Here is a 64,222-nt window from a genome sequence, read left to right as displayed (position 1 = left end):
TTCAAGAATTCTTAACAAGCGAACTACTGATGTACCATGATGCTTATATGAAATGGTGTTCACATTATCTTGGATATGATATGTATTTACTTAAATAGTTTATTAGAGAAAGTGAGTAAAAACCTTCCCATGTATGCAGAAACTATGTCAAAGTCAGGAATAAAATGCACTGGTATCTTCAACTACCAAAATAAAGTCATATGTCTGAAAAATCAAAGCTTGCTGAGAACATATAATTGGTGCACACATACAGTGACTTCTTCAAAAGCATTTTTAAATCCACATTTTTAAAGAATAAACTATTTAAATATTTAAGTTAATAAACTATTAAACAATTTCATAACAAAGCTTACAGGTTATTTTTTAATTGAAAATAAATATACTAGAATATTCATGATCTGTCTCTATTTAAAATAACTAAATGGGTACTTAAATTAAATCTAGCTAACGTGAAATACGTTAAAATAAATTTCTCTGGAAAGAAAAAATCTTGTTAGTGTTCCATCAAGATGTTAAGTCAAGTGTAGATAACTTTAAAATATTAAGTTATATTCTTTTTGTATTCCATTCTTTCATACACCAAACCATAAGTGGGAACAGTTGGCTATTTAAAATTTCATATCTAAGTCACTTATATTTTGGTGATCACTTAGCCTAAAAGTTTGGATTGATTAAATTCCATAATATATTCTACACTGTACATTTATGGGAAGAGAAAACTTATCACTATTATACTAAACATGGTAGTCTGTGTCTTAAGTGTTAATCTATACTTCCATATTTCAGTATCAAGTTTTTAATGGCAATCATTTTACCCTTTAAATTGTTTTTAGTTTAGCTGTATATTGCCCAAAAAGTAAATATGTGTAAATTGCAAATTTTTATTTACAAAGGCCATTGAGTAGGACTGAGAAAGGAAAAAAGTAATCTAAAAAATAAGTGCATTTTAAAAATGTAATCTAATCTAATCATCTTTGATTAGTCAGTATATATGAAAATTTGTTCATCCAGCACCATTCTGAGTACTTTGAGGAGTATGTCTGCACACACACACATGCAGAAGAAAGTACTGTTTTCCACATGAAACAACTGTAGAACAAAAGGTTACCAACTTTGAAATGACAAAATGCTTTAAATGGAAAACAAATTAGTGGTTACCCAGGGTTAGGCACATGAGGGAGGTGGGCGTGATTACAAAAGGGCAATATAAGGGGGCATCTGTGGTGATGAAAGAGTTTTGAATCTTAACTATGGTGGTGAAGGATACACACAGGATAAAACTGTAGAGCGCGCACACACACATACAATTAAAACTGGGGAAACCTAAATTAAATCAATGAATTATCAGTGTGAACATCCTAGCTGTGATACCATACTACAGTTTTGAATCTACAGGATCATCTATTATTTCTTACAACTACATGTGAACTTAAAACTATCCCTAAATAAAAAGTTTTAAAATGATTATAAAATACACTTGCTCTTCTAAATACATCTCCTGACTCCAAATAAAAACATACAAGGTATAAACGCCAAAATCCCCTTTCCCAGTTACCTAATATATATATATATATATATATATATATATATATATATATATATATATATATATATATATATATATATATATATATATATTAATTTAGGTACATTAGTAATTCCCCTGGGGGTTGGGGAACAGAGTAAATATTATGTCTAAATATTTTTGCCCTGCCAATATGTTCTTAATTTTCTTTTAATTCCATGTTAATTTAAATGAGTTTTAAATATCATATCCTATAAATTGAAGGTTTCTCAGGTAGTGATAAAATGTTATCTTACTTTGAGTTCAGATTGTGGATGGAATCATGCTTAATGAGAGACTGAGAGAAAGAGAAGGAGGGAGGGAGAGAGGAGGAGGAAGAGGGGGAGGAGAAAAGAGTAGAGAAAAAAGAGCTGTTTTATCTTATCTCTTTGGTAACAGATAAAAAGCACTTCACACACGCGCACACAACTCTCCTCTGTAGTCTGCATGAGTTCGGGCTGAGAGGTGAAAAGAGAACACCATAAGGATTTCTCAAACTTGGGTCTTTACCGACTTTGAATCTCCTGGAAAATATTCAAGCACATCATTGCTCTTTCACTAATGCAAAACGAGAAATAATGTGTCAACCACTCTGGAATTCCTTTGGTGTAAAGAAGTGGAAGGTGATCAAAGGGAGGGTGACGTGCACCGGCACCGGGATAAAACGGGTCTGATTAGGGTAGATTCCCATTCACGTAAAATGACTTCCAGGCAATTCCTCTGGCTCTGACTTCCAACTTGACACTTGCCTGGTTGCCATAAAGATGGAAATAGGGACGTGGGCCTCGCTCGCCCCTGTCTGTAAGCTTCACCCTCTCCGCCTCACCCCCAAAGCTCCGCTAGAGCACCTGAAAGCTTGTACAGCCTTCACGGTGAACCAGAGGGGTTTAGGGGCGCTGTCCTCCGGGCTACCATTTTCCTCCTCCCCAAAACTCAGCCAGCAGGGGAGGGGGTGGGAAGGAAGCCTGGGGAAGGAGAGGGCTGGGGCGGGCCCAAGGGCTCGGAGAAGGGGAGAGGTTGGGGAGGCGGGGACTGCGAGGCGGTCCGAGGACTCCGGGACTGCGGATCATCCGCGTTTCGCAAGGTCTCCACGTTCTGAGGTGTGGTGGCCAGCTCTGCTGCGTCCTCCGGCCCCCGCCGCCGGGGGCGCCCGCCCCAGCACCGGTCCAGCAGCACCCGCTTCGGACGCGGGGCGCCCACCGCTCTCCGCCCGCGAGGCCCGTCAGCCCTCGAGTGGGCGAGTGGACGGGGCGGCCAAGGCGGAGATGCGAGCGGGTCCTGTCTGTGGACCTGCGTCTCCGGTGAACCCACCTGGCCGGAACACGGCCGTCGGGCTGCGACTGAAGTCACCGCCGCAAGTTCGCCCGACGGGCGGCCCCAGGGACTCGGCCCGCGGGGCACCCCCTATGGGCCGAGCGCGCCAAGCCGCGGTAGGGGTGGGGCGCGCTCCAAGGTCCCTAACCCGCGGGTAGGGCGTCGCGGGAGCACAGGTTCTTCACGAACCACCCCAGACCTGTGTGCGGTCAGGCTGCACACGACTCCTGCAAACGAGGACCCTGAGGGCGGGGAAAACCCGGTGCAAGTGAGGGAAGATGAGGAAACTGGTCAACGGGTCGTCTTGCCTTCGACAGTCAAGAGAAATCTGTGTAACATGGTATAATCTGATAAATATATTATTGTCAATACAACCTTAAAGCCAAACGCTTTCCCCTTGAGTCCAGCTTTCACATACCTGGCATTTCAGCTTTCAGAATTCCTGCTGGGTCAGGACACGATATTGATGCACTGAATTATATTGTATCGAAAGCATTTAATAAGCACTCCTAGATATCCAAACAGAAAAGCAGACAGGGAAACAAGGGTATACATGTCCTGTCTTCAGTGACTTTGCCTACTACTTCTAACTTTGTTTTCCTCACTTTTGTGTGATTTTTAAAAAAAAAACATTTTCACTTTTGAAAGTGTAGGCTTATTTTGTTGCTGAATGACATTTCAAAAAAAAACAGTTGGGAGAGAATCTTTACCTAGAAAGTCTTAATTCAAAATGATGTTAACCAGACTTCCCTAGTTTATGTAACTTGAACTCTTTACTGGATCTCTTTTAACAAAAATTATATACTTAGTCTATTACTGGTTTCTAGCTTCTCTGAAAAACTGTAGACCATATGTTTCAATCACAGGTGTCAATTTGAAATGTTTCCCCAGCAGAAACTACAATTTCACCAGGTGCCAAGTGAGCAGATAGCCACAGCTGCTGCTGAGTAGTGCCAAGACAGGAAACCTCATGATATGTCTTCTTCAATAGAAGGGAGCATGCAAACGTGACTGGTTCTTATATTTGGGGTGAGTCCTATGAAATAATCTTGGAGATCTCATTCGGACTCCAGCTCTCTGATGAAATCCTGATATTCTGTGGAGCCCCAAATAGCTGGGGAATGGGCCAGCAATCAGAGAGAGCAGCGTGTTTAATAAGGCAGGTGCCTGCCTATCTCTGCCCCGCAGTTCAGAAGCCAGCAATACCCACAATCCCTTCACTTAACTCTAAGGCAAAAGTTTCACAATGATCTCCACATTTCCATAAGGAAACAGACCTTTAAAATTAAGGTTGTATGTGTGTTTATTTTGAGATGTGGGGAGAACAGACTAAGCAAATAATTAAAATTGCAAAAAACCTTCATTGTAATTTTGTTTTCAGTTCCTTGTTGCATTATGAAAAAAAATCCCCTTAAAACTAAAAGGTTCCATAATTAGTTTCAGTCCTTAAACAATTAAACTCCCAAGCTAGTACAGCTTCCATTTTTAGTAAATGTTTTACTATGTATTTTCTACCTTAAAAGTATTGAGATTAGAGCTCAGTGGTGAAAAGGGTCTAAACCTATAAACCTAAGTCTATTTAAGGAATGCTACAAAGTTTGAAAACTTAAGTTCAAGTGGTATCTAATTTATTTTTAACTATAGATGCCTGAGAGTCTGTCATTAACAATGTCTATGGATTAAATTGTATTGTTCCTTATAAAACACAATATAGGATTATTCCTCCTTTATATCTGAAATTGCACATATTAAAGAAACTAGATCCTTCATCCTTAATTCTAGCTTTCTTTTTAGAAGTCTTTAAAATTAAATGGAAAAATATAACATAGAAGATCATAATATAAATATAGTTAGGAATTTAAATAAAATATGGCAAGAGACTGTTACTAACAAGAAAGCCAAGCTATATTTTCTGACCCACTTCCCAACTTCCTAACTTTAAAATACCATTCTGTTTTTACAAAGTTAATTGAATGCCCCCACGATCACATACACACTTCTAACAGCTAAGCAGTGAGGAGAAAAAAAAAACTATGTAAAGGGATATTTCAGGGTTTTTTCAAAGTGCTATTTAAAATAACCTAAAGTTTTTAACATACCAGCTGACTTTAAATACAGATATACAATGTGCTTGACACATGAAATAATACATTTGATTCAGAATAAAACATATTCTCTAAAAAACTTGCAAAAATGTTTCCATGACAGATTTGTTTGGAAGACTTTGGCTCTTTTGTAAAAAGCAAACCTTATGTAACTTCAAAATCATCTTTGTATTCCTCTCTTTATATAAATGAAACTCCAAAAGACAGTATAAAGTCAATTGAAAAGTTCTAGTCTGTTTCTCTTTAAAAACCTGCTTTGGAAAATCAGAAAAATCCCATGATTATGGGAATATATCCTATGCATGCCTAAAAGAAATTTTGTTAATTTTAACATATGTGTTTTTTCTTAAGCTCCTAGCTGAATTTAAAAAATCAACACTTTATATATGGTACTTAGATATTAACATCCACATTTTTTAAATTGCTTTTGAGGTGAATCAAGTGTGCTAGAAGCTTTGCTAGTAGCAGAATGTCCCTGTCTTCTAAGACATGAAATCTAGTGGGAGACAGCAAAGTAAACACAGTATTAATTCATTTAACAAGCACATACTGCATCCTGCCCTGTTTTAAGAGCTGTAATTGCTCTAAGCACTGTAAGACTAAACATGAAGGACTTAGGGTAACTTAGGTGAAGAGGTAACACTATCTAAAACATCACTTAAAAAATAAAAGGCTTCTTGTTATTAAGAAAAAATAGCTGTTTTATCTAGGTATAAAAATCTCCTTTTCTCCTCCCCCAACTAAAATAGTGTTAGTATTTAAATAGGCATTCATTTGGCAATTGCATGCAATTCAAGTTATGAGAAAACAATAATCATTTTGTCCACACTGTTTTAAATTAATGAAATAACTCCATATTTACATACTTCAATAAAAAGTAAAGGCATTACATACCCCATAACCAAGTTAGTGGATTCAAACTGTCTATAATAAGTAAACAAACATATATCTTAAATGTTGCATTGCCACTCTGTGGGGGGGAAACGCCATGAATTTACGTTTGGGTCTGAGCAGACCAATTTTGCCACCAAGTTTGTCAGCAGAGCAGGAGACTCACAGACTTTTTGGTCCAGGAGGGGAAGATTAACATTTCCATGCTTGTGTCTTCCCATTCTTTGCTTTTCAAGACTTTTTAAGTCAACTCTTTACATTTTAAATGTTAAAGTTTTTAGGGTTTTTTGTTGTTGTTTTTTAGTGTTAAGGTCAATAAAATGTTGACAGTGACTTAGCTGGCCCCCAAATCCTAAAGATCTTGTCTACTAATTGAGTGGATACAGAGCTTTTCCACACTCCCAAAGTAAACCGTCATCAGGGGGATTAGACACAAGAATAATTTCATCTCCAAAGACACCATATAGCGCAAAGTAATTGATACTAAAAACTGATTGGTGCTTCTAATGTAGAAGTCTGAAATTTGGCATAGCATTTTCTAACACAACGTGCATGCATAAAAATACTAATTGGTGTGTGTGTGTGTGTGTGTGTGTGTGTGTGTGAACATCATCTTTCTAAAGACTTAGACGTGGGTGTTCTTCAAAAATTGTACCCAAACCCCGTATCACCAAAGTAGAAATACCTCAGCGCCTTGCCAAACAAGTCAGCCTCTAAACGCCCCCCCAAGCCTACCACTCGTTTAAAACCTTGGTGTTGCGGGACTTCTGGGAAGATAGGTACCCCTTTTTTATCAGTACAGGACACAGGAGACTGTGATGGAAGGTGCCATAAAGCGACCCTTGGAGTCCCCCAAGCCTGCATAGGAGCTGCGGTCTGGCCATTGCAGATTCTGCCCGCCACAAACCCAGGGTTCTCGACCAGCGCCGCAAAGTCTGACGCGGGAGGTTCCCCCCGCGGCGCGGTCGCAGGGTTCCGGTTTCGAAGGCGCTGGCCTGGGCAGACACCTGCGCGCAGTGCGGGCAGGGCGGCGGGGGTCGGGGAGGGAGGGAGAGACGCCGACCTCCCGGACGCCCACGGCTTTTCCTTTACCCCGAAGTTTCTAGAAGCCCCAACGAGCACCTGGGCGCTCCCCGCACACTTTCTAACAAGGCAGGGCGCGCGCAGGTCGCCTGTCGCGGCTGCGTCCGGCTGCCACTCGGGTTAGAGCCACTGCGGCCCGCGCGAGTTCGCCGGGGAGGCCGGGCGGGGAGCGCGGGGCTGGGGGGGAGGAAGGGGCGGCGCGCGGCCCCGGGGCGCGACTGCGGAAGAGCCGCGCAGACTCGGCCGCCGGGCCTGCGTCCCGCGGGGCCTCCCGGGGCGCCGCGGGCGGGGGCGGGGGCGGGGGCGCGGGCGGGCGGGCGCCCCTCTGGTCAGCGTCCTCGCGGCCCCGCGGGCAGCAGGCCCGGACGCCGGGAGGGAAGGCGCGGTGGGTCCCACAGAGCCGGCTTCTGCCGGGCGGGCGGCGGGGGCGGAGCGGGGAGGCGAGGTGAAGAGGCCTCTGTTCTTTCGCTTTGCTTCCGCGGCCGAGCCTCCAGCAGGAACCGCACCCCGCGCGAGCGAGCTTCCGCGGAGACGCCCGGCCCCCAGCCCGAGCCCGCCCGCGGCGGGGCTGACCGGTGGGCCGGGAGTGGGGCGGTCGGCCCGCAGGGGCGAACCCGGAGCCAAGACCCCGAAGCATTGGCGCAGCCAGAAAAACTCGCCACGGCCGGTCGGGTCGGCCTTGCTTCCCGCTGACTTTCTGCCCCGAGGACTTATAAAAAGAGTCCCGGGCGGGGGGGAGGGCGGGGAGCAGGGGAGGGAAGTCTGTGGGCTTTCCACTCTTCGCCCGGAGCGCGTTTGGGGAGCCCTGCACTACCTTACACCAGCCAGCTAGTTCCCTAGACTCCGCTGCGCAAGTAGAATCCCAGTGGCTGGGTGAAGAGGCAAAAGCTTACTTAAAAAAGAAAAAAAAAAAAGCTGCACCTCACTGCGCATGTGCGAGCCTCAATTTTTTAATTTTTGACGTCATTTCTCTTTATCAAGACCCAAGCCAGTTTTTTTGCTCTTGCATTACTCTGACGCCTAGGAAATATAGCAAAAGTACAGAAAAGCGGTTTTCAATGTTTCTGCTCTCACAAAAATAGCATAGGCTATTTATCCTTTCTGCTTATCTCCACAGGAATTATCAGAGTTTAGCGCTACCTTAACGTAGACTAATTGGAAAACGTGATGGCACAGCATCTAATTTTTTTGAGAGGAGATATTTGCACTACAATTCGCAACTCCCGTCATTTTTCCCTTTATTTAGAGGAAACAGCTGAATGCTGCTAAATCTGGGTTACTTTACTTCATAATCCAGCATTGCCCCATATTCATTTTTAAAGTGAATAAAGTTTCTTATATGAAAAGCATAAGAAAAGATTAATGGCCACCTATAAGAAAATACTAACACCTTTCCCATTAGTAAGGTAGGAAATGAGTTATACAGAAATGCTCTTTATTCTAGTAGTGTTTTTTGTCTTCCTGGTGAAAAAATACGTAATTGCTTGTCATTGTAATTATAAGTCAAGGGTAAAGGTCTTGGAGGTTTTACAGATACACATTGAACTATACAAATAATGCCAGTATGTTTGTGGTCAAATCCCAAAGAAAAACAAACTTACAAACTCTTTGCTTAACTAAGTATACCAAATGGTGATAGTAAAGATACAGACTTCTTTTAGCACAGTTGGGTAGGAAAAAAATTATTTTTAAAAAATGTGATGCTTAATACTTTAAATGAATGGCAAATGTTTACAAATGCTATGAGTAACTGGTATCGATTAACTTTGAGGAAGAATATTCCCAGAACCCATTGCAGACCATTATAATAGACTTATGTTGCACTAGAATGTCTCTAAGTTTAGCAAGCTTATATGAATTGTGTATGTTAAAGTTCATGAAAAGGCATCCCCTTAAGTTTATTTTATAGGTTGCTCTTATTCCATTGTAAACTTACTTTACTGCAGTAAATTTCCTTCAAAGTGTTCCCCAAAGTGACAAAAAATAACAGGTGAATAATTGGAGCAGAATGAGCATTTGATATAAGTGAATAAGGTCCACTGAATCTCATAATCTCTTTTTCTTTAGAAAATGATGGGATAGCTTGCAGAGAACCCAAGTGAAAATATTTTAAGAAAATTGTCATGAGGCATATGTAGAAAGAAACAGCTGGTAAACACATTTTCCCAAACTTATTCTAAGTTCTTCAGTTACACTAGAAAACAAACTGTAATGAATCATGTTCAAAGCAAAAACACTATTCTGAGTTAATTACTGATAACATTAATGTTCTGATTCATGAACAGCTAGATGCTTTCTAAACATAATCTTCTCAGTACAATTTATACTTACATATTTTGGAAGTGTGTTTACTGAACTTTGGAGTTTTGTTCAGGATGTTGGAAAGGAGTAAAAAATTATGCGGTAAAATTCTATAGAAATGTAACCAAGTCCAATAAAAGGTCCTCTGTGCGGAAGTACATTATGGATATGACGTGGTTGTCAAACCTAATTGTTTGCTTTTGAGTACTCATGGAAGAAATTCTACAGCCTTAGGGATATTGACTCAAAAGCTGCAGCATTTCTGGTTTCAGTTTAAATAAAACAATGAAATCCATCATTATTCACGTCAATAGTGATAATTCACATGAATATGAATGTACTTTGATCTTATTCAATTCATTGAAAGACACAGTTGTAATGAAAAAGGGAGATAATCTCTTTAACTTGGTCCAAAGCAAGTTGTTGGAGCTTTTCATTCTTGAAAGACCATAGAATGGAACTTTTCACTAAAGCCTTGCTTTCCTATTTTTAAGGTGGTGGTGGGGGTGTTTGGGCAAGCTACAGGTCATTATGTTGCCTCCAGGAACCAAGTAGTGCTAACTTTCTTCTTTGAAGTAAACTGTCTTATTAGTGAACTTGACATTTTGTGCAAAGTAAAGGTGAAACCCTTTTTATAACATCATACCTAAGAGTCATTTTAGGAGTCATGTTGATATGAGTTTGCCATCTGATATGATTAAGACACATTAACTACTTTCAGTATGTTTTAAAACTTATTTAAATTAAATAGGGTATTTCAAGAAGCATTGCCTTAGCATATTAGCAATATCCAATACTAGCCCCTTAAATGTTCCTGTTGAACTCTAAAGATAGTTAATGTCATGTCTCTGTTATATGAAAGTATGAAAGTCATTTTAATCTTATCTTATTTATGGCTATTTAACCAGTCTTCAGACAGTTTTGGTGGGAAAATAGCAAAGTTACAACTTCTTATTTACAATTTATCATTCTTAGAATTCTGGAAACATCTGTCAGATATTTTTAGTAAAATGTACCATATCTGAAACATAATTAGATAAAAATATGATGAATGAAGGAAGATATCTGATTAATGCCACTAACTTGGAAAATGTTTAGCTTTTCAGTGAGTGCATTAAAGATACCCAAACTTTATAATAGTTATTAGTAAGGTTTTATTTTTCTAATATGGATTGTTGAATTTCTGGAGTCCTCTGGAAATTCAACAGATATTTGTTGAGTTGTATTTAAAAAAGACTCTGGAGCATACAAAGATAAAACAGATACTTGTCCTCAAGAAGCTTTCTACTTATAAATTTCAGCACACCTGTGATTTACATGAAATTTCAACCCACGAAGAACACTGAACTAAATAACTATTTAAAGCCAGGACAGTTATTAAGAGTGAAGAAATTTAGCAGTTCACATATTTCCTGAGTTATCCTACTCGCTAAATAAAAAACTTTCCTGGATACTTTGGAGATTTTTCTTCAATAAAAATCTGTGTAAAACACTAATAAGGTGTTTTAAAAAAATAAATCATTGTTCCAGAACCACAGAAAATAGAAAAGGCAGGAACATTTGTATGGGTTAGTCAGTCATTTTCTTTATGCATCAGACCACTCAGTCCACACTGCCAAGGGGTGATGTGGTTCATCAAATGAAATGAACCACCAACTTCTGTATAAACAAGGATAAGTATATGGATATAATGTTTAAGCTAACACGAGTGGTTATATTGTGGATTTCGTGCAAAATATTCGTGGCAGACAAAGATGGAAGATAGTAGCATTTGCCTGTGGCTCTAACCCAGAGGAAAGCCAGACACAATCTTAAGCTTTTCTTTGTGATGACATTACTAAAAAGAGAGTGGGCGTCTGGTCTTGACTTCTTTCTTTACCACCATCCTTATTAATGATGTCAAGAGAGCTTTCTAATGGAGTGACAAAGAATTTCGGTTCGAAGTGTAGACAGGGCACCTGGGGCTGGGACTAAGCAAAGCTCCCCTCTCTGGAGGCTCAGGTGCCTGTTCAGTGCGGCGGGCGCTGCAGAGTGCGCTCTTAGCTCCCCTATTGTCTGCCGTGGGGGCAGGGCCAAGCCCGGGGAGCTGGCTTTTGAGCCGAGCTGAAGATCCTGAAAAAATGAGGACCCGGGGCGGGGACCAGAGATGTCAACTAGGGCCACCCCCAGAGTTGCAAATGTTCTACCCCGAGGTGTGCCGGGAGGCAGCGATACCAGCGGCCGCGGCCCTGGCTGCAAATCGCCGTCGTGTGGTTGCTACTGGCAACCGAGCCTCCGCGGAGCGCGCAGCCTCGCAGCCCCTGGAAGGAAGGTGGCGGCAAGGGAAAGCGGCTGTGGCGCGGCGGTCTCGGCGAATTTCTCCGCCAGTAAGACTCGCCCTCTTGCCCGCGCTCTGCGGCCCCTTGAGGCCTTGACCACAGCTGTGCCGCACGAAGGGCCAAAGGGCTCCTGGGTTGGAGGTGTCATTGCCTCTGGAGCGTCAAATTACTGGCGCCCTCCGCGAATGCAACATGGCAGCTGGGGCTCCGACACCGGGTTCCTTCAGTCTGCCAGGAAGCCGGGGACTGTGGACGCCCCAAAGCACCCGCCTGCTTCTTTCCAGGCCCGGAGGCTGTACTGCTCGCGCCCCGAGTGGGAGCCAGGCGCAGCGCTGGGCAGCCTCGCGTGCGAACCCTCCTCACCTTCACCCCTCGGCCCTTTGTTCTCCACTCGGTGGGCTCCTCACACTCGGGGGCTTTTAATGTAAACCTTGGAAGAGGACGGCCCGGGGCGGAACTCTAGGCCTCCGGGCACTGCACAGAGCTCTCTAGCTCCCCGGGTCTCTGGAGGGCTCCGGGCAGAGTTGGAGGTGTGAGTGCCGGATCCCCACGCGCCACTCCCCGAGGAGCCGCCTGTCGTCGGGCAGCTCCCAGCCCCGAGTTACGCAGCGCGGGGGGCCAGGGCGGGGCCGCGGCCCCGCAAGAAGACGCGGCCTGTCAGGACCCCAAGGAAATGAGATTCTTCTCACCGAGGAGAGGAAAGCTGCGGACTCGGAATAGCCTCAGTCTTGGAAAAACGGGGAGGAAAACACCCCCTTAGGTCTGCGCTGGACTTCATCGCACTTCACACTGGCCCTTGGGTGGTGGCGCCGTGGTCGCCCCAAGGAAAGTTCCCCCACCCTGGGGTCCAGAGGCGCGACGAACCGGAGCCTTCCACGAGTGGGGAAGGGGCTCACTCCTAGGGGGTAAAGGGAGAACCTAGGGGAAAATTTACATGTCTAAAACCGTGGTTGGAAAAAATTCATGCCACATGGACAAGCCAGTTGTGACGTTCAACACAACCTGCTGCTGAAATACCGAAATCCGCCACCAAATGGCGGCCCCTGCAGTCGGCCGCACGGAGAGAGCGCTCGCCCGCGTCTCCCCTCGCAGGCCGCTTCCACGTCCCTGCCGTTGCCCCGACCCTCTCTCCCCGAAGCCGTGCCTCGCTCTCCCGGCTTCTGGGCGCACGCGGGACTCCCAGGTCAGAAGGGAGTTTATACCCCGGGGGTCCGGCCGGCGTGGGCTCTGCGGGGAGCTGGCTGTGACCCCGAGGCTTTCGGAGGCGACACTCCACTTCCGAGCGCCGACTCCTCTGCGGAGGGCCCCGGGGGAGCAAGAGCCCTCGCCCTTCCCGTGTTTGCCCTGCCCCGGGACCCACACGGGCGTCGCCGTTGGGTCCCAAGCTGTGGTTCTTCGCCAGAATCTCCGGATTCGTGCAGCGCAGCCACCCCCTCTCCTCGATTCGGTGGCCTGGTCAAGTTTCCTTCCCGAAGAACTAGAGCCTGTGTTCCCCACCCAAGAAGCTCAACTGGAGAGTCCGCTCTCATGAGGATGAGAGAGGCCTTTCCAGTCACATGCTTGCGAAGCGCAGCCTTGGGGAACCTTCAAGGTGGCAGTTTGACGTTTTGTTCATTTAGTTTACAATGCATCCAACAAGATCCCCAACGCCAAGGACACCTCGTTATTGAAGGAGAAAGGACGAAGGACTTGAGGCAGGAGGTCAGAGCGAAGCGGTTATCTCGAACGGCCGAGCAAAACCGCGCTTCTGCGGGCTTTGCACTCGACACCGCTGCCCCCCGGACGCGGATCCGTTTCCCGCGGGCGCTGCAACTCCGGGACCGGGCGGACCCGCCGTTCCCTCGCCTTCAGCAGGAAGGGGCCACCTTATGACGCCATGAGCACCAGGCTGTCGCCGCCGATCACCACGGGGTCAGACGTTGGAGAAATGACTTCGTTTCCCCGCCAGCCAAGCCGCGAAGGGCCTGATAATCTAGCTTTCAAAATTGGCGGGATGCGAATCCGCCCGGCCGAGCGCGGCGCGAGGCGAGCGGCGCACGCGCAAGATGGCCTCCCGGTGCCCCAGGCGGCCCGGGCTCGCGCCGGCCGGCCGGGCCCCCAACGCGCGCTCAGTGGCGGAGGCCTGAGCCGCGGCTCCTCGCGCTCCTCCGAGAGCTGCCGGCTAAAAACTGGGTGGGAGAAGGGCGCTTTCCTCCGACCGTGTCCGTTTGGTAAAGGTTCCCTGACCGGGAGGGCAGCGCTGCCGAGAAAGGGAGGTCGTTTTCTGCTGGCGGATGTCTTGGGTGCTTTCCACTGAGCACCAGAACATAAAAAGGCTTTTAGGGGGTGACGGAAAGCCATTGATCTTTCCACCCTAAACGCCGTCGGGCCGGCTTTATCTTCCAGGTCGTGCAGTGCGCGCCTGTCTTCGGCTTTGGGCTTTGTTCCAGTGTTTTCCACCCTTGGTGTGGAGACCGGGGCGGACCTCTCTCATGCAGTCATCTTATTATCTATCTCTGGGACGTTCCCTTTCTCATCCCAGTTTTCAACCCGTTTCCCAAGTACCCTGGTCCTCAGCGATCCACATCTCCTCTCAAATTGGGTTCCGGCTCCTAAGGAAGACAGCAGGCTGGAGAGCGCAGAATCGGCTCCCAACTTGAAATCGCGTTCTCTGTGAAGTTTGGGTTTTGTGGCGACCCCCACGTCCAACAATCAGAGCAAGAAGTAATATTTGTGTTGAAATGTAAGTGATTCTTACAACATCACCTACTATTTGGGGAGTTCCTTCTGATAGTGTCTGGCAGGGATATATAAAATATCTTAAAGACAAGAGTTAACATAATGGAAGTAATATATGGAAGCGTTCATTGGAAGTTTTGGAACGCTTTTCTTTTCTTTTATGGGTTAAATGAGACTTCGCAGTGAGTTTTCCACATGCACTTGAACTTCTTCAGAAAACCCACAATTATCTTAGAGTGCTGTCTTTCCAGAGATAAATGACTTTTGATGCCATCGACTTGAAGACAAAAATTGATAGGGAAGTCTTTATGAGACCTCTAGAAAATGCACACTAAGAAAAAGAAACTGGTGCAAATAAAGGAAATCCGTTTCAAGAACCAAAAGAAGAAAAACGTTAAAAAAAATTAACTGCGGAAACAGGAAACACTCGACTGTGTAAACATTTTCGGAGACTTTCATAATCAAAACTGGGCGATCTTGAGATTTGCAGGATCTACAGGCTCACAGTCTTTGCGGGGCTATTTCCCCAAGTGTGATTTACTGAGGCTGTAAAAGGTGAAGGACCCGGCTATCTGAAATCTGTAGTCCCAGTTTAGTTCAAGGATTTATTTTAGAGGAGTCAATTTTTTTAAAGCGATCTGAACAAGAATCACCTGTTGTATTGTTCATTTTATACTCAAAGTAACATTAAGTGAAATGACGTTATCTAAGTAACCCAGAGCCTTAAGTTGGAGCTGCGTTGTGTTCTTTGCACCATTAGATGTCTTTAAAAGTATATGTTTTTAAAAGGGTCATGTAAATGTAATTTCATCAAGAACTTTTGGGTAAAGTTCGCGTTAGATTTAATGGGGGAAAGCAATAAACTAAATCAGAATTTCTACAGTCATTTCAGGGGCAATGAGAAAAAATACATTTATCAAAACTTTATATGTATAGACATATATACAAAAGAAAAACTAACACTTCCTTTACCCCAAGATTCTACAACAGTCTAGGTTCCCTGTGCACATTGTTTCTAAAAGTAGAATACCATCCCTTCAAAGATTACTGTAAGCTATTCTTAAAAACCCAAACGTTCATTTCTTATTGGCAACACAAGTAGTATGTCCTATTAAATGTCTGTTATCACTTCATAACAAAAAACTTGGTAGGCCTGCCTGTATGAGTGTACCAAAAGATTTTATAATGAACTAAAACTCCATATATCCGGAAAATAGTAAGAGGTAAGGATGAAGAAAAGCCCCTACCAGATTACTTTGCCAGCTGCATTATTCCTTCAGAGATCCTAACATTTGCACATAGAGATGGAAACTAAGCAATGTGGTTGGTGGGTTAAGGCAACTCCCCCCCCCCCCAACTCTGCAATTAACGGCCGGCAATTTTAAAAGCAAAATGTAATTGTAAAGTGGTATGCATGTGTAGAGCAAGATAGATCACTATTTATACAACAGCAAACAGCCTCATTCTTTCTGCATTTAAGCTAAAATCTGTGAAATCAATTTAGGCATTTTCTGTGGAAAATATTGTTAGTACTAACTTTGTAGTATAGAATCTTAGAATACTTTTCGGAGGCAAAAGCCAAACTTAAAGCTGACTTTTCATATACTCTGTTTTTACTGCTAAGAGTTACAAAAGTTAGCAGCTTTAATATAGGTTATTGTAAGGTTGAAAATTTTTAAAGTGGTAGTTCAGCAAGTTTTAAATCTTTATTGTCAGAACTGTGATGGCTGATTATGGGAGAATGCAAAACAATATAATCTTCTATTTCAATAAAAAACAAAGAAGGTTTAGCTGAAATAGCCTGAAGCAACTCCCAAGTAGTGGGGGGGTCCTTTTTCTAATAAAATAAATGTACATGTTTCAAGTATGACAAGTGTTAAGCCATAAAGGCAAGAGCTAATGTTTTAATAAATAACTTCCAAAATAAGTCCATTGTTAAATTTCCATGCTGATCTTACAACTTGGTTTTATGTAAGTCAAATGACAGTCCACTAGCATTTGAAGTTTTTAGCCTTTGAGAAAGTTTTTTCATTTTTTTATACACGATTATCCAAAGTAAATTTACCACTTGAAACTTCCACTAACTTTTTCTGTCTTAGATAACATCATGACAAACTTGAGGCCTAGAAAAATGAGTTAAATTGGCACCAAAATTGGCAAACATGGGTAACTTTTACTTCAAAGATTATAAAGTAAATAAACAGATACATCTTTCAATTGGGCTTTCAAGCAATTATACAACAAATCATGAACTTCTTAGCAACATCACTATTTAAGACAGCAATGGATTCTCTTTAGCTTTTAACCTGTTGTTATCCACAATAGGGTTCCCAAAATTTCTGCACATTGTGCTTTTCATAACAAATTTTTATTAGTCTTAGCTATTTTCTAAATGAGTATCTTTTTCATTGGATTTTTCCCAATTACAAATGAAAATTTAATTATACATCTATAATTAGAAACAACACAGTGGGACTGTACAAATTTAGGTCAAAATAAAAATATATGTATTTTGTGGTTTCATAAAACTTCATTTACTGTGTTTTTAAAGGAAGCAGAAGTAACAGCAATATATGTAATGATTTAATGACTATAAGCAAGACAAAGCAATAGAATTGTGCTTCTTTTGCAGACTGGGGACAATGAAATTGTTTAGCTACAATTTTCCCATACAAACATGAAACAATATTCATATAGAATAAACACCCTCAACAAGTAACTGATGGGTGATGAACACACACCAAGTTCGACCAAAGCAAAACACAAACTAAAAAGTGTTGGGATTATTCGTATTTTAAATTCAACATGCTCACTCTATTTAAAAATTAATACCTGTAGAAGCTCATAATAAATTGCTTCTATTTCCAGACATTAGAGAAAGGGCATATGCCGTTGTTTAAAACTGTAAAAGCAAATCTTAAATTTGAAGTTACTACTATTATATCACATATTAAAATAATTTTAGATAAAATGCCTTCTTCCAGCATTTTGCTGGTTTATTTTAAAATTTGTTTTAAGATTATAGTGATCAATATGTATTTTAAAAACACACTGATTTCACTATAAGCAATGGGAAATGAAGACACTATTTCCAAATTCCTTAGTTAAAAGTTTTTCTTTACTAAAACAATTTTAAAAGTAAACCTGTACCACTAGAGAAAGTCAGTATAATGATTTGCCAATTGCTTCCAAAGGAACAGACTTTCGAATTAGATATCCACATTAAAAATATTCTATGCCGAGAAGGCTCAAACACAGGGTATCTGCAAAGGTCGAACCAGTTTGGGGAATTTTAACAACCATTTTTGAATGCATGAAACACAATATTTTCTTTATAGTATTTATAAATATATCATACAATACTGTTTTCCTGTTATGTCATATACCAATATGGCATTGTACAACAAGCATAATGCCATCTGATTCTTACAAAAGCGAATCATTTAAACAAGTCAGTAAAATAAACGGAAGTACCCGCTTTTAGGCATACAGATTGTAAAACTGAAGTTTACTTTCCTTTGATCAGTTTTGTGTAGCAACAGAGAAGTAAAAATCAAACAGGAATCAAAATGGCTAAATATGCAAGAAATCGTTATTCACAGTGACATGGCTACATAGAATGCATTATTCTATGCATATTCTGTCTGTTGAATTTCCAGATAAAAAGCACTTGTTTTCTACAGATTCACAAAACAGCTTAATAACAAGAACAATCAAGGAGAACATAATGTAGGCGTTAGTTGAAATTAACAAACTATGGCCAAATCTTTATATCCACTGCAGAATAATTTCAAATTCAAAAAACAGTTACAGAAGCCATTTCGTATCTTTCCTAACACACAGAAAAAAAAAATCTTGCCTGACTTCTCAGAAACCAATTCTTTATAGAAACAGTCTTTCTTTTCAATTAACGTCCACATCAGTATCACATCTAGTCCATCTTTTATAGCCAAATTTAACGTCACTACAAAAGAAAGCAAATTAGACGATAATCACATGTATTAGCATCTATAAAGCTGTAATGGCATGAAGACATCTATATAAATCAGGGGTTTAAAATTTTTTCCTTAAGGTTTCAGGTATCAACCAGATGAAGTTGCTGACGACCCATTTACTGATGATTTTCGAGGTCTACTGGCAAAGGAAGATTGGTGGTTACCGCTGGGGCTGTTGCTGGTTCCATTCATAGTACTGGAAATGTGAGGAAACTGAGGATGAGGAGACTGAACTGGAGTACTGGGGCTAGGCAAACAAGAAGAGGTGGAGGGAATACCTCCTGCTGGGCTGTTGGCCTTATCACTCCCAGAGTCACTTTCCAGTTCTCCAGCATTTGTCAGTCCATCTCTCTGGTGACTGATCTTCATTCTTTTACAAGTAGGTCGAACTCTGTATTTCAAAGGAAGGGGACCATTCTACAAAGTTAAAAGGGGGGAAAAAAATCAGTCTTAAGTTTTTAAATACAGTTTACCACACAATCTGTATTAGATATCCTACTTACCCTTCTCCAGGTATAAATGTAGGCAATATCCATTAGTGTATAGTAATCCTTTAAAGGTTCCTCTTCATACATGACATCAATCTGTTAAAAAATGGTATTTCAATTAAGTATGACAAAGAACAAAGATAAGTCTAGATTTTTCTTTTGTCATCTAAATGTAATAAAAAAATGCTTTAAAAAACATTTTCTCCAAACATTTGGACAAAGAATCCCTCTTGAAATCTCAAACGAGGGAAAATATTTCCTGAAATTATTTAGGGATTTGTTTTCATAGCACAAAACAGAAGTTATTTTAAAAGATACTTCCAAGTTAAATACCAAATACCATTAAATTTTTAAAAATTTCTATCGCTTTTTTAGTTCAGAATCCAAAAAGAAAAAAGTCAATGAATTAAAAAAAAAAGAGAGAGATGTATATAAAATGTATGAAAGATATAAGGTACATACCTGGAAAGTATTAGGTATGTCCATTTTACTTCTGAGAAACTTTCTTAGGTGCATCACAGTCATTGCTGCTGGGCATCGTAAATACCTTTTATCATTCACCTAATTACATTAAAAAAATAATTTTTTATTCTTAATTTTCAGATAAAAAAAAAGCGTTAGGTTGCCTGAATAAAAGGTATCCCCAAAACTGGGATATGACTAAATTCTCAACTATGTTTTGAGATTACTATTTTTAGTAAATATTAAATGAAAGGGTACCTGACATAATAAGGAAACTTTAAGTATATAAAGCATTAAATATTAATTATTTAAGATATTTTGTAACAGTAATCATATAGGAAATAAATTCTATTTATTAACTACTAAATATACATAATTCTTAAACATCAAACATGACAAAGTTCTTCCATTTGACAGCATCATCTGACCCTAGAGTATTCTAAAGGGCAACATACAGTTGTAAAATTTGGAATCTAAACAATGTTTCTTCTATGCTTTGGGGACATGGAACCTTACCTCCTCCTTAGATTTCTCCTTGTCTTTGTTTACTTTCCTATCCAATCTAGGAAACAGATCATTTATTAGTGAAACAATGTATCTAATAAACACATAAACATAAAACATATTTCCTAGAGAATTTACCTGTTTTGATCAAAGAATTCAATGGATAAGCTTATTATCTCATCATCGGTTATAATTCTCTTGTCTTCATCTGCAACTTCTCCCCTATCTTCATTAGAGCCATTGGCAGCTGTAAAGGCATTTTAAAATTCCATCTTAAAAAATTAAATATTTAATTAAATATTATACATATGAGAATGGAAGTGATATTTTAAATTCAATTTTAAGAATTACTGAATGAATCCTCCCTCCAAATAAAATGCCTTCCCAGCTCCCAAGAGTTTACCATCAGCTGAAGGATGAGCTGCATAAAAATCCCTTCTTCTCTTCATTTCATCTGAAGGGGAGAGGGGAGGAGAAGACTTAAACATTTGGTATAATGGGTAAAACTGATCAAATACTTTTTAAAATTCATTTTTAAGCAAGTTACCTACTTTTGAAAAGCCCTGGAACTAATTTGTATACAATATCTTGAAGAGTTTTATCTGACCTGAAAAAATAAATTATAAAAGTAAACTATCAATATGACAATAACTAAAAATGCTCATAAGTTATTAACATATTCTTTGTTTTCTTGGTGCTATCGTATTTTACTTGATTGTGCTGTCTATAACTATACCAATATGATCATTAATTATACGCATGATAGTTCTTTATGTAGTAGCACTCAAAAATCAGGACAATAATATTTTATATTCACAATAAGTTCTTTACATTTCTCTAAGCCAAGAAACCTGTGCCCTTTAAAATTACTAAGTTAGTTATGAAGGAACAAAGGGATGAGAATAGAAGTACTTTAAACACATTCACTTTTTTGCCTGTCATGAAGTCAATAAAACTGCAAAAATGGAGAACTGATTCAATTTTTAAGAATCTTAAAATCACTTGAATAACACTGAGCTTTGTTTAAAATTAGTCACTGTTAACACAGCAAGAAAGTAAGGGCTACCCTCCAAAAAACCTATATATTAGGTGAGACTCAAGAATATAATTTCTCTTAAGAAATAAACAGGGTAACCTTCACTAAATTATGCAATTCCAACAACACTTACAAACAAGGATTTTAAATATTTTCCTACCTTATATTTAGTAGTGGTCTGGTTTTGTGAACTTGGACATCACAGATAGGACAATACTTGCTGGTCTCCAGGTAACGCACAATACATGTTTTACAGACTAAGAAATACAGAGACATTTTGTAAGCTTAGAAATTATATGCTAACCATTAAAATTAGTGTCAGAAATGGAGAACTAATACTAGCAAAATGGTAAATGCCAAAAGACATTTTCAATTAACTAAACTAATATCCTCATAAATAGTTACACATTGCATACTTATAATAAAAAGTTACTAAATGCAAGAAAAAAATCAATTCCATCACTTTTTAGCAACATTCTCAAGGACTTAGGAATTGTTAATTTCCCTATTTCAGGATGAAATGTGAAATACCTATGACACAAAGAAAGGTCTAAAACGTTGTACTTACAGGAATGTAGACATTCTATTATGGTTGTGGCATCAATGAAGTACCCTCCACAAAGTACACACATGAGGTGGGGATTTAGCTCAGTGATCTTGATTCTGGTTGTTCGATGCATTTCTGCTTGATAAAAAATCCTACAAGACATAGAAATGGCCATAATTCACAGAAAGAGAATCCACATTAACTCCAATTTTAGTAACCGTACACTTTGAAATGTTGAGGTGTTCATGAAACTTTTAACACTGTACAGCTAGATTTTCCAAATGTTATCTACAAAAGAAATTTATAATCAGACTGGAATCAAGTCTACTAAACTAGTGAAAAATGTTCCAACTAAACTTAACTTGTGGTCCCTCCGGTCATTCCAGCAGGGCAAAGAAAAGGTCTGGGGTGGGGGCAGGGAGCCGAGAGTATTCGGGTCTCTTTCTTCCATTTGTCCTCCAGCCTAGCAGCCCTACGGCTGCTGCAGTCGCTACACCGTCCCCGCAGATATTTACCAACCGCTAGGGCTTGTTCAGTCTCTGAATTTATTGCAAAACTTCTTTAAGGATCTTCAGGGGTTCCTGCAGCCTAGGAGCATGCCCTGGCTTTCCAGGGGTTCCTGTTGTTTTAGGCGCTTCCAGCAACCAGAACCTGGCACGTTTTTTACGCAACACAAAGGGAAAACAAATTCTGCTCTATCTGCATCCCTGGCATTTCCGGAGCTGGGTGCTGGGGCCTCAGGAGAAGCACCTCCAAGTCGGCCTCGGGCTGGGGCCTGAGCGCGCGGACACTCGGGGGCCGGGATGCGAGGGGCGGATCCGGCTCCGTGGCTCTGTGGCTCTGTCTCGCTCCAGATTCGGCACTGGCCTCTGTCGGGGTTTCCATAGCAACTTACACTTACACTTGGCATCCGGCCACAGCTACAACTCTGTGCGGACCCAGGCCGAGCTGGAGCTTCGGTGGGGCGTGCGGGGCGGTCAGGGCGGCGGCGGCTGGCGAGGGGGAGGGGCTGGAGCGGCGCGGGGGCGGGGCCGACGCGGGGGCGGGGTGGGGTGCGGGCGCAGCAGCGCTCGCGGGGGTGGGGCGGCCCCACGAGGCCCGTGACACTAGGGAACAGTACCCCAACCCGCAGCAACACAGCAGGGCAGCTGGGGGGACCCCGGAGTGGGCGAGTGGTGAAGGAAAATGCAAACCGCACTCCCGGCCATTTCGGACACTCTTGGGGACCTCTTTCCACGTCGACTCTGCGCTTCTTTCAGATCTTGCTTGACTTTTTCGGTCTCCCCTGTTAGCAATCACTAGGTCAAAAATTTCACGAAGGGATTTTTTGAGAATTGCCAACGGTGCACTTAAACCCTCAAACCCTCAGGGCTTAAATTGCAAAGATGTTTATTGAACTGAACTTCTTTAAAACTTTTTTCTTTAATATGAAGTTCTGCTGTACATGATGAGCGATAAAGTTTTAGAAAGGGTGAAAACTAAAATCTGTTTTACAAGAAGAAGGGGACAAAACCCTGTATTTTATTTGAGCTATGCTGGATGCAAGAAAAACTACTTTAATAGGTAAAATAGTGACAATATGTCAAGAACCATGTGACCAACCCATTCCCAAGGCTAAATCAACACCTTGTCAACCCACAGCAAGCATAGGAGAGAAAAACAAATGTCTTTTTTTCTTTTTAGCCTAAACTCCATTGAGACCCCCACACGATGAAATGACATTCCCAACAGATAGTATATGTTATAAAAGGTCACTGTCAGTAACCATACACCAGTGTATAATCCAGAAAGTCAATTACTTCGTGTAGTAGTCTTGAAAAATAACATTTCTTACTCCCACTTCATTTCAGAACATAAAATAAGACTAAGCTTCTAGACCTGTCTGAAGTACATTCTCAAAGGTGCCTCGAATAGGAATCTGGGAGCTTGTGAAACTTGAAGTATCTGAGGTTTTAATTCTTAGGAAATTTTACCGTGGAAGAGGAAAATAGCAACCAACATACTTCAATAGCTGAAACTAAATGCTTTGGAGTACTACAAAATGATAAAATACAAAACAAAACCTCTTTTATGAAAGTGCCTACAATGGCAACCAGCAACTTCACCCAGAAAGCTTCATGTTTGACTCCTCGGTTATCTCTGGGTTACCTGCTTAGAAGAATTTTCCAACATATTGTTGATACAAATCTAAGTGGGGTTGCAGAGAAGTTGTGGGTAGAGCAGTGTCCGTAAAGAGTAGCAATATTTAAATCCACTGTATTTGATGATTAAAGACAAACGTTCTTGGCTGTTAAAGACTCTCCTTGGGACACTGCAGGACCTTTCCTAGAAAGTATATACTTCCATCTGCCTGTGAAAGCATACCACACTAATGTCACCGATCATGAAGTTGAAGTTAGGGGCTTCAGTAAAAAGAGCTGCCTTTCCTTCTCTACTTGCTAGAAAACCAACACCAAATACAAATGTTAATACACAAAACAATCAAATCTCAGTGGAGGGTTGGCTTTAAACATTTAGGTCACATGTACTTGACCAAAATCCTTTCAAATTCATACTAAATCTTAATTCATACAACTCCTCAACCTAAATTCAAAAGAATTTGGCTACAACTTTATTATCATTTATAATGCTAAATAGTATCACTTTGTTACTATATAAAAACCAGCTCTTTGTCTTTTTTATTCCATTTGAAAGTACTGGCGGCTTAGTGAAAAATGAAAACATTTAACATGTTGATAAGGTTTAAACACTTGCACCTTAGAAATGAAAACCTTTTAGGTTCAAACACAGACACTGCCAGCTAATCAAGCAAAGATGCACCAAACATACAATGGTAAAAATACTCAATAGTTAAATCTTGCCATTATAGCGTACTTAGTTGGGGCTGTCAATTTGGTTGGAGGCCTGACACCAGTAATGTCAAAATGAAGGAAAACAGAAGCAAGTCCTTATGTTAACAATCAGCTCGACTATTGCAATCTAAGAAATGCAAATGAACTTCATAACCTCAGTTGAGGCTCACAGCTCAATACAAGTATGGGTGAAGCAGGGGTTAACTTGGCTCCTAGGGAGAATTTTTGCCTATTTGGGCACTTAATGCACATCCAAGAACTTGGTAGAATCTTAACTGATTTATCAATAACAATGAAATGCTAAACTATCTTACAAAAGTGTGTGTGTGCATACACACACATGCACATACAGTGACTTTTGCATGGCTTTAAAGATACTGTTACTAGATGTATAACTTGCACAAGTAGATTATTTCAAACACTTGCATTCTGGGGCAGAAGTATAGGAATGTACTCAAGTATGAAACATTTATACATTTGCTCATAAAATCAACCTCTAAAGGATTCTGATCAGTTTACTTAAAACTCAAATGTTAACATAGTCTCATAAGTTAGTATATACTGTCAATAATTTGCATCTCTAAGTTCCAAGTATTTAATATAGCTTATCATGTGTTTCCAGAACTTGGGGGTTAAGGAATAAGTTGAACTATTCATAACATTCCAGGTACCATCAACCTACAGTCGGATTTGAAAAACTATGCCCAGAGTTTTGCCTATGTTAAGGGAAGGGGTTAACACATCCTTCTCTTTCAAATACTTTGAGGTGACTACTAAGCCCACTAAATCCTTTTGTTGCAATTGGAAATGATCAAAGTCTTTCTACTTGTTTACTTCCAATTATTAACTGTAAATCTCTGTAGAAAAGATCATGCTATATAGCTGTCAAGCCCAAAAGACTGCATAAACACATCCAAGCACTTTTTTGTGCTTTCTTTTCCAAAGCATCTCTTTGCCATTATGACCTATGATGGCATTTAGCAAAATCTATAAAAGGCACTAGACTTTAGGTCATGGTTCTAGGTGCATCCCATAGTAGAGATTGAGAAAAGTTGTAGTTTCCAAAAGGGAAAAGGAGAAAGAGGAAAAAGAAGCTTGAAAGAAAGGAAACCTTCTTGCAAGACTAACGTCCAGTCACCATCATCAGTCCAAAAAAAAAAGCTCCAAATTTGAAATGGCCACTTCCCAGGGAGCACTTCCCAAGTGATGTTCAAAGAACTTACTCAAGACTGGTAACAAATAACACCTTGAAAACTTTACCATTTAAAACACAAATGCAGAAGACCTTGGAAACAACTGGGAACCGCCATCTTACAAGCCATCCAATTTCACACAAGTGTCCCTCCAACTTAAGTTAATAACATTTTTATTTCGGCTCTCCCCAGTCTAACATCTACCTTGGCGGAACCGCTGCCCCCCACGCAACCCGTCCCTATAAAATGGGGGCGTTCTCTGGTTGTTTAAACCCCTCAAAAGCCCTTTCTTCGGGAGAGGAGGGAAGCCACTTGACCCAAGCAGCTCCCGATTTCAGGAACCCGTCCCCGTTTCATCAAAATATACCTCTCAACAAAGGGCGCCGTGGCCGCGAGAGCCGCAGAGGCTGCAAATAGAAGTGTTCTTCTCGGGGGCCATGTGCATCGCGAGGGTGTAAAGGGGCGCTGAGGGGAGAAAGGAACTAAAACGTGGGGCCGCGCGCAGCGCGTCCGGGGCTGAGCGGGAGGCGGCTGGAGCGGCGCCGAGCCCGGCTGGCGGCGCGGCGCGGGCTGCGGGTCGGTCCCGGCGCCGCGGGAGTCGGCGGGCGGCGCGGGCGCGTGCTCGCGGGCGCGGGAGGCGCGCGGGGCTGGAGGGCGGCGGCGGCGGGCGGCGGCGCGGGGCTCGGCGCCCACGCTGTCAGCGCCCTCCTGGCCGGCGGGGCGAGGCGCGGGGGGGGGGTCGCTCCCGGTCCACCCGCGGCCGGCTCCAGCCCCGCGCGGCCCCAGCCGGCCCCCGGCCCAGGCCTGGAGGCGCCTCGCCTCTTACGTACCCGGAAAAAGCAGCCGGCGAGAGGCGATCGAAGCGGGCGGAAAAGACAATGAAAGTTAAAAGTCGTTCAGCAGAAAATGAATGTGAGCCAAGCGGCCATCTTGAAGCAAGCTGCAGACGCCGCTGTCAATGGGCAACGAGCGCAGCCGAGAGGAGCCGCGGCCGCCGCGCTCGGCTCATGCCGCCTCCGGAGCCCGGCCTCCTCCTCCTCCTCTGCCTCGGCCTCCTCCTCCTCCGCCTCGGCCTCCTCCTCCTCGGCCTCCAACGCCTCCTCCTTGGCCTCCTCCTCCTCCTCTTCGGCCGCCGCCGCCTCCTCCCGCTCCGCACTCGGGGGAGGGAGCGCGCGGAGGGGGCGCGATCAGTATTATTCTGCGGGGCTGGGAGGTGTTTCTAATCCGGATCGGGGCTCCCTCGCCAACATCCCCATTGTCTCGCCCGGATCTCTGCCTTTAATACTACGATTATTATTTCATATTGCTATTGGAAGAGGAGGGCGGGTGGGGGGCGCTGTGTATGTGCGAGCCGAGGGGCGGGGGGAGGGGAAGAAGGATGAGGAGGGGGAGGGGAGGGTGGAAAAAAATGCACCGCTGAAGGCAGAGTGGAAACTGACACCGGCTCCAAAATGGCTCAGAGTCCGCCCGCCCCCTCCCCTGCCCCCCCCACCGGGTCACGTGCTCCCCTCATTCCTTAAGGGCGGCTTGGGAATTACTGTCGGTGTAGTAGGGCCGGTGGCTGCCCCCTCCCCTCGGAGCAGCGCGACCCGACCCCCTCCCACTCGCTCTGTGCGCCGGCGGAGTCGTTTCTCCACGACGCCACACGCGCTACCCGGTTCTCGACGCCGGCATCGCTCCGGCTCTGCTCGCAGATCAGCCCACCCCACCCCCTCCGTTATTTCTTTTTCTCTGCCATACGCCGCCGCCCGCGCTACACAAGTCCCCTGGCTTGAACTGCGAAGAGCGCTGGTCCCCGTGCCCCTCTCGGCCCCGCCGCGCGGCCCAGACTCAGGAGGCACCGCCGCGCGGAACCTGCGCCCGAGTTGGGCTCGTGGAAACAACAGCGCCCGCCCCTGTCTTCCCGCGGCCGCACCAGCTCCCGCCAGCGGCCGATGAGGGGCGCGCACGGGCAGCTGTTCTTTCCGGCCTGGGGCTTCCGCGGGCTACGGCCGGGTGGGCCGCGGGAGACCCGCGGGGGAGGGTCCGGCTGCGGGCGAGCCCTCCGGCGCAGGTAACGGGACGGGCCAGCTCCCTCCCGAAGAGCGACCGTGTCTGCTCTCCATATCTTGAAGTTGGAGTCTTCAACAAACCCCGGAGATCGCATCCTTTCCCATTGAGTTTAATTTTAATCCAGAGAAAAGGCGGTCGTTAAAAGTTAACGCTAATAGCTCTGTCTTCACAGGAGTAACTGACACACAAAACTCACATCTAAACAAACGCTCAGTAGTTTTGGTGGGAACTTATTTATTCAGAATGTAAATACTGCCTTTTGTAAGACTTGAAAAAATGATAAAAATTGATCAATGTACAATTAATATTCAAATAGGCAGAATTTCCTTCTTAGCTCTTAAAACAAATGTAAAAAAAAGTGTCGAAGTTTATGAAAGACATAAATCCAAAAAAATTTTCTTTCTTTTAAAAAGGAGTATAATCAGTTCGCACAAACGATGGTTCTGATGGTTCTGCCGACGGCAAGCAATTCCTGGTCTTCTAGACCCGGGCGGCTCGCTAACTTCCCCAAGTTACAATTGAGTTGCTCTTTCCAGGCTTTTCGAAGCATCTTTAAGTTTCCCCACTAAGTCCTAAAAGACGTATAGAATGCTAAGTTTCTAAGATAAAACATGGTAAAGAGGTATCCAAGTTTGAGAAAGATTCAAGAAAAAAGTCGGGAGACACTTGGTAAGTTAAAATTCACGAGGATATTAACTTTTGACAGACCATCAAAAGCTTTTCCTCTAAAATAGTTAAACTTCAGATAGGGTACTTGCCCTCAGATTTGAAATATGATTTATAACCAAATCCTAACAGGAAAGACATATCTAAGTTAAATTTCCCATGTTATTCTAAACAAAGATTATTGTGTATTCACATTTTCTGCAAGTTTGAAGTTTGATTAATGGTTACATTAAAAACAACTCTGGAAATGTCTTTTGAAAAGTTAAATTTCATCAAAATTTCAAGCAATGATCTTCATTTTTTAAGTGGTAAGAAATAAATTCGCTGTCATGTCCACTAAGCAATGTAATTTTTAATTTCCCCAGTATTACATTTGGAATTTTACATATACTTTCCCATTTATTAAAAGTTATTTAAAACCAGTTTTAAAATCCTGTTTTGAGAGTTTAATTCAATTTCTGAAAGCAAGTAAGTTTAAAAGCCATGTTTGTAACTTTGCTTTGTCCTATAGGATCAAACTGATCACAAACAAGGAACTTTCACTCAACACTTTAATGTTATTAAAATAAACATTAGAAGTTTAATAGGAGGGAACAATAAATATACATCAATTCTCTATTAGTAACATTTTAATTTCAAAAGTGAATCCTACATTAAAATATTGCTTTTTAAGTCCCCTTCCCATTAAATCCTTAACCAACCTTCATTATCTACTGATAGATGGGTTAGATTATTCTTTTGAACTTTCTAAAAGCATTAATTCTCAGTTAAACTTCTATAAAAAGGAAGGCATATTCACAGGTCCTAATACTGTACCTGTAATTGTTCCATGTTGCAACTAAAACTAATTTCTGGATGGGATCGGGAATCAGTGTTCTAGAGAAGAAAAAAAGTGCTGTTTATTTAAATCAAGGAAATTAAATTCCATTACACATTTTTTAGGTAGGGCTAATGTATAAATACCTCTGCATTTAAGGTCACCAAATATGCAGGTCTGTGTATCTTATGAAGTTGACTGGTCTAAAACAACACAATACATTTGTCTTTAACTGTATTTTTTAAAGTTTCCTAAGTAACCCTAGAGAACAGTTAAAGTTTACCTTTATCTGATACTCCAAACGCCAAGAAACATCAGTTATATGAGGGAGAGATCTACCTATACTGAAAGACACAAGCATAATTTTGTACATAATATCTACAGAAAACTTTCGGTAATTTTACTAAGTATGGTGTCTACCTTCTAACCCCCTCCCCCCACACACATAATTTTAATCCATTCTGAACTTGAAATATTGCTAAACTTCAGTTTCAAGTTCTGCACAGTAAATGAACATTTTTAATTATCTCAATAAACTTATCTTTAAAAACATTAGCTTAACTTTAATTGTTTAACTTGCCCTTTGGCCCCTCTTCGTTTGGTCAAGATCCCTGTTTCCTTTCATACCAGTGCTCTCCATTCATACCTGTAAGTGAAAAGTAGCTCAACTTGACACCTTATAAAGGTACCTACCTTCCCAGTAGGATTTCTAGGGAATCCTTATTATTCTGGAGGACAAAAAAGAAAAAAGAAAACACAAATTTGCAAACAGTAGAAAAAAATAGAAATTCTTAATTTTTTAAAATTGATGTAAATAACCTGATACTCCGTGCAAAACAGTTCTGTTCGCTCTCTATCAAATTTACTGTCTTCTAGATACGTGCTGAAGGAAAAAAGCCAAAGTTTAGTTCCCATTTTAAAAACTAAAATTGAAGTCATAAAGTTACTATTTGCTAGTAAGTGGAATTTAAATAAATGTTGTACCTTAGAGTCGATTTGTCAGCTCTTTGCTTTCCTGCTTCCAGTATGTAAGTTGCAACTGCTGCATGACAGTGTTTTAAAACCACTGGGTCAATATGTTTCAAGTCTGGGTGATCTAAAATAAATGGCCAGTGATGCCTGTAATAAATTTTTATAGTCTTTTTTCTAAAATAGATATTTTAATTTGGGTAACCCCCCCCCTTTAACAAGAGAACAAAAATAATTCCACTAATAAGGACAAGCAATTATAAGTAAATGAGATGAGCAACAACATCAGTGGCAAAACAATAGCACACAGCAATAATTTTACTGTTTGATATTTTTTTGTTTTTTAAAAAAAATTTATGTTCCCAAAGAAAATATAACCATACAGTATTCATTCTAACACTGGATGTAGTAAATTCATTAGAAAGTAAGAACATAAATATTTTACATAGTGAAAATTTGAGAATGAATAAACATTCCCTCTAAAGATTAATTATAGGGTAAATGGCTCCATGGACATTAATACATCAAAGGAAGCGAGGGCACGGGTTCAGAATATTAAATATAATTTTCAAAATATTTTCAGGTTTTGACAGCCATCCTATTTTTTTTTGAGAGATTACCCAGGTGGTGGTTACTATTTTCGTCTGAAGAACTTCCACTTTCATACTTTTTGTACAAGTGTTTAGTTTATGAAACCACAGGAGAAAAAACCAAAAATTTGAATTGCTGGGATATTTATATTTAAGAAAATTATCTAAAAGCGATCTGTCTTAAAATATGTCTTCAACCCATACATATACCCACTCGGCAATCACTGACCACACCACTTAAAAGATACTCGCCTCCTGGTAACTGGTGCGGAACAAAACATTATGCACCATATCTTAACGTTCTAGGTGTAATACATACTTAAGTGTTGGAGTGATCGTAGAAACTTGAGGTATTACTCTTAATTGTAAAATATCAACACTCTTTGCCCTAGTAATTACTCTGGAAACAGACCCTTTAAAACCTTTGCCAGCCTAGCACTAAATGCTTGAATTGCCAGGGAGCCCAGCTCGCCTGATGAAATCCAAGTGTCAAATAGCCCTTTTCCCATACCAGGCTAAAAACCTTAGATGTTTAGGCCACAAACAAGACTTAAAACTCGGGCTTTAGAAAGAAACAAAAAGCCTGGGTGGGGGTAATCAGGCCAGGAGCGTGTAGCCGGCTGTGTGCAGGTGCCAACAGGAGATAGAACAACGTTCAGGTTCCGCTCTGGGTTCTGGCAGAGCCACAACCCCACACTCAGCAGTCCGGAGCAAAGGGCAAAGCCCGGAGACTTCCTCTTCCCGGGGGTTTTACCCCTCTCGCTTGGTCTCGCAGCTTTCTGAATGCCCCTCCACCCAGGCCGATCCAGCTCAGAGCCGAGCGGCTTACCTAACACGGCCTCGTCCGCCTGGGCGTCCAGCAGGCTCTGGAAAGCCGCCCGGAGGAGAAGCGTGAAGGCGTTGGAGTCAAAAGAGCCGGGATCAGCCAGCATCTGGAAGCCTTTCTGCACATACTCCGAGAGCTCCATTGTGAGCGCGCTATGACCTTCGACACCCGCACCACGTGATACGCGCCGCGCTCTCAGCTGATGCGGCCGCGCGCGCACGCGGCTCCAGGCGGCGGCGCTGGCTGTGGGCCTCCCGGCCCAGAGCCTCCCCTGCCCGCGGCTTTACCCTCGCCCCAAGCCGCCCTGCCCTCGCCCCTAGCGGCTCACCTCTCGCGACCCGCGCCCTCTTGTCGGCTGCCGCTTCCTTCTGCGCCGGTCGGCAGAGCTGCCAGTCCTGAGCAAGAGGGGCGGCCCCGCGTGCTTTGTGGACACATTCAGTGCATTCTCTTCCCCTTCGTGCTCACCTGGTACTGTCACCATCTCGTGCGGCACTGCGCGGCCGTCTTCCCTGAGGGGGACCCCCTTGGGATGTGGTGAAAGGTGTCAGAATCCCTCCCACCCCACTTCCTTGAAAATACGCCTTCCCTGCTCAGCGCGACAGGCTGCGGAAAGCTCCAATTTGAGGGTACTGATTTTTAGTTTGGGGCTTTTCTTTTATTCACCTGCTTAACACTCCCGCATTCCCCTTTTATGAGACTGTAGACATCTAATTATGTAATTCTTGTTCTTCCTTTTTCATTGTCATTTCTGGAATATGGCAATTGATTCTTGCGTGGGGTGTGCGTGTGTGTAACATACATAATACGTATAGCGCGTGTGTACGTAATGTACTAAAACGATTAAGGGGTTAATAAATTATTCACGAAGATATTTGACAAAATTATTAAAATGTGTATATGCCGCTGCAAATAAGTACCTTTCAAAAGCGAACACATATTTTGTGCTACTGTACCTCTATGGGTCCATTTTTAATTACTCAAAGAATCTTCATATATTTGTATCAAATTGTAATCTTAGTAAAATACAGTTAGGAACGGCAAGAATTTTAATTAGAACTAAGTTACTGTTTGGGGTACCCATAACTTTAAACATTCCAATATTGTATAAAGCTTAACTTTTTTATATTTCTACGAAGTTGGAGAATAAGAGTGATTCTTTAAAGAAAAAACGCGAAGTAGATTACGCATTTTTGATCAAGAGAATTTAAAAGGAAAAGTAAAAATGCCGGTCTTTTACGGGTGGAGAGGAGGGGTAAGGAACTAGAAAGGTGTTTTAGTCTTCAGTAGAGGTTATTTGAAATAGACTCAACGTGAAAGACTTTTCTAGGCATAATTTAGCTGCTTTTTTGAAAAACAAAGTGTTTTTTTTTATGAATAAAGCCAAGATTTCACCTGGCACCAATACATGGAAGGCACCTCATATACAACAGGATGCAAGTGGAATAATTTAGCATCAGTAACAAACTACTAAAGTCTTTGAAGGCTTTGAAAGGCATGTGAACTACCTCTTCAGTTCAATGAGCACGTAGGAAGGAGCAGTGAAGGATTAGAGTCTCCCTAGCCTCTTTATAAAACAAACACCTATTAATCATGTTCATCTTTTCTTCCCATCTCTTATTTTTTCTAAACTCCTTGTTTCTCCTCAGTAGTAAAATATCAGTCGACAAATTTCCAGATACCTGATTTACAAAGGGGTATGTTTTACAGGGAAGAGTTGTGTAAATGTTAATATTAACAACACCCAAGCTCATTGTGTTTATTACACATATATTTTATGGCCTTGCATAACATAGATTGTTAATATTGTAATAAAATTTGAGTTGATAATTGTAATCATATTCAATTTGGTGTTGAAAAAGAAAACATTAATGCTTGAGTGTAGATTTTTAAAAAAATTTTTAAGAGGGAAGGAAATACAATTAAATGGTTGTGAGTTTGTGGGCATAAAAATTAGAAAATTCACAAGGATTATGTCCCTAATAGCTGTTATGTTACTCTCTTGTACAGATGTAATTACTTTCTTTTGTAGGGCATTTGTCTTCTTCTGCCTCAATATATTTATGTGTTAGGCCCAAGTGATGGGTACGTTTCCTGCTCTCACAAAAATTTTAACCATAATATTTCTTGATGCTAGAAAAACTGAATTCTTCTACTCTAGGTACATTTATTTCAACTTCCTTTGAAGGAGGCACAGGATTAAGTATTTATTTCAATGCAGACAGAACATATGTTTCTTTGACAGTTTAGCCATTGAAATACATTGAAGTATGATACTCAAAATGGCATGATTATCCAGATGTAGACTCTCTTGGTTTCAGCAACAAAATGAGTATATTTTACATTGTTAGAAAAACTAAGTACTAACACATTCTAAATGTGTGAAGAAAAAACTATTTAAAATTTGTGTTTTAATTACTGAAAACCACATTGGAGCGTTCACTAGAATGTTTAAAATTCTGTGGACTTAAAGTTAATAGCCTAAATTTGGCCTCAAAGAGCCTTTAAAAATAACAGTCACCCACAGCTGAAAATAACAAAATAGATATTTAAACATTCTTATTTTAATAAATTTTTCCTTTTACACTGCACATATCAAGATGGACAATGCTGATAAATTTGTTTTTCTTTTTGAAAATCTAGAAGTTACTCAAAGAATTAGGAAGTATTATTTTAAACAATATTTTAAAATATATTGTATCCTTGGAACTGTTTTTTTGTTTTGTTTTGTTGAAACCAATTTAATATTGGCTTCTGCACTGGGAGTACAATTATAGGATCTATGTTCTCAGTTTTTCCCAAAGGCCTCATTGGTATTTTTGTTAGTTTTATTAAGTAAAATGTCTCTTGTATTGTTTTAGATAGTATAAGTACTTTTGCTTTTGTGCAGATAAAGCTGAAGAAAAGTATTCCTTTAGATGGAAGAGTCTGTTGAATATCCATGGGGCGGGGGAAAAAAGCCAATATGCTTAAGGATGCATGAGACATCAAGAAGATTTACCTAGCATATAAACTATTTGTTCTAGTGGGGTTCTTTTTTATTCCTGTCCATGGAATACCTGCTCATTTTCCAGAGAAAAGAAAGCTAAAAATGCTTGAAAATTACCTATACACAAGAAACCATTTTTCTCTGCCCACCCCCCATACTGAATCTTTGATGGTTAGTGATCTTAAAGCCTTGAAGTAAATATTAATAAAAATAAAATTTACTCTTTTAAAGTTATTTTAACTACAAATCAATAATTGGAGGGAATATTTAACCAAGTTATATAGGACATCTGAGTGTATAGGTCAAAATTATTTCAGTGAAGTTTATAACATCTATATACATTCTTTTATTTTACTAAATATCTTGGTAAGGCAAAGAGTAAGACTTGGAATCTGAATGGTCAAGGTTTGCACAGTCATGATCACAGAGTTCAGTGGTTTCAAATTGAGTCTTCTGTCACCTGTGTTATCAAACAGACCACATCACGTATTCAGAGGGGATGACAAAGCTCTTATTTTCAAATTAAACATATAATCTAATTTCTAAATGGTGATTGCTGTAATAATTAATATAACCAAATAGAGCCTTTTCCCTCTTCACATAATATAGACTATCTTTAACATATGGACTTTTAGATTAAACTCAAATTTATTTAAATGAAATTGTGCCTTAATATGTGAGGAAAGTGAAATGCTAGTTACATTCAAGAAACTAGAACCAAGGAATGAAAATCAATGATACAATGTTATCTAAAATACTTAGCAAATTCATACTTATGGTTTTGCCTAAGTGTTTTGGATTTTTCTTCTAAAACTTTTATTCAAAACATTTTGGCTACATAGTACAATTGCTATTTCAGTAATATTTACACAAGCTTGTACCATTTTAAAATTTCATTTTTTAAGATAGTTGTATCAGGGAAATAAATATCAAGTATAAAACTTCAAAATGTGATAAAACAATAAACAATTAAATATTTTAAATCTAAGTTTTAACAGGATAAATTACCACACTACTAAGAAATCGAGTTTCTTCAGAAAATGTCTCAAGCATTTCCTGAAGTTAGCAAACTGTAATTTTGTTCAACTTTACAACAGAAAATTCTACGGTGAGGATATTGTCAAAAAAGGAGAATACTTTTGAATTTGCGAAGTGAAATTTGAGAGTTATCATCAAGTGTTATGCCATAATTCTACTAGCTCTGGGTCAGAATAAGATGACTGTCATTAAAGGTATGTACATAAATATCAAATTATAATTTTAATGTAAAATATTTATATCTAATCAGTCTGAAGATTTTCTTCTTTATTATTTTTTATTTTAATTGTTGGTCAAGTACAGTTTTCTGTCTTTTACTCCCATCCCAGCCCACTCACCCTGAAGTTTTAAAAAGACTTTGTGCATATTAGAAAAGTCATGCCTGCCATTTAGGGCTTCTTTTAGAAAGTTTGATCTCTTATTTTGCAGCAAAGCAATTAATATTACATAGCAATATCTGAGTCATACAGACTAAAATTGTGAAGTCTTCAGCTAATAAAAAATGAAGAATTGATTTTTTTTAAGGAAATGAGAATAAACAAATGCAGTTTCACAAGGGATGAAGGAACATTTTAATTTAAAGTCCAGGAATTAAAAAAGAAAGCAATCATACTCCATATTACATTTAATGAGAAAAGAACAGGTTGAATTATGTCTTAGAATTTCTCTAAGTAGGCAAATAAAAACTAATAGTTTATCTTTAAATTTGGTAAGTGATTTAAATTATTACAATTTTCTTATCTTTTCATGAATTACAAAAAAAGTTTATTCCTCAAATCACATAATTCACATGTACCTTGCCAGTGATATGAACATTAGGAACTGACCAATTATCTAATAAATTCTGTCAAATAGACAATTTAGGTAATAAGCACTATTTCTACCTCAACAGCAGACTGATTTTTTTTCTCTTCTTAAATTATAAAGATTACCACTTCAGCTAGAATGACCCATGGCTCAACTACAAAGAGAATGAAAATAAAGCATGGGCAAAGTTGAAACAAGTTTCCTTTGATGAATACATCCAATGAATTCTGTCATCTATCTATAGACTGCCCTTTAAATTGTTAGCATATTTTTAAAGAGAGAGATTAAATATTTTTTAAAAGAAAGAGAGAGTGAAAGAAAAAAGAAGGAAGGAAAGCAAGAAAGAGGTAGGAAATGAAGGAAGGAGAGGAAAGAAGGAAGGGAGGTTGGGAGGGAAGGTAGTTTAGTTTTTCCCTTGGTGAAAATAAACATCACAGAAAACTTACTGTTTCCTTTCTCTCACACAATCCATTACAGCCAGATTCTCATAGCTACACTGAATTCAATCGGCCCTCAAAATAATGCTCAGAGTAGACTGGAATTTTCATCCGTCATGTCCAGAACCTAATCATTTTAAAAATGTCTTATATCTTGATATTTAGATTACAACAACAGAGTATCTAACAGATTTTTCTTTAAATTCTGAGTTTGGAATTTCTAACACTGTTTTCTCATACCTCAGAAATTAGAGCTTTGCCACATTGGTGAATTTGAACAAAAAATAGGAAAAAATGGCCTACTTTATGAACTATCATCTAAAGCGAATGATTTTTTAAAGTTTATATTTTGAAAGCATGCTTTTTACATATTAAAATTTCAAATTTAATGTACAAATATTAATATTTATTTGTTTAAAGGAGTATAATTTTTTAATAAAATGGAAATAAAAATATGCAAGGAGTATTTTATATACTAAAATTTAGGTAACAGTAATCTATACTTGCTTATCAAATGAAAGATTTGACCATCACTTATGAAATGTATTATTTCAGAATGGAAATTGTGTACATAAGAATACATAATCTGAATTAAATACAATACAAACACTAAAAATGCTATGAGATTTTTATCTCATTTAAAGTAAACAGTTAAACAAAAAATAATATTTTAAAGGTACTTACCTGGCAAAGAAAGGCGTAGGTAAAGTGTTTTAATATTTTGGGATATGTATGATATTTTAAATAATACTGGGTAGGGACTCAACATTTTAATTGTGGTTATTTTGAATGTCTTATTTTTTAAGAGAATATATTATCTCCCTTATCAAAATAAAACATAAACTTGAAAGAATTGTATGCAAAATTCATTCTAAAAATACTTCTTTAAAACACTTAGTAGCCCTGGCTGGTGTAGCTCAGTGGATTGAGCGTGAGCCTGCGAACCAGAGGATTACAGTTCGATTCCCAGGCAGGGCACATGCCTGGGTTGCAGGCCAGTTCCCAGCAGGGGACCCACGAGAGGCAACCATACATTGATATTTCTCTCCCTCTCTCCTTCCCTTCCCCTCTAAAGATAAAATAAATAAATATTAAAAAAAACACTTAGTAGAGGTCCTGGCCGGCCAGCTCAGTTGGTTGGAGCATCACCTGTATACCCAAAAGATCAGAGCACATGTGGGAGGCAACTGATCAATGTCTCTCTCTCCCTTCCTCTCTCTCTAAAATCAATAAAAACATATCCTTGGGTGGGGATCTTTAAAAAAATCTTAGAATAATTGGATTCAACTCTTTCACTTGTATTTTTTGCACAGATAGAACTATTCAGAAAATACCATAGTTTATACAAAACTAATTTTTCCACCATAAATGCTCAGAAAGTAATTTTATACATTGTGAAAACAGGCACCTATGAAACGTGGAAACTTTCCATTCCCCCCACCCCACATAGACTAAGTTTTTTTCTCCCTAAGCTTTGATTGTTTTATTAAAGGTAAACATAAAGTTCTCTTTCAAGTATTATTTTCAAAATTACACTCCTTTGTGTAAGCATTTTTAAGTATACTTTATTATGCTATTACAGTTGTCCCATTTTTCCCATTGCATTCCCCTCTATCCTGCAACCCTCTTCCCACTAGCATTCCCTGCCCGCACCCCTCCCCAGCTTAGTTCATGCCTATGGGTCATACATTCAAACTCTTTGGCTTCTCCATTTCCTATACTATTCTTCACCTTCCCCTGTCTATTTTGTACCTACCACTTATGCTTCTTATTCCCTGCGCCTTTTCCCCCTCTCTCCCCACTCCCTTTCCCCACTGATAACCCACCATGTGATCTCTATTTCTGTGATTCTATTCCTTTTCTAGTCATTTGCTTAATTAATTTATTTTTTGTTTTGTTTTTTACGTTCAGTTGTTGATAATTGTGAGTTTGTCGTTATTTTACTGTTCATAGTTTTTTTTAATTTTCTTCTTTTTCTCAGATAAGTCCCTTTAACATTTCATATAACGAGGGCTTGGTGATGATGAACTCCTCTAACTTGACCTTATCTGGAAAGCACTTTTTCTGCCATTCCATTCTAAATGAAATCTTTGCTGGATAGAGTAATCTTGGATGGAGGTCATTGCCTTTCATGGCTTTAAATACTTCTTTTCAGTCCCTTCTTGCCTGCAAGGTATCTTTAGAGAAATCAGCTGATGGTCTTATGGCAACTCCTTTGTAGGTAACTGTCCCCTTTTCCCTTGCTGCTTTTAAGATTCTCTCCTTCCCCTTACTCTTGGATAATTTAATTAAAATGTGTCTTGGTGTGTGCTTCTTTGGATCCAATTTCTTTGGGACCCTCTGAGCTCCCTGGACTTCCTGGAAGTCTATTACCTTCGCCAGATTGGGGAAATTCTCCATTATTTTTTACAATAAGTTTTCAATTTCTTTCTCTTTCTCTTCTCCTTCTGGCACCCATGTGATTCAGATATTGGAACATTTAAATTTGTCCTGGAGATTCCTAAGCCTCTCCACATTTTTTAAATTCTTGTTTCTTCCTTCTGTTCCAAGTTGTTGATTTGAGCTCCAGTTTCCTTCTCTTCACTGTTGGTTCCTTGTATATTTTTCTTTACTTCACTTTGCATAGCTTTCACTTCTTCCTCTACTTTGCAACTATACTCAACCATTTCTGTGAACATCCTAATTACCAGTATTTTGAACTCTGCATCAGATAGGTTGGCCATCTCCTCATCACTTAGTTTTTTCTCTGATATTTTGATGTGTTCTTTCATTGGAGCCATATTTCTTTGTCTGGGCATACCTGTGATGTTGTGAGGGGTGGAGTCTTAGGTATTCACTAGGGCAGGGCAGCCCACTTTGCTTCATTGTGGTGTATACTGTATGTAGGGGAAGGATCAGACAGGGGACAATGCTGCTTGCTCAGCTCTCACCCCACTTCCCTTGCTACCCATAAGCACCTTAGGCACTTCTGGTGCTGATTCCCAGGTGGGTGGGATTGTGTATGTTCTAGGACCCTGTGGGTCTTTCTAATGGAATCTTCTCTGAGGCTGAGTATTTCTCTTGCCTCTGCAACCCCCATAGATTTTTACAATAAGAGGTTTTGAGGCTTTAGTTTCCCCATACTGAAACCCTGGGTTTTGTGGTCTATATTGCTCCGCAGTTGTTCCTCCTGGCTTACCCCACATGAATGTGGGACTTCTGGGTCTGGCAGTCACCACCTTGCCTTCTGTCCTCTTTACTGTGGCTGCCTGTCTCTGCCCCTCCTACCAGTCTGGATGAATGTTTCTTCTTTAATTGTTTGGTTGTCAGACTTCCATACAGCTCAATTTTCTGGCAGTTCTGATTGTTTTTTTGTTTTTAAATTGGTTGTTGTCTTTCTTTTGGTTGTTCAAGGAAGCAAAGCATATCTACGTATGCCTCCATCTTGGCCAGAAGTCTCTGTATTTTATGGAAAGGGGTTGGGGAGCAAGTTTTTAAAAATGTTTTAATGTCATAAAATACCAAGAAAATAAAGATGGTTACTTACTTACTTAACTTCGACTTAATGATTTTTCAACTTTATGATAGGACAAAAGTGATATGCATTCAATAGAAACCTTTTCAATTTTGAGCTTTGATCTTTTCCCAGGGTAGCAATATGTCATATGATTCTCTCTCATGATGTTGGACATTATAAAATAGGCTTTGTGTTATATGATTTCACCCAACTATAGGCTACTATAGGTGTTTTGACTATGTTTAAGGCAGGCCAGGCTAAGCTATGATGTTCAGTAGGCTAGGTATATTAAATGCATTTTTGACTTACAGTATTCTCAATTTAACATGGGTTACCTGGACACAACACCATCATAAGTCAAGGAGCATCTGTAATGAATGACCAGCAACAGGGTAAAAGGGAGAAATGTACTAACATAGTCAATTTAGTCCATGTAATTAGACACTCAGACGTTTGCTAAATAGCATATAGGCAATTACTTAACTTTCTTTTGCTCCAAGTAGAAATAGGCCCAGATCATTTGAAGCAAGATTATTCTAAATCAAAATTAGTCAGATATTGGCAATTTTTATTGGACTTTCACTGCTCTAAAATTATAGACCAAAAAATCAGAACTTTGAAATATATAAATGGAAATACATCAGCAAATTAGGCCAGGAAAACTGAGTTTTCATTTGCTTTTCTTAAAATTTGAATCTGACAGAAAATTTTAAACGAGGCCCAGCTATTATATATAGATGAGTAGTTGACAGAGGTTTAAGAAAACTTCTGTTTTTTGGACTTCCACCAAGATGGAGGAGGTTTAGGTGGATGTACCGTGCCTCCTCACACAACCAAGTTTAGGGACAACTAAATATTAGCATCAGAAAACACAACCAGAACACGGAAAACTGAACTTTTCGGAAGTCCACTAACAACAAATTCTTCAGCCCGACCGGTAAGGGGCGAAACCGGTGTCTGGTGAGGAGTTACAAAGGAGGGCTCGGTCAGACCCGGGCGCGGAATCCAGACGCGCGAATCCAGTCGCACGGGTTCCAAACCCAGGATTGGACCTAGTGAGCGACTGAGCAACCCACCGGGTGAGCGACTGCAGAGGAGACAGTGGGGAGGCGGTGCAGCGTGTTGACTGTGGTTGCCTATTTGCGCGCGAGTGAGGGAGTGAGCGGTTGGACCGGCGGTGGCGGCGATAGATGGTGGCCGCAATAGAGGGCACCGCCATTTCCCCGCTCTGACCACGCCCCCACATGTCACAACCCAGCGACCTGGGACTCCAAGGCGCCACTTCTCCCACTTAAAGGGCCAGAACAGACCAAAAATGTCGCAGGGAGAACTCAAAGCCCCAGAGATAAATCTAAGTGACGAAGAAATAGCAAAACTCTCAGACGCACAGTTTAAAACACTGGTCATCAGCTTCCTCACAGATCTGGTGGATTATAGCCACAAATTAGAGAAACATATGAAGGCTAAATTAAGGGAAATGAATGGAATTCCACAGGAAACCCATAGAGATGAAAAGGAAACTGGGACTCAAATCAATGGAGTGGACCAGAAGAAACCAAATAATGGCCAAACAGAAAAGAGTCAAGGAGCAAGAATTCAAAGAAATGAGGAGAGTCTTAGGAACCTCCAGGACATCTTTAAACGCTCCAATATCCGAATTATAGGGGTACCAGAAGGGGGAAAGACACAACCACCAGTGGAAAAACTATTTGAACAAATAATAAAAGAAAATTTCCCCAATCTGGCAAAGGAAATAGACTTCCAAGAAATCCAAGAAGCCCAGAGAGTACCAAAAAAGTTGGACTCCAAGAAATCCAAGAAGCCCAGAGAGTACCAAAAAAGTTGGACTCAAGAAGAAACACACCAAGGCATATCATAATTACATTAGCCAAAATTAAAATGAAGGAGAGAATTCTGGAAGCAGCAAGAGCTAAGGGGACAATCACCTACAAAGGAGTCCCCATCAGGCTGTCAGCAGATTTCTCAAAAGAGACCTTACAGGCAAGAAGGGGCTGGAAAGAAATATTCCAAGTCATGAAATCTAAAGACCTACAATCAAGATTGCTCTACCCAGCAAAACTTTCATTTAGAACGGAAGGACAGATAAGGTGCTTCTCAGATAAGACCAAATTCAAGGAGTTCATCATCACCAAGCCCTTATTATATGAAATGTTAAAGGGACTTATTGAAGAAAAAGAAGTTAAAGAAACATGAACAGTGAAAGGACAACAAACTCACAGTTATTAACAACCACACCTAAAACGAAAGCAAACTAAAAGGACAGCTAGATCAGGAGTGGAAACATAGAAATGAAGATCTCAAGGAGGGTTAGCAACAGGGGAGTAGGAGGAGGAGATGGGGGGAGAAGGTACAGAAAACAAGTAGCATAGACAGTAGATAGAAAATAGATGGGGGGGGGCAAGAATAGTATGGGAAATATAGAACCTAAAGGACTTGAGACACATGGACATAAACTAAAGGGGGGTAATGGTGGGGTTGGGGGGGTAGGGTGGAGGGGAATGAAGGGGGGAATAGAACAACTGTAACAGCATAATCAATTCAAAAAAATAAATAAATTTAAAAAAAAGAAAACTTCTGTTTTTCTTAAAGTAGTAATTAAAATATTTGAGAACAAAAATGAGTCATTTTATAAAACTAATGGTATCAGTGAAGAGACAGTTGTGTTTTATAAATTTCTCCAGACAATATACATTCTTTGTTAAAGAAACTCTTTCAACAGTATTGGAAATATTGGTTTTGTGTTTGTCAATTACAATAGAAGAAAAACAATATTCTCTATGTATGTTATAGATTTGAAGGTTGACTTAAATTTTTTTTGAACAAGTTGCACATAAATAAAAATCTTAAATCCAGGTGTTTGTGAGCTATTTTAACCAATAATCATTTTTGGAAAATTAAAGCATTTCAAACTAATACTTTTAAATGAATTTTATTTTGCTTTTTATTCTGTTTGTAGAAGTTACTATGCACAACATTTATCTGTAGAGACTCTGATATTCCATGATGACTAATGTTCAAATTGAGTCATAATGATACCCTGTTATATTAAAATCAAGACTGACTGTAGGAAAGTAGTCATTTTGCAAACAAACATCCTGTCAGGTAATTGGCAGGGTGAAGGATGAATGGGGGATGGGAGGTAATCATATGTCAATAAAGTAACACACAGTTCTTTAGCTAAGCATTAAGTATCTGTCCATTGACATAAATGGCATGAAGACGTCTATTTGTGTTTGCTTTAAGCTTTTTCTCTTTGGTTTATATTTGAGTGTATCATGATTTCTAAGATGGTTTAAAAAAAACTTTACATTGAAGTGCCATTAGAATCTCAGGTACAGTTTTATGTTACGCAGAAATTTTAAAAGATTGTTTCAGCTAAATATAACAAAATAGTAGATAATGCTACTTTTTATATTGGAGTAATGTTGCACCATTTTTTAAATGAAAATAGTTGTTACTTTTTTTCCTTTAAAACAATCTTAATAATTATTTTGGAAATATAAGAATTTAAATGATAATTTTTTTTAAAGATTTTATTTATTATCTTTAGAGGGGAAGGGAAGGAGAGAGAGGGAGAGAAACATCAATGTATGGTTGCCTTTTGTGCATCCCCTGCTGGGAATTGGCCTGCAGGGAACCGGCTTGCAACCCAGGTATGTGCCCTGACTGGGAATCGAACCGTGATTGTCTGGCTTGCAGGCCCACGCTCAATCCACTGAGCTACACCAGCCAGGGCTTAAATGATAATTTTAATTATTACAGTTTATCCTTACTTTCAAATGGAATATCAATCTTTTGAATAACATATTTAATTAGCATAATGAGATTTAGTGACAAGAAATATTTAAAATATTTTGGTGTACAGATATGTATTCTATTCTTTTTATGTTTTAAAATATATTTTATTGATTGTGCCATAACAGTTGTTCTATTCCCCCCCTTCATTCCCCTCCACCCTGCACACACCGCCCCCTCCATTCCCCCCCTTTTAGTTTATGACCATGTGTCTCAAGTTCTTTGGATTCTATATTTCCCATACTATTCTTGCCCTCCCCCCTATCTATTTTATACCTACCGTCTATGCTACTTATTTTCTGTACCTTCTCCCCCCTTCTCCTTCTCCAACTCCCCTGTTGCTATTCTTTTTAATAGGGAGATTTTTATAACTTTGCTTTAAAAGTTTATTTTTATTTTAATAACTGTGAGAATCACTATAAGTCATATAAATAAGTTAGAATGCTTTCTTAAATATACTGAAATTCATGGGATTTAAACCTTTATGGTTGTTACTTTTTTACTTTGCTGCATTTATGAAGAGTCCTTTAATTAGACAAGTTCCTGGTACATATTAGTCAAGAATGTTAATTGAATGAAGATAGTAGAGCATAGAGACAGAACAAGTGGAGCTTACAACTTTATTACACCTGCTTCTAGTTCTATAATCTTGGACTTCTTTTCTGTCTCATTTTCCTCAAATGTATAGTGGACATAATAATGGCAATTCATTTTACATGGCTCTTGAAAAAGCTCTCACAGCCAAATCGTGCATGTGCTCCATACATGCATTACAATCAAATAACATAATTCTGTAATTATAGTTTTGTTTTTACTGTCATGGTTTTTTTTTCATTCAAATTTATAGCTGTTGATGTAAGCACTTGAGGATCTCAAGCACATAAACCTCTACCCATAAAATGAAATAAAAACCTTGAACTGCCTAGTATGTCTGTACTTTCAGGGACTCTAAAGTGATTCTGACTGAGCTCTTTTATTTTTTATTTTTTAATTATATTTTATTAATTATAGACCACTCCCTCAGGCAATCCTCACACCTTTGTTCATATCCATGGGTCATGCATAGGTTCTTTGGGTACTCAATTTCCTATAGTGTATTTTACATCATCATGGCAATTCTGTAACTATCTATTTGTACTTCTTAATCCCTTCACCTCTTCATCCATTATCCCATACTCCCCTTACATCTGGCAATCATCAAGATGCTTTCTGTATCCATGATTCTGTCTCTGTTTTTCTTGTTTGCTTAGTTTGTTTTTTAGATTAAATTGTTGATAGATATATATTTGTTGCCATTTAATTGTTCATAGTTTTGATCTTTTTCTTAAATAAATCCCTTTAACATTTCATATAATAATGGTTTGGTGATGATGAACTCCTTTAGTTTTTTCTTGTCTGGGAAATTCTTTATCTGCCCTTCAATTCTAAATAACTTTGCTGGGCAGAGCGATTTTGGTTGTAGGTCCCTGCTTTTCATGACTTTGAATATTTCTTTCCAACCACTTCTAGCCTGCAAAGTTTCTTTTGAGAAATCAACTGAGAGCCTTATGGGAAGTCCTCTGTAGGTACCTAACTGTTTTTCGCTTACTGCTTTTAAGATTCTCTCTTTATCTTTAACTTCTGGCATTTTTAATTATGATGTGTCTTAGAGAGGGCCTCTTTGTATCCATCCTGTTTGGGGCTCCCTGTGCTTCCTTTGCATGTCTATTTCTTTCACCAAATCAGGGAAGTTTTCTTTCATTTTTTTCCAACAGATTTTCAATTTCTTGCTCTTTCTCTCATCCTTCTGGCACCCCTATGATGCGAATGTTGGTCGGCTTGAAGTTGTCCCAGAAGCTTCTTAGGCTATCCACATTTGGGGGGAATTTTTTTCTTGTAGCTCTTCTTGGTTGTTTTTTGTTCCCTTATGTTCCATATCATTGATTTGATTCCTGGCTTCATTCAGTCTACTGTTGATTCTCTGTACATTGTTCATTTCCATTAGTATATCCTTCACTTCTGAGTCTTTTTTATGCCATTGAAGTACTCACTGAGTTCCTTGAGCATCTATATAACCAGTGTTTTGAATTCTACATCTGATAGAGTGCTCATCTCCATTTTGGATAGTTCTGTTTCTGGAATTTTAATCTGTTCTTTCATTTGGACTGTGTTTCTTTGTCTCCTCATTTTGGCAGCTTCCCAGTGTTTGTTTCCGTGTATTAGGTAGAGCTGCTATGACTCCCTGTCTTGGGAGCATGGCCTGTAGGCTCCAGTGGCACAGCCTTCCCTGCCACACAAACTGCATACTCCATGTGCATCCTCCATGTGGGCTGAGTACACCCTCCTCTTGTAGTTTGGCCTTGTTTGCTGTTAGCAGGTTTATAGAAGGGATTTACCCAGGCTAGTCAGTTGCAAGGACTGGCTGTGACCACTGACAACCAACCTCCGCTCTCCATGGAGGATCAGCTGTGATGAGGCAGGATGATGGTGTTCTGATGTGATCTGTAACTGTCCACTGGGTGTACAGGCTCTGGGGATTCCTGGGTGGTGTAGATCAGGTTCAGCCACCACCCGTGTTCCACCTGGGGCCACCCAAAATTAACTACAAAGCTATCTTCAGATGGCTGCTACTTGTGCTGGGCTTGGATGTTCCAAGGTGGAACTAGACTGTGATCTAAAACTGGCTGGTGCTAGTGCCAGACCTGGGGCCACTTAGAGAGAGGTTTTAGGGGCCATAAACGCAAATGTTAACTGCATGTGAGTTTTGCTCTCAATAATATTAAAAATCATTTTAACCAAAGAAAATGACACATTAAACATATTAGTATAGATTCAAAGACTTAAATGTAATTTCTTTAAAAATAGCAAATCACACATGAGCAGAAGTCCTTTTAGGCTGGGGCCTGATTCCCTATAGCAGCTCCCTGCTGCTAGAGGGGAAAAGAGCCCAGAGTCCTTTCAAGACTGTTGGTCTTTGGGGCATGACACAAATCAAGTGAGGGAAGGAGAAAAATACCTTGGATCTATGCAGGATTAATTAATTAATCCAAAAAGGAAATGATAAAAAAATACTCAACATGCAAGAGTCTTATGAAGAAAATGAAGGAAAACCATAGAACAAGCCAAAGGCTAGTGAAGACCACCCTTCACATGTACCACAGGAGGCAGAAGGAAATCCTCAATTTTCTGAAGGAGGTATAAGCCAGGAAGCAGAAGGAAACCTTAGTAACAGGCTGACCCATCCTGTCCAAGGATTTAAAGAGGAAATTCCTGTTAGGTGTTTGGATACTGAAGAAATACTAAGAAGAGTAGATGAGTTAGAAAGGCTTAGGGACAAAATAAGAAGAGTAAGAAACAAGTTTGTGATGATGCATTGAAAGCAAAGTCCCTCACATGGACATCCTTATCCTTGTGCTTTAGACCTTGAATTCTGGTTTATTTTTTAATCTGATGTACAATCTGGATTCTGCTTTCTTTCTGTTAGCATTTTCTGATGTATATTTTACCTTTTTTTTACTTTTAATCATCTGATGGAATTTTATTTTATTTAGTTTCCTTGTTACCAGCATCTGACAGGATTTTGTATTTTGACCCATTCTCCAGTTCTGTTTTTCAATTGGGAATTTTCACACAAATGCATGAAAATATATATCTGTAAGGGTAAATGGAGGCAATCTGGCTTCCTCACCCAGGTATCTGGGTAACTAAGGGAAGCAGTTTTTGTTTCAACTCGCAAAGTTGAAACACCCAGCCCGTGGTCCCCACAGCTCCATGAGCAATGGGCTTTTCTAGGGTCTTCCCCAACCTCCTGTAGGGCTTTCTCTATGGTGTCAGATGTACCACTGACATTGGGCCACTCCCTTGGGGGCACCCATGAGGCCAGGGGGCTCACCACCAGGTGCCACAGCCCCCTCGTATCTGACCACCCATTGAAGCTCCCCTTGAGAGATCCCAGAGGCTTCTCCATTTTTGTACCATGTGAATTCTGACACTTACACCAATTGTGTTGCAGCCTATCAAGCCCTGGCAGGTCCACTCTAGATTCAGAGAGATGGAAGGAAATGTGCAGAGCTGTGGGGATGCTTTAAATCCTTTATTCACGGGTGGTCAAGCCATGCACACTGCAAGCTGCACATCCCTCTACTGAGAAGCCCCTAGCTGCTAAAGTACTAGAGACAAAGTCAGCAAAAAGCCAAAAAATTATATAACATAGCATGATTCTGCACATATGAGCTCACTTCATGTTATGAGAACCATTTATCAGACTCAGTCTCAAGGCTACGAGAACACTATTTATTAGGCTCATTCAAGGGTATGGGAAACTGCATCCCTTAGATACCCAGACACCTGGGTGAGGAAGCCAGATTGCCTCCATTTACCCCACAGCACAGGTGGCAAACACAAGGCCCTCGGGCTGAATCCAGCCCTCCACCTTGTCTTAGACCTTGTGTCTGCCCCACAGCAGTGCCAGCTCCTTGCCCCTAGTTAAGGAGTAGTTACATTTATACAGTCCTAAAATTACATTCGGCCCTTTGAAGGCAACCACAGGCTTATGTGGCCCCTGGTGAAATAAGTTTGACACCCCTGCCCTACAGTATCCCATATAATAAAGTAGAACATAACAAGTTACAAAAAAACATATTTAGTATCAACTCACATTAAGTAGGATAAAAATCTCAAATTGTGTGTGTGCACATGTGAATATACACACATACATTGAAGACTTAACTGTGCTTATTTCTGTGTGATATGAGTTTTTACTTATATGTATTTTTAATGTCACAGACAGAATTAAAATTTTCTTAATACCTAAGAGAATCAAGTAACTTGCAACAAGCTTATAAGGGCAAGGGGGGCACCTAAACTCTTGATGAAATAACTACTAACATGTAAACTTTAAACCACCTCTAGATCTCTTAGCCAGAGGAATAAAACTGGCAATTATTACAGAAAAATAAAATAGCAAATCATAATGATAATCTTATCAAAAGAGGATAATGTGAAAAATAAAGTGAAATACCACATAAAAGTGGCATTATAGGCTTTCAAGTAATTTATTTCATGGGATAAATAATAATATAGACTACAAGCCAGATAAGAAAAGGTATGCCTTAAGATATATATCTTCACGACAATGCTTCCAAGTAAGTATTATTATTCCCTTTTCACTAATGAGGAAACTGAAGCTAAGAGTTGTAGTCTCTTACCCGAGGTAACAAAGTATGGTAGATTGACACTGTCAGTTTAGCTAAATTAGCATATGTTTCCTAAGATTCCCTGATTTGTATGATTCACATTTAAAGTTGTTGCAAGACAAATCTGTGCAAATTTTGTAATGTATAGTGAGGCAGCAGCCACAATACTCAAAGCACACTATTGCTGATCTCCCGGCTCACCTTGTTGGCTTTGGGCAGCAAGCAGTTCCTTCAGTTTCTGCCAATCTTCTCTTTCAGGCACTCTCAATCCTAGGCCCGATTAGATGCAGTGAGACACAATAAAAGCCAACACACTGTGTTACTATTCATGTCCAGCTTTTCTTACCAACAGCCTTCCCTTCTGGTCTGGGGTGATGTCAGAGCCACCAGCTGAGGAATCAGCCTTCCATAGAGCCCTTTATAGGCTCCCAGGTTAGATACTTCATTTGATCCTCCAATTATCCTCTCCTTTACATAGCCTTCCTACCACATCTTCTCACACAGTTGTGTAAAGTGTAATCTTTATAATGAATCTCTTATTCCACCTCACTTCTAGTGGTTCTGCCTTCCTGATTGAACTATTAACTGATACATGCAGTAAGTGAATTATTGAGTTGCTTCTCAAACCCACATCTGTCTGACTCTTAAGTTCATCTCAGCCACCCTCTCAACTGACAAAAATTAACATTTTTGTTTGGGTGACATTATCAAGCATGGCTTATTGTTAGAGGTGTTATGATTGCTTAGTGTTTATCTAGCTGATATAGGTACATTTCATAGTAATTTAATCCTCCCACGTTTCCCTATACCTTCTATTTTGAATTATTGTCACTGTGTTTACATGATCTCTAGTACTATATAATAAAGTTCTTCAAGGACCAAACAAAACTTTCTTATTTTCCCAAAATTTCAGCTACAATATTGTGCAAATTGTTGGTGCTAAATGTTTCTGACTTTTAATATGAGTAGCTTAGTTCCTCAAAAACTATGTAAAACAGTACCACATCAGAATATAACCTTATATCTGGGGGCAGTAGGTATACGTTGTAATATGTGGAAGAGATGTTAAGTTGGGATGTATAGAAAGATGAACCATTTAAAATAGGAATTTGACTACTATCCGAAATGCTGGAATGTTCTTGTTACAGGCTGAAGCTATGCTTCAGAATGAAAGGCAGAATCCTGCCCATTTTGACACTGTGAATTTATTGTAGAGATTTTTGCTACATGCTACTAAAAAATATTTGTTCCATTTTAAATAAAGCAGTGCATGCATCAGTTTTCTTAGTCGTTAGAAACATACATTGACTGATTTGTTCAGAAAAAAATCTCTGGGAGATTCAGAGAATGAAGCTTTTGGTAAGTGAAACCAGCTCTCTGGAAAAAAATATGTTTTCTTAATTTCTATAATGATTATATACATGACATACCTTTAATTTTAATCTGTATTATTAACATTTCACCATCAATTTAACTTTAGACAATCAACAAAATAATAAATAAAGCTCTGATTTGCAATGTTTGCTAATTTCTGTGGTATAAATATTCCTAGCACAGCTGATATCAAGTTTTTAATGTGATATCAGTGATCATAGAATTGGGGAAACATGTACCATACAGATGCAATAGATGTAAATAACCTTAAGTTCATAGATAACAGTAAAATAATTAGGAAATGATGAGTTTTTAATATTTATTATCTTTGTTTTATATATAATTTATTTAATAAGTTTATATAATTTAATAGTTAGAATTAAATTTAATGACTGACTCACAAAATTCCTAAAAATTTAGCAATTGAATTTTACAAGCTGGTATGGTTGGCTCTATCTAGTATGCCAATGCTTTTAGGCCACCCAGCCAGAAAACACCACCCCAAATCATCCACAGCACTGCGCCATGGAAGACAGCACTGCATGTGAACAAATAGCATGCAACACAGCTGGACACAGACTTGTCACTAGCTGGGCACAGGAGGGGACTGCTAGAACTACTGTCCCTTGTCAGTTCCAGAAATGGCCACAGTTGGCATCTGTCACCAGAGCACATGACTCTTGTGTCTTCTCATTGCTAGCTTGTAAGAGCTTGATTGGTAAATGCAGCTCACTGACAGCTCTCACTTAGGTTCAGGGAATTTTAAAAACTAGTATTTCATGTTTTCAGCTTAGAGGCTAACAGGCTTGAGGGTTTCAACAAAAACTGAAAAGGAGTTCAGCTATTGGATGGCAAGAAGATAACAAAAGCCTACCAAGTTGTACATACCACTCCTTAATTCTGCCTCATATTAGCATACAATCTCCTTCCATTACTTAAACTTTCAAAAATGGAAGAAGGAAGAAAAGAAGGAGGGAAAGATAGAAGAGTGTTGGAAGGAAAGCAATGATTCTAATATGATGAGTAACCTCCAGTCCCAAGGGAAAATGTGTTCCCCTCCTTCCCCATGTGGTCAACCCAAAGTCTCATTAGTAACTGCATTCAGTTCCAAGTCAGGACCTCAAGATGATGTGCCTCTCCCAGTTTTATCACCATCCCTCTCAATATTCTGTTTCCTGTAGATTGAGTTATAAGGTTAATTACTAGATTAATTTAGAGTCTATTTTATATAGAGAAAAAAGAGAACATTAAAAATTTATAGCTATATACCTGAGTTAGGAAAGAATAGCCCTCTCTTATATTATGAATCACCAGGCCAAAGTAGGTATTAGGTAGTATGATTTTCCTTCTCTACTATGTTCCCTTTTCCTTTAGCTAATTGGGATTCTTAAGCCAAAACAATGACTCAAACCAACATTCCTGAAAAATCTGAGCCCCTAATGACCCTGCATATATAGGGTTTTTTATAATTTTCATCATTGCTAAGGTGGTAGTAAGAAGCAACCTGATGTATTCTCAAGAATCAGTGCATACTGTTCCCTAACCCTTTATGTAGTGGCAACCTTATTTTTCCTTAGCAGTCGAGTGTTCACCCCAGAAGACCATGTTATGCATTCTTCAACTGTTATTCACAGGCATGAGAAGCCTGAACTGGCCATGTAACATTCTCGGTTTATAATTCAGGGGAACCAATGGTTTGCCTCTAGTGGAAGCATTTCACCCTTGGGTACTAAGATCTCTATGCCAGAGGCCAGTATCATTGGGTAGGAAGCAAACATTGTGCAGGATCATTAAGGATAATAGTAAAAAGTTCCACTCTTAGTTCCACCTTTTGGTCCCCAAATCCGCCTGCTGTAGCTGTGGGAGAATTGGTTGCTGGTTTGTTGCATCTCCTAAGAGAGCACAGTATTGTGTCAAGGACATGTATGTTTTTCTTAAACAGACTATTCCACCATTATGTAAGGCCACCTTCTTCTGGGTAATGTATACATGATAAGTGAATCCCATGAATATCTGCCCACTGCCTTGCTTCTTCTATAAAAGGAATTTAATTTTTGATGATATACTGTCTTTTAAAGACATTTATCAGCTTCACTGACTAAATAAGTGACTTAAAAAGAGATGTGAAAGGAAACATTATTCTTGCCTGATAGGTTTGTTATGATAACCCTATCTCTGTGATCCTTGAGGGAAGAGGTTTTGGTTTTTGGTGACTTCCTAGTATAGAGAGGTACACAGGGGATGCTCCAAGGGCTCAGAGTGTGACCCCTTCTTCCTTAATATCTTTTGCTTTCGCTATGATAAGGAGTCATTGTGGAGATACTTCTAGATTTTGAGTTGATCTATTCCTTTATGATCTTTGCAACAGAGGAACTAAACACAATATAGGCTCAGGATACTACCAGGCCTATGTAAGAAAAACTCAGATCATAACTTTATTCCTCACTTTTATTTATTCATTAAATACTAATTAAGTATTAAATATATGCAAGGCATTGTTCTAGCTGCTTGTGAAATAGCAAGGGACAAAACAGATGTGCTTCCCTCACGGAGCTTATTATTCTAAAAAGGACATAAATTAACTAACTAAATAATATAGTACATTAGAAGACAACACATTCTATGTAGCAAAAAGTAAATCAAGGAAGGGGGGATAGGGAATTTTACATGGGGAAATGTTTGCATTATTATATAGAGTATTCAAGGAAGGCCTTATTTGAGCTAAGATTAAAGGAAACAAGGGAGTGATCTCATTCTGTCCTATAAATCACAACTTCACTCAGGAATTAATAATCCCCAATCATCAAGGCATGTGCCTTTACAGTGTATACGTACCCTGATCAATGACTCACAGGTGCCTTTGAGAAGTCTGGGGGGAAGAGTCACAGTACATATGTGTGATATTGTTACAGGTTCTTCCTTCAAGGAACCCAGCCTCCCTTTCAATGCAGGGACTCTGGGGCACTGAACTGACTCAGGTTCAGCAATTAAGTAAGTAGGTCTGAATCTCCACCATCAAGTCTCGTAGCACATCTATATTCACCATATTTAGGTATTTTTCATTATTTAGATCAAGTAGGTCTTCAATGGGCTGGCCATCTATTTTGATTTTAGGAAATGAATACGCAAATATCTGCTAACAAATATCATTGGAGAGACTTTTCCATTCTGCCACCACACATACCTGCTTTGGTGGTAGAAGCTGGGAACTTGGAATTCTCATTGTGAGTTCAGTGGGGAATAAAATCAGGAGTCCATTTCACCAAGCACATCCCCAGACTACACAGAATAGCCAATATAATGTGCATTCATTCTTCAGCATTGACACTCACCTCACCAAGGAGTATTATGGACTAGTTAGAAGTTGGAAGAACAGCCTCTGCATGGCCAATCCACTTTAACATTTTTATCTCCATACTATTTGGGTTTCCTTCTCAATATCTTATGAAGGAATTTTGGTGTCTCAACTTTTTTTAACCAGGTTTCAGTCAACCAATTGGGCAAACCATTAGAAACATTCCCAACTTCCTGAGTCAGCACACCTAATAAAATCAATCTGACCTAAAATGTTGTGCCATTGTCTTTGGCCTAAAACCCTCAGAACCCATTTCCAAACTTTATCAGTATAAATTACTATAATTCTACAATTCTTGTGATGTATTGGTGATACTTCTTTTCTTGGATTTTGTTACAGCCCATCTCTAGTAATGCATGTTAGGATGTATATAACATATGTAACTACATACTATATGTATGTATACACAAATATATGTATTTTATACAGTACATATATAGTTATGTAGTATGTATAGTCACATGTGATGTAGTTATATATGTATATAATTATATATTTATATAAACATGTTTATATAGTTACATATACATATATAACTATATACATACATGCAAAAATATATATGACATGGGTAGATAGACAGGCAGACACAATAAAGGATGGAGGAGGTAGAGTATGCAGAAAATATTTTTTATCAAGCTAGGTCTTTTCAAAGTCTTCAAAAGGCAAGAATAGTCTGATCAGCTTCAGTTGTCAAGGGAAATTCAATGGGGGCTGGAGATTTGGTATACTCATATTGTGAATAATTCTAATCCTCTCATATATCAATACTCCACTCTTCAGGATCCTAGACGTTCTCATTCAGTGCCTTAACTTCAACATGAAGAATCTGGTAAGGCTGGTATTTGAGCTAATATTGCAATTAGATAACCCACAAGATTTAAATTGATGTTTGATTTTCAGTAATCTCAGCATTTATTTTGGGGCTTATTAACCCTACTTCATGACTGATAAGAGATCTTTTAAGAATAATTATAGCTCTGGCCAGGTTGGTCAGAGCATCATCTTGATATACCAAGGTTGCTGGTTTTATCTCTCGTCAGGGCATATGCAAGAATCAATCAATGAATGTGTAGTGGAACAATGAATTGATATTTCTCTCTCTATCTTCTTTCCTCTGTCTCCCTCTAAAATCAATCAATAAATTTTTTAAGAATTATAGGATGTCTCTAGTTTGAGCCTGTGACATAATCTGAGAGTTTAGAACTTTGAGTGGGGGGACATTCGCTTCCATTAAGCTGTCCAATATCATTAGAAGCATTGACACTATCCTGTAGTCTGCATTCTTCATCCTGTTTCTTAGGAATACCTCCTAAGTGTCTCAATGTCTTGTATCACTTCATGGCAAGAGACCTTAGTTAAGTGTGCCATTTAATCCAAAGTCCCACCCTACAGTATAAGTTGTATTTTTACTCCCTTCAGTCCCAAGTGGACCAGATAACTAATCCTAGCTCCCCTATTACCACCACCACCACCACCATCCTCTGTGGAGCACTACAGAAACAACAAGTTCATATATGTCTATCTTTGTTTAAGAGTCCATTCATATTGTGGCTTTTCTGTTATAACATGCAAACATCACAATACATTAAATCAAAAGAATAGTAGTTATATACTGTTTCTACTTTTGATGTTAACTGGTTAACAGCACTTGCTTTGGAATTAGGAAGACCTCAGGTCCAACAAGAGATCCAAAATATACTTGTAAAACCTTGAGCAAATTACTCAATTTCTTTAAGCTTCAATTTTCTCACCTGTAGAAATGGGGATAATATTTACCTCAATGTTGAGTGATGTTATGAGAATGAAATAAAATAATCTGTAAAGTGCCCAATTGCACATATTAAAAACTCAATAAACTCTGAGCCTCTATTTCTTAAGTGAAACCTCAGGAATACTTGGAAATTGCCCAGTTTTATCACAAAGACATTTACAAATTATCATAAGACACCTCAGCAGTTGTCTATCTCACCCATTATAAAACTGACATGATTAAAAAGGAACACTCAGTTCTGGCCAAGATGGAGGTGTAGGTGGAAATACTGTACCTCCTCACACCACCAAATTTAAAGACAACAAAGATTTAGAAACAAAACACAACCAGAACAGACAGAAAATTGAACAGTACTGAAGTCCAACAACAACAAACCATTCATCCAGACCCGTAAGAGGGGTGGAGTCAGCGGCCAGCAGAGACAGGTCCACAGGAAAAGTTGGTGGTTAGTGGTCCTGGCTGTGGGGAGGAGACTAGCAAACCCGGTAAGGCATGCAAGGCAGTTGGCTGACTGTGGACACACTTTTGCTCACAGATAAAGTAGGCAAAAATGGGTAGTGAGACAGACCACGTAACCAAGAGCCCCAGCGATGTGAAATAAAGCCTGAAAGTACCGACTGAAAAAACTTGTGGGGGTTGAGGTGCCAGAAGAGACTCCAACAGGGTCTCATAGGAGAGTTCATTGGAGAGACCCACAGGGTTCTAGAATATACACAAGCCCACCCACCTGGAAACCAGCACCAGAAGGGCCCAATTTGCTTGTGGGAAGTGGCAGAGGGGACTGAAATCCTAGAGAGAGCAGAGCAAGTGCCATTGTTCCCTCTCTGACCCCGCCCACACATATAGTGTCACAACCCAGCAACTAGATTGCCCCACCCTGGTGAACACCTAAGGCTCTGCCTCTCATATGTAACAGTTGCAGGCAAACCAAAACCCTATGGCTCAAACAGAAGAACAGCTCAAAGAGCCAATACTTCTGAGCAACCAAGAGATAGCTAACCTATCAGATACACAGTTTAAAACACTGGTGTTCAGGATACTCACAGAACTGGTTGATTTTAGTCACAAATTAGATGAAAAAATTAAGGCTATACTAAGGGAAATGAAGGAAAATGCACAGGGAACCCATAGTGATGGGAAGAAACTGGGACTCAAATCAATGGAGTGGACCAGAAGGAAAAAGGAAACAACCAAACAGAAAAGAATGAAGAAACAAGAATTCAAAAAAATGAGGAGAGGCTTAGGAACCTCCAGGACATCTTTAAATGTTCCAACATCCAAACTATAGGAATACCAGAAGGGGAAGAGGAAGAGCAACAAGTGGAAAACTTGGTTGAACAAACAATAAAGGAGAACTTCCCCATTCTGGCAAAGGAAATAGATTTCCAGGAAGTCCAGGAGGCTCAGAGAGTCCCAAAGAAGATGGAACCAAGGAGGAACACACCAAGGCACATCTTAATTACATTAGCTAAGATTAAAGTGAAGGAGAGAATTCTAGAAGCAGCAGGAGACAAGGGGACAGTCACCTACAAAGGAGTTCCCATCAAACTGTCAGCTGATTTCTCAAAAGAGATCTTACAGGCAAGAAGGGTCTGGAAAGAAGTATTCCAAGTCATGAAAGGCAAGGACCTACATCCAAAATTACTTTAGCCAGCAAAGCTATCATTTAGAATGGAAGGGCAGATAAAGCACTTCTCAGATAAGGTCAAGTTCAAGGGGTTCATCATCACCAAGCCCTTGTTATATGAAATGTTAAAGGGACTTATCTAAGAAAAAGAAGATAAAAAATAGGAACAGTGAAAGGACAGCAAACTCATTTATTAACAACCATACCAAAAACAAAAGCAAACTAAGTGGACAGCTAGATCAGGAGTGGAGCCACAGAAATAGAGATCACATGGAGGGTTAGTAACAGGGGAGTGGGAGGAGGAGAGGTGGGAAGAAGGTACAGAGAATAAGTAGCATAGATGGTGGGGAGAAAAAGAGACGGGGGGAGGGCAAGAGTAGTATGGGAAATGTAGAAGCTAAAGAACTTGTGACACATGGACAGGAACTAAAGCCAGGGAATGTGGGGGGAAGGGGGTGTGTAGGGTAGAGGGGAATGAAGGGTGGGAAATGGGACAACTATAATGGCATAATCAATTAAATATTTTTTTTAAAAAGGAACACACAGACTGCATCAATTCCATGGAGATTCTCAGTGTGGAATTCAGAAACTAGCTCCTTCAGTGTAGGTACTGTGTCTTATATACCACTGTATCCCTACACAAATCCCATACCTCACAGACTGAAGGGCCTAAATCAGCCACTGAACAAATTTTATTGGATTAAACAATGTTTCTTCTGATCTTTTCCCCAATTTTTAGATGTGTTCTTTATTTTTTCAGCTTTCAAAACCTTTTGCAACAACACTATCCCAATCAAAATCTCAATAGGCTTTTTCTTTTTCCTTTGTGAAAATTAACAGGTTGATTTTAAAATTAATACAGAAATGCAAAGGGTGAAGAATATTCAAGACAATCTTGAAAAATAAAGTTGGAAGACTTTCACTATCAGATACTAGGCTTACACAATAAAGCTATAATAATTAGGACAATGTAGTATTTATACATAGATAGACAAACTGCCATATAGACTAGAATAACAATCCAGAAAAAGATCCATACATATATGGTTACCTGAGTTATAAAAAAGGTGAGTGATATTGCAAGCCATTAGACAAAAAAATTGGTCCTGGGTCAATTAGATACCTATATGGAAAAAAACATATGAGGGGGGCCCCTAAAACCCCAAACAGAAATTATTTATGAAAAATTGTGTACTTATCCTTACATGTTTAAACTTCAGACACCTTCAGAGTACTCTCCATTTGATGTAATACACATATTGAGATGTTTTCTCCACTGCTCAAAACAATTTTTGAATTTGTTGATTTTGATGCCTTTTAGTGCTTCTGTTTTTTTTTTTTTCATTCACCTCTTCCACATCAGCAAAATATTTCCCTTTGAGGACTTTTTCATCTAGGGAAACCCACAAAAAAGTCACTTGGGGTGAGATCAGGTGAATAAGAAGGGTGGGACATGGGGGTCATGCGGTTTTCAGTTAAAACTGCTGAACACTTAGTGCAATGTGAGCAGGTGCCCTCGTAAATCACCCATCAAGAAATGGGCAAATGCATCAAAGGAGTCTTCAAAAAAATTTCACTGAAGCTGAACGTAGCCTCTCACAACAATATCAGCTGATACAGATGGGTTCCTAGAACACTTACCTAGCAGGAAAAGCCTGTACCAGAAGGGACCTGCCCTCCAGAAGATAATTCTGTTTTTTGGCAGAGAACCCTTGTATCTTAACCCTTATCTCACACCTTATACAAAAATAAGTTCAGGTTGAAGATTACATGTGAAAGATAAAATTACTATGGAGCTTTAAAAAGAAAACACAGGAGAAATATTTGCAACATTGGAGGAGGCAAAAATGGCTTATTCAAATTAAAAATTCTTTTAATCAGGGACTTCTGCCAAGATGGAGGCATAGGTGGAGACACCGTGCTTTCTTGCACAACCAAGTTTAGAGACAACAAAATATTAGCAACGGAAAACACAACCAGAACACAGATAATTGAACTTTTCGGAAGTCTGATAACAATAAATGCTTCAGCCTGACTGGTGCAAAGAGACCAAAAATGGCTCAAGAAGATCTCAAAGTCCCTGAGCCCATAACTCTAAGTGATGAAGAAATAGCCAAACTTTCAGATACACAGTTCAAAACACTGGTGATCAGGATGCTCACAGAACTGGTTGATTTTAGTCACCAGAGGAACATTCATATGTTCCATATGTCCAAATTAGAGGAACATATGAAGGCTAAACTAATTGAAATGAAGGGAATTGCACAGGAAACCAATAGTGATGAAAAAGAAACTGGGTCTCAAATCAATGGAGTGGACCAGAAAGAAGGAAAAAATGACCAAACAGGAAAATATGATGAAACAAGAATTCAAAAAAAATGAGGAGAGACTTAGGAACCTCCAGGACATCTTTAAATGCTCCAACATCTGCATTATAGGGGTACCAGAAGGGGGAAAGGAACAGCCACCAGTGGAAAACTTATTTGAACAAATAATAAGGGAGAACTTCCCCAATCTGGCAAAGAAAATAGACTTCCAGGAAATCCAGGAAGCTCAGAGAGTCCCAAAGAAGTTGGACTCAAGAAGAAACACACCAAGGCACATCATCATTACATTAGCCAAGATTAAAATGAAGGAGAGAATCCTAGAAGCAGCAAGAGCTAAGGGGACGGTCACCTACAAAAAAGTTCCTATCGGACTGTCAGCGGATTTCTCAAAAGAGACCTTGCAGGCAAGAAGGGGCTGGAAAGAGGTATTCCAAGTCATGAAATCCAAAGACCTACAACCAAGATTACTCTATCCAGCAAAACTTTCATTTAGAATGGAAGGACAGATAAAGTGCTTCTCAGATAAGATCAAATTCAAGGAGTTCATCATCACCAAGCCCTTATTGTATGAAATACTAAAGGGACTTATCTAAGAAAAAGAGGATAAAAAATATGAACAGTGAAAGGACAGCAAACTCACAGTTATTAACAACCACATCTAAAACAAAAGCAAACTAAAAGGAGAGCTAGATCAGGAGCAGAACCATAGAAATGAAGATCTCATGGATGGTTAGCAACAGGGGAGTGGGAGGAGGAAAGGGGGGAGAAGGTACAGAAAATAAGTAGCATAGACAGTAGGTAGAAAATAGATAGGGGGAGGGCAAGAATAGTATGGGAAATATAGAATCTAAAGAACTCGAGAAACATGGTCATAAACTAAAGGGGGGAATGGTGGGGGTGGGAGGGTGCAGGGTGGAGGGGAATGAAGGGGGGAATAGAACTACTGTAGTGGCATAATCAATAAAATAAAAATTTTAAAAAAAGAATTTTTTAATCAAAAGACACTCTTAAGAGAATGAAAAGGAAAACTATGAATGGGAAAAATATAATAATACATATAACAACAAAAAACAAACACTCACCTAGAGCACATAAAAACTTCTATAAATCAAGAAAAGGACAGACTACCAAGGAAAATAAAAGACTTGAACAGTTTCACAAAAGATAATGTAATAATGCTTAGCAAACTTATGAAACAATATTCAACTTCTTTATAAAATAGAAAAGTGAAAGTTAAAACCACATTAGTTCTATCAAACACTTAAAAAAGAATTAATACAATTATTTTCAAAACTTTTCTTAAAAATAGAGGAGAGGGAAACACTAACTCATACTATAATGCCAGTATTACTCTGATAGTAAAGGCAAAGTTACCAAAAAGAAACCTACAGATCAATATATCTTTTAAATTTTTTTATTGATATTAGAGAGAGAGGGTGGGAGAGAGAGGAAAAAACTGATTTGTTGTTCTACTTATTTATGCATTAATTGGTTGATTCTTTTTTCTAGACTTTTAAATTTTTTAAATATTTTTATTGATTGGGCTATTACAGTTTTCCCAATTTTTCTTTCTCTATCTCCCCTCCATTCTGCCCCCCAATTCTCTAGCATCCCCCCACTTAGTCCACATCCATGGTTGTACCTATAAGTTCTTTTAGTCCTGTTTCCCATACCATTTTGTATCTTTCCCCATCTATTTTATGTCTACTAACCACGCTTTTTATTCCCTGTACCGTTTTCCCCATTCCTCCTTTCCCCCTCCCCACTGAAATTCCTCCATGTGATGGCCATTTCTTTTATTCTGTTTCTGTTCTGGTTGTTTGCTTAGATGTGTTTCCATTGTTTTTTTTTCTTTTAGGTTCATTTGTTGATAGTTGTGAGTTTGTTGTTATTTTACTGTTCATATTCTTGATTTTCTTTTTCTTAGATAAGTCCCTTTAACATTTCATATAATAAATGCTTGGTGATGATGAACTCCTTTAACTTGACCTTATCTGGGAAGCACCTTATCTGCCCTTCCATTCTAAATGAAAGCTTTCCTGGATAGAGTAATCTTGGATGTAGGTCCTTGCCTTTCATGACTTCAAATACTTCTTTCTGGCCCCTTCTGCTTGCAAGATTTCTTTTGAGAAATCAGCTGACATCCTTATAGGAACTTCTTTGTAGGTAACAGTCTCCTTTTCTCTTGCAGCTTTTAAGATTCTCTCCTTGTCTTTAACCTTGGGTAACTTGATGATTTGCCTTGGTGTGTTCCTCTTTGGGTCCAACTTCCTTGGGACTCTCCAGGCTTCCTGGAATTCTTTGAAGTCTATTTCCTTTGCAAGATTGGGGAAGTTTTTCTTCATTATTTGTTCAAATAAGTTTTTAATTTCTTGCTGTTACTCTCCTTCTGGCACCCCTATACTTCGGATATTGGAACGTTTCAGATTGTCTCAGAGGTTTGTAAAAGTTTCTTCACTTTTTCAAATTCTTGTTTCTTTATTTTCATCTGGATAGATGTTTATTTTTTCCTTTTGTTACAAATTGTTGCTTTGAGTCCTGGTTTCTTTCCCTTCACTGTTGGTTCCCTGAACATTCTGCTTTATTTCACTTGGGGTATCCTTCATTTGTTTTTTCATTTTTCAATCAAGCTGAATCAGATATGTGAGCGTTTTGATTAACAGGGCTTTAAATTCTCCATCAGATAGGTTGTTGATCTCCTCCTTGCTTAGCTCTCTTTCTGAGGCTTTGCTCTGTTCTTTCATTTGGGTCATATTTCTTTGTCTTGGTGCAGCTGCGTGGGAGGGGACTTAGGCATTCACTAGAGCAGGGAAACCCTCTTTGCTGCACTTCCATGCTGCCTGTGGAGGGAGCAGCCAGAGAGGAAACAGAGTGGCTTGCCTGCTCATTCTAGTGCACTTTTCAATGGACTCTCAGACTCTCCTGTGAGATTGAGAGCTTCTCCTACCAGGGTAACCCAGCCATAGCCCACAGTCAGCTCTGAGACCCCTTAAGTCAGCCCCTCCCATGCAGCTCTCCCCATCCTTGACTGGAGCTGGGCAGCCAGCCCTGCCTCCAATGTCTGCACATCACAGTGGTTTTTCTGAGTCAGCCAGCCCGGTCAGTCAGCCAGGCACCTTACCAGTCTGGTTGTTCTGGTTGATTTTTTCTTTAATTCCTTGGCTGGAGTTCCATGCAGCTTGATTTTTTCTGGTGCTTTTGCTTGTTTATTGATTTCAGATTTGTTGCTGTCCTCCTTTCAGTTGTGCAAGTGAAGGGTCTCCACCTATGCATCCATCCTGGCTGCAATTCCTGAAATCTGGCTGATTCTTATATGTGCCCTGACTGGGGATTAAACCCACAACCTTGGCAAATCAGGATGATGCTCTAACCAACAGAGCTACCAAGTCAGGGCCAATATTTCTTATAAATATAGATTCAAAAATCTTCAATGAGATATTAACAAAATAAATCAAACAGTATATTAAAAGGATTATATACTATGACAATGTGGGAAATATCTCAGGAATGCAAGGATGGTCCAACATTAGAAAATCAATCAATGTAACATATCATATTGATAAGATGAAGGTAAAATATTACATGATCACCTGAATTAATATAGAAAAGACATTTGACAAAATCTAAAACCCTTTCATGATTTAAAAAAGCACTCAGAAAACTAAGAGTAGAAGGCAACTTCCTCAACATGATAAAGGGTATTTATGAAGAACCCACTGCCAACATCATACTCAATGGAATTACATTAAAAACTTTCCCCTTAAGATCATTAATAAGACAAGGAAACCTATTTTAACCAGTACTATTCAACAGTGTGTTGGAAGTTCTATCCAGAGCAATTATGTAAGGGGAAAAAAAATAAAAGGCATCCAAATTAGAAAGAAAGAAGTAAAACTGTCTCTATTCAGAGAATTCCATGATCCTATATATAGAAAATCTCAAAGACTCTATAAAAAAAAAACTACTAGAACTAATAAACAGATTACAGCAAAGTGCAAGTCAACACACATACACACACACACACACACACACTTTCAATACACCAGCAATAAATAACACAAGGACATTAATAAAAATTTCATTCTCAATAGCATTCAAAAGAATAAAGTGCCTAGAATAAATTTAATGAAGGAGGTGAATGACTTGTACACTGAAAACTTCAGAACATTGCTTAAAGAAATTAAAGCAAATCTAAATAAATGGAATGATGTCCTGAGTTCATTGAATGGAAGACTTAATAGTATTAATATGGCAATACTACTGAAAAAAGTCTATACTTTCAGGGCAATCTCTATCAACATTTCAGTGACAATTTTTGCAGGAACAAAAAAGCCAATCCTCAAATTCATACGGAATTGCAAGCCAAAACAAAATTTTTAACAAGAACAAAACCAAAGTTGAAAGACTCATACTTCCAAGTTTAAAAGTTACTACAAAGCTTCAGTAACCAAAAGAGTGTGGTACTGACATAAGGCTAGACATATAGACCAATGTAATAGTATTTAAATTCTAGAAATAAACCTATACGCCTATAATCAACTGAAATTTAACATATGTGCTAAGACCATTCAATAGAAAAAGGACACTCTCTCTTCAACAAACACTGCTGGCATGACCAGATACACCGGCCCAAAAAAATGAAGTTGGACCCCTACCTCACAACATATATAAAAATTCATTCAAAAATAAATCACTAATCAATGGAACAGAATAGAGAGCC

The 64,222-nt window shown here is 39.6% G+C and overlaps 2 protein-coding genes and 1 pseudogene across 5 annotated transcripts; 1 reads left to right on the top strand and 2 right to left on the bottom strand.

Moving 5' to 3' along the window:
- Positions 1-16,447: 16,447 nt before the first annotated feature.
- On the bottom strand, positions 16,448-26,282 carry BMI1 (BMI1 proto-oncogene, polycomb ring finger). 4 transcript variants are annotated; one of them, XM_037165491.2, is made up of 10 exons: positions 26,202-26,282; positions 21,348-21,478; positions 20,940-21,036; positions 20,295-20,350; positions 20,147-20,197; positions 19,882-19,990; positions 19,756-19,801; positions 19,240-19,338; positions 18,793-18,873; positions 16,448-18,706 (listed from the first exon to the last, which is right to left on the bottom strand). In XM_037165491.2, the coding sequence occupies exons 2-10, from the start codon at positions 21,457-21,459 to the stop codon at positions 18,377-18,379; spliced, it is 981 nt and encodes a 326-aa protein (XP_037021386.2). In that variant the 5' UTR covers positions 21,460-21,478; positions 26,202-26,282; the 3' UTR covers positions 16,448-18,376. The 4 variants fall into 4 exon arrangements, with proteins under 4 accessions (XP_037021386.2, XP_037021389.2, XP_037021387.2 ...); XM_037165494.2 differs by lacking the exon at positions 26,202-26,282 and adding an exon at positions 25,739-25,968; XM_037165492.2 differs by lacking the exon at positions 26,202-26,282 and adding an exon at positions 22,222-22,340.
- Positions 26,283-27,651: 1,369 nt separating this feature from the next.
- COMMD3 (COMM domain containing 3) lies at positions 27,652-31,473 on the bottom strand. The gene is made up of 8 exons (XM_037165495.2): positions 31,295-31,473; positions 29,891-30,002; positions 29,726-29,789; positions 29,600-29,634; positions 29,190-29,250; positions 29,053-29,109; positions 28,906-28,965; positions 27,652-27,995 (listed from the first exon to the last, which is right to left on the bottom strand). Exons 1-8 carry the CDS (start codon positions 31,431-31,433, stop codon positions 27,936-27,938), a joined length of 588 nt encoding a protein of 195 aa, XP_037021390.2. The 5' UTR covers positions 31,434-31,473; the 3' UTR covers positions 27,652-27,935.
- Positions 31,474-46,927: 15,454 nt separating this feature from the next.
- LOC128625786 (transcription elongation factor A protein-like 8) lies at positions 46,928-47,277 on the top strand (annotated as a pseudogene).
- The last annotated feature ends 16,945 nt before the right edge of the window (positions 47,278-64,222 follow it).

Source organism: Artibeus jamaicensis, unplaced genomic scaffold, assembly GCF_021234435.1.
Source record: "Artibeus jamaicensis isolate MK-2021 breed Jamaican fruit bat unplaced genomic scaffold, CSHL_Jam_final contig_867, whole genome shotgun sequence".
NCBI lineage: Eukaryota > Metazoa > Chordata > Mammalia > Chiroptera > Phyllostomidae > Artibeus > Artibeus jamaicensis.
The sequence above is the reverse complement of the archived record's forward strand: the minus strand, read 5'-3'. Positions and strand labels throughout refer to the sequence as shown.

Bases quoted from the DNA above. Each gene is read 5' to 3' on its own strand.
- COMMD3 (XM_037165495.2), bottom strand. From the start codon at position 31,433: ATGGAGCTCTCGGAGTATGTGCAGAAAGGCTTCCAGATGCTGGCTGAT. The intron at 29,635-29,725 runs GTTATTTACATC...TTTGTCCTCCAG, and splicing joins TGTTTTGCACGGAGTATCAG to AATAATAAGGATTCCCTAGA. The intron at 29,251-29,599 runs GTAGGTACCTTT...TGTGTCTTTCAG, and splicing joins CTAGAAATCCTACTGGGAAG to TATAGGTAGATCTCTCCCTC.
- BMI1 (XM_037165491.2), bottom strand. From the start codon at position 21,459: ATGCATCGAACAACCAGAATCAAGATCACTGAGCTAAATCCCCACCTC. The intron at 20,351-20,939 runs GTAGGAAAATAT...TTATTTTTTCAG, and splicing joins AGACCACTACTAAATATAAG to GTCAGATAAAACTCTTCAAG. The intron at 19,802-19,881 runs GTAAATTCTCTA...TCTGTTTCCTAG, and splicing joins GAATTCTTTGATCAAAACAG to ATTGGATAGGAAAGTAAACA.